This window comes from Lytechinus pictus, chromosome 14 (assembly GCF_037042905.1).
Source record: "Lytechinus pictus isolate F3 Inbred chromosome 14, Lp3.0, whole genome shotgun sequence".
Taxonomy (NCBI): domain Eukaryota; kingdom Metazoa; phylum Echinodermata; class Echinoidea; order Temnopleuroida; family Toxopneustidae; genus Lytechinus; species Lytechinus pictus.
This window is the reverse complement of record NC_087258.1, coordinates 5,299,655-5,354,205: the sequence shown is the minus strand read 5'-3', so window position 1 is coordinate 5,354,205 and position 54,551 is coordinate 5,299,655. Positions and strand designations below refer to the sequence as shown.

The window sequence follows — 54,551 nt, the reverse complement described above, 5'->3', positions numbered from 1 at the left end:
GGGCCCTGGGAATGGGAGCTGGGTACGTGCTTTGCATCGATAATCTTTACACATCGGACACCTCGCTTACATTTAGCATACAACAGCTAATAATGCAACTGCAGCCTCTGTTGAGATTGTAGGCTTGTACATCATCATCATCCTCATCTCATTCATCATCAATTATCACCATCATCATCGTCATCATCGTCATCATCATCACCATCATCACCATCATCACTCTCATCATTATCATCATCATCATCACCATCACTGTCATCATCATCATCACCATCATCATCATATCATCATCACTGTCATCATCATCATCACCATCATTGTCATCATCACATCATCATTATCATCACTGTCATCATCATCATCATCATCACCATCATCACTTCATTAACATCATCATGTAGCTTGATGAACAAAAGATTTGAGAGGGCGCAAGACATATGGGACAAAATGTTTAAAAAGTTGTGAGCAAGCGAAGCAAACTAGCAGTTATATCTATCTTCCTATAATGCAAATGTAAAACTGTACCATACCTTGCCCCTTCATTTCTACTTCTTTTCTTTGGCGGGAGGGGGAGGGGGGCAAGCACCCTAACTCCTATGATTATACACGAGAGATCATCATGGAAATTATATCTTACTGAATTGTTTTCATTATACTTCTCAGATATAGGGAGTGGGGCGTTTGCAAAGATTCAAAATTTTACCAGCAAATATCCAGTATTCAAATTCAAATCCAAAAGGCACTGTTCTATATTTCCACTTACAGAAGAAGTTCATCCAGATTAGTTGATTTACATAAAAGCAAAAAAAACAGTGAAAAATATTGTTAAAGGTATGATGAAAGTCCATCAAAGAAAACAGAGTTCGGGATTTCAAAGTTATAAATTTGCAAGCAGCTTCCCCATGTATCATGTAATAAAAATTCCATCAATTACATTTTTTATTGAAATATGATAACAATATCACTCACAATACATACCCCGCACAAGTAAAATCACGTTCAAATTTTAATAGAAAATGGAATGTGTGGTAATTTATATTAAAAAAATTAAACAAAATTCAAATTCATTGAACAAAACATGTGGATAAGCTGCTCAATTGTGACATCACAAGATCAAATTTCACAATTTCATAACTCTGTTTATTCTTTGATGAATTTTCATCAAACCTTTACAAGCATTTGTCTCTAATTTTTCAGAATCTGCTTTTACTCAAACCAACTGAGCCAGCACCGGTGTGTTGGCTCAGTTGGTAGAGCGTCCGTCTCACAACCAGGAGGTCGGGGGTTCAAACCCTGGCCGCGTCAGACCAATAGACATTGGCGGCGGAGCAGAGGATTATCTTTTGTTTGGGGGGACGCAACAATAGATATCCATTGTTGCGTCCCCCCTCAAACACAAAAGATAATCCTCTGCTCCGCCGCCAATGCCAAAAGACGTTAAAAGATTGGAGTTGCTGCTACCCTGTTTGGCATTCAACAATTAAAGGAATAGACCCTCGTTGATCTAGCGCTGCACAGCGACTGCCGGGCCCACAATCAATTGGGCAAAGCAAATTTTCGGAGTATTTCATTTCATGTCCATTTCAAACAATAAAATATGGATTTTCATTTTCATTTTTTTTGCATTTCATTATCAGGGTGGACTTTCCCATTTAGGTCATGCTCAATAGAAACAGAATATTAAACACTCATCAAATGATAGTATAAAAATGTCATATTTAATTTATGATATACTGTGCTGATACATTTCAGTAAAATTATCAAAATAAAATTAACAATGTACATGTATATTCTTCCAAATAGTTGGTCACATTAAAAAACTGTAAGCAATATGTCATCTTTGGTCAACAAATAATTTGAAACAAAGCATTTCAAAAGCACTTTGTAGGGTCCAAACTCAGTAACAGAAGTTCAAAGTCAGAGATCATAAGAATACCTTTCAAACAGGAATCTGTTCTGTCATACTATTTATATTCATAAAAGAAGTGGGTTTCAAGCAATACCACTTTGAAATATCAGAATAACTCATGGGTGAACAGCAGCACATGTATTGATTTCTTGCTGACGGAAATAACATCTCTAGAACAGAGGTGTGTTTTAGTCGGCAAAGTAGTGTAGAGTTCTGACTCTTGCCCTTTAATCAGAGGGATGTTAGTTTGAGGGAGCATTTCACGAGACAATCTTGTAAGTTGTATTCATTGAGACATTTTCTCTGAGCCAATCATATGCATGGATTTCAGAAGCTTTAAACAGCGCATAACAAATAATGAAAGACACTGACTACTTCTTTCATGAAAGACACCTCTGAACTCATGACCCTCTGGTCTAATTAAAAGGCAAGAGTCAGAACCTCTACAGCACATTGCTTCTACAAAGTGAGCACAGTGAGTAATTACAAGTGTAGTGTTGGTGTTGTTGGAGGTGTTATAAGTACACTTCATATAGCCTTCCCAAGCACCAACACCCAATGTGAGTCTTAACACCTAGTGATATTCAGACCATGACCATATTCATAAAGTTAGATGCTGTACTGATTCTAAAATAAGCTCAACACCAATTGGTCAACAACGAATATGAAGTTCACACCCAGTACGCCTGCCTCAAAATATATGATCCACCGGAATGTAATTTGCTAAAAAGATTGTGATATATCAATAACATAATGAGAGTATAAAATTGATTTGCTGCAATAGATTATGAATAGTCCTACAGAACGGATTAAATGAAATAAGAGAACCAGAAGCCTTGTTTATTGTTTCAGAATCGTACTTGACGTCCAAGCATTCTTCCAATTGTCTAAAATACTGATTTAGACTTTATTCAGGATGTATTTAAACTACACCACTCAAAAATCATATTATCCAGAACATGAATCAGGTATATTTGATTATTCAGGATGCTATGACTATAATGCTTTTGCAATTTATTACCAAATCCATTTTGACGGAAATCTTATAACATGAAGCAGGACTTTGATTTTAGACAATATGATCATCCAAACATCAACATATCAGCTTATGTAAATTTAATAGTACTGATTAAAAAAAATACTTTGATCCACAAACATACATGTCCATTGCTGCCTTGTACACAGGATAACCTATTCAGACAACATATGTTCACTCTTCAATTATAACAAATAAAAGCTGCTTTGAGCAGCAACTGAAACTAACAGTTGTACGCATACATTGTACAAGATAGGATGGAGTTGCATTTTCAATTCTTGAATTAAATTTTTAACATGCCCTTTACAATTGATTAAACAAAATGTGAAATGTCATAAAGAATTATATTGTTGAAGTGAGTCTACATGATGATAATGATAAAAGCAGGCAGTGGAAATGATACAATGAATATTATGAAAATGATGAGCTAAATGCAGAAATGAGAATGATTATAAAATAAGATAAATGAAAATGAAAGGCAACTTGATTTTTAATTTCACTGACCAAAATGTTGCTTGAGAAAGATAAACTTCCAGGAGTTTTGTAAATTAAAATGTATATCTTTAAAAAATGGATTTGACTATACTTCTAAAGTTTCTTATATTTTCAAGATAGCAAGTATGTGTGCATATATATTTTACATTCATATCAATCACATATGATCTTTTTTAACATTTGGTTCGAGGTTTTCAACAAATCAAAATGTTTACTAAACATATAAACACATGAGCCAACAGGGCGGGGGGCATTTCATGAAAAATGTAGGCAGAGATTTTCACTGACTATTGAAATAAGCCACTGAAATTAATCATAATAGGCAATTATATAGCGCCATCTATCTAGAAATAATCTATTCCGGGGCGCATTGTTATTAATACCGCGGCTTTAGCTTGAGCTGCCTTTCAGCTCTCAGTGCATTCAAGGAATTAATCCTGCCAGGTACCCACCCATTCACTTCACCTGGGTTGAGTGCAGCACAATGTGGGTAAATTTCTTGCTGAAGGAAAACACGCCATGGTTGGGAATCAAGCCCACATCCTCTGATTGAAAGACGAGAGTCGTAACCACGAGAACACAGCTCAAATTCCTTGGATCTGACTGGCTGAGAACAAATTAGTGAGTGAAAATTACTGACAAACTTTTCATGAAACACTACCCTAACGAGCTTGGCCTGCTTGCTGAAGAATGAACAAGCAAAGTGTGAAAACCATTTTGGATAAGTATTCATTAGCAAATGAATCTATCAATATGTGAAATAATCATAATCACCCATAGATGTGAAATAGACACCTCTTTAGAAAAACACTCCAGTGTTCATATTAATTCCAACAAATCATATCCTATTTCAATGCTTTGCTTTCATCGAATTATAATAATTATTTTTTTACAGCTGAGCTTGAGTTGATAAGTCACAATTAAAAAACTGATGATATACAGAGTTCCAGAGCTGGTGTGATTGTCAATTTGATGTGTGGGTGTCAGCACAGAGGATTATCCTTTGTTCATGGGGGGGGGGGGACATCCATTATTGCATTGCCTCCTACTCCTCCTTCCCCCCCCCCCCCCACCCCCCAGTACAAAAGATAGTCCTTTGTTCTGGCTCCCATGATTTGAAGGAAGTGCCAGATTTGCAAAAGTGTTTTTTGTTTTTTTCTGTGAAACATTCAAAGTGCACAAGCAATCGTTGTTTGGTTTATACATGTAGGTGGTAGTCTACATGATTAAGACATTACCAATTATCTACTCTGAATTGATTTGTAGAACAATAGTACAAGGATAAGATTGGGCCCTGTATTACAAGGATTTGGGATTAATTATAATCTCAACCATCTGATATGAATCTGTGTAGTTAAGAGATAGCAAGTAACTCATAGGTTTGTGATGGATTGCAAATATGAAAGAGCCATCCTGATTGGTTCCTGGAAAGTGTTTTGAACGAAATGGGCATCCCAAAATGATCCAGATTGGTCAATGCCAATGAGTGATTGATTACTAAACCTTGTGTAGCTGAGCCTTGGGAATTTGATCTTGGTAACCACGTAATGGACAGACTGCATTTCACAATCAAATTTGGAGTAGTCCTCAAAGGTCAGAGATGAAAATGTGAAGGGTCCAAGGTGACAGCAAGATGGGTTCAGCTAACATCAACCAATCCATGACAGCGGGCCCTCTCAGCTGCAAAAGTTTGCTTTCAAAGGTCAATGGTGAATGTTGAAGGGTGACAGCAGACAGGTTCAGCTAACATCACAATTCCATGAGTAGTTCAGTACACTGTTCTGGGCCCGTTGCATAAAAGTTACCATTATGGTAACTTTGCCATCCAATGGTAACTTGTCTGGAATCCTTGATTTTGATTGGTTGGTGATCAACGTTACCATGGTAGTTACCATTGGATGACAAAGTTACCATAATAGTAACTTTTATGCAACGGGGGCCTGATAACGGGCCCTCTCAGCTGCAAATATAAGATGGTGGCTCTCAAATGACAAAGGTGAAAGTGGAAGGGTGACAGCAAGACGGGTTCAGCTGACATCAAGATTCAATTAGTGGTTCAATGGTTACTACCCGGTTTTTGACAACGAACCCTTTCAGCTATGAATGTTAGATGGGGGCTCTGAAAGGTGAAAGGTGAAGGGTAACAGGACAGGTTCAGCTGACATCATCATTCCATGAGTAGTTCAGTACACTGTTCTGATGACGGGCCCTCTCAGCTGCAAGTATAAGATGGTGGCTCTCAAAGGACAAAGGTGAAAGTGGAAGGGTGAAAGCAGGATGGGGTTCAGCTGACATCACCATTCCATGAGTGGTTCAATGGATACTACACGGTTCTGACGGCGGGCCCTCTCAGCTGCGAATGTTAGAAGGTGGCTCTCAAGCGTGTCTTCAGGACCAGTTGTGATAAGAGATGGATCATCGGTCTAGTGGGGAAAAGGGTGAAGATACAATTATCTGATCAATAATTGATAAACATAAGAATTATAATAATACCAATAATATTGATGTTAATAATAATGATGACAAAAATTTCCTCAGGGGCCCGTAGCAGAAAGAGTGGTATTTATTAAATGACTCTAGTACCACCTACATGTATGGTGGGCGCTGGCATTAAAATCAAGTGCAATTCCTTATTACACATGTTTTATTGGTTGAAAATCATTTTTATTTTGTGATTAATTTTTTGAACGAGGGAGATTTTTCTTTATTGCACGAGGCAAATGAAAGAAATCAATGTATGAATCAGAGACATGTTGAAAGCCTGTTTTTCACTTGAAAATCGGTCAATTTTTAGGGAGTCTTCCTGACAATCAGTGCCGGCCGCACAGAAACATTGTTAGCCTAATAGAGCGCTAACAGTAAGCCCAGTCACATCTTTCGGATTGTGAAGTCAAAAAATTTATTTCAATGTGTAAGTAATATATTGTTATAACATTAGGCATCGCTGTCACAATACCGGTTGTAACAGAGCCTCTGTTAGCGCATTGTCAGCACTGACAACGTTTCTGTGCGGTCAGCACGGGGAAACTTTGCAGCCCATGATGTACCATGATGAATTCATTGAGTAGGTTTAACTCTACAACTGGGATTTGCATCATGCCCTGTCAAATGAAATGAAACCAACTAACCGCGACTGCTTCCACAAAGTTTTGCATAAGGAAGAGGTCGGCGCAACCGTGACCTGTAAGTCTCGTCCTCACCGGCGTGATGGACCATGGGTAGATCTCCTTCGTCAGACGGGTCAGGAAATCAAATAAGTGGATTGACGTGCCACCAGAATACGTAATCTCTCCCTTTAAAATAGACATAGAGTGTTGTAATTACTGGCTATTGGGATACTAACATAAAAAGTAAGTGATAGTGACAGCAGATCATTATTTGTTTGGCATCGCCTGTGCCTGGGGGGCAAAAAGCGAACTGAATCACTATGAACCACAGGTCTCTCCTTCCGATCTAACTGATTGGGGGGAGTGCAGGTGGATCACTACACTAGGGTTTCCCCCTACACATATACGAATAGTTCCGTGGGTTCTTAACGTGCAAAGGTGGCGACTCTCCTCTACACGGGGCCTCCATTTAACGTCCTATCTGAGGGACAGTGTGTTTTCCACTACAACTTAGGCAGCATCTATGAAACAGGGGAGAGACGTTTACACACAACGGACTGGCTACAGTCATCCGCCCGGGGTGGACTCGAACCCACGATCTTTGGTTCGACAGGCAGACACTTTAACGACTGAGCCACCTTCGCTTAACATAAATCAATCACAATGCCATAGAGGGTCAAGGCATTGGATGCCCTTTCGATTGCCCTTAATGTCCCTCTCCTTGGCCTTGGAAAAGCTTTGTGCCCTTTTTTGATTTTTCCTATATGTGCTGTAATATAAGAATGTGCACTATGGAAAAGAAGCCAAGCCCTAAACAATATATAGAAATTTTAAGACTGAGGCAGGGAACCTTTTCAGTCGCCTGGTTTCAAAACTGCACACCCATCTTGAAGGTTAAGCACAAAATGAAATGGATTAAGAGTAGCCCATACAAAATTTTAACCAAAGAAATCATGACATGACTGATGACATCATAGTGAGATTATCAACACTGTGTATCTCACCTTAGTGCCAAATATTCTGACCTGTCTTTCACATAGTTTCTCACTGAAAGCAACCATTGTTAGTGTAGCTGTTCTTCCTCCATCAAACAGCATATTAACTACCTGTGTAATGGTAGAGAGAGAGAGAGAAAGAGAGATAGAAAATATGTTCAACCAGTTCTCATCCAGAACCTTGTCCAACTGTCTGGGGCATGTTTCACCAAAATTTGTGTCGGACAAGTTGTCTGATCTGATTTATATCTTTTCTTTTCATGTAGGTGGATTGGCTGACAAGCAATATTACTATGGTAAACATCAGACAAGACAGGACTTGTCAGATAAAACATCTGACAAGACTGTTCATGTAAAGCTCCTCTGATTTGTCTGTTATCAATATTTTCAATATATCTGCCAAACTATATTTTTCATCTGAATCATCTACTTATTCACTTTTATTTATTTATTTGGTTTAAAAACATAAATACATGATACAAAGGTCCCAGGACCAACATAATAGTAAATAAAATTCAAAAAATTTTTTTACAAGGTATCATTTATCTTGAAAACGTTATAAAAAAATAACAACAAAATTTTAGGCGAGCTACAGTTACAACATGAAAGGTAAAAAAATGAAAAATACATGGAGGAATAATGTTGAAGATCTCTAAGTCTTCACTCGGTAATTATCCAAGTCAGGACGAACTTCAAAGAATAAGATGGGCAATCTGACTGCTTTTATTTGGGACATTCCTGAAACGATTCGTCTCTGCTTTTAGTTAACCCTTTGCGCGCTGATGTTCAAATCTTGCACATTCGTACAATTAAATTCAACAATTGTAATAATTAGTTTTCTCCCCTACCTTCACATTAGATAAAATAATAAAAGGCAATAGATCTTGGATAACATCTATATAATGATAATAATAAGTTACAATGGTGCAATATGGAAATCTTGAATAAAAGAAAATAACGTGGAAAACAATTGCCATGAATTATCCCCAATATTAATTTTTAAGCATGCAATGAGTGAACAGGGGCCCGTTGCAGAAAGAGTTGCAATCAAACGCAACTAAAAAAGTCTTGCGCAACTTGATTTTAAGCCAATAAAGCTCCCGTATTCGGGATTTTGTGCTTGATATTTTGATATGCGTTTAAACGCAACTCTTTCTGCAACAGGCCCCAGGAATAGTTGTACAGCTCTCAAATCATTGATTGAGCAGCTTGTAAAGTGAATTTGAAAAGCAGAAAAAAAGGTCCATACAAAAGGATGATTATTTTTATGGGATTACCTGGTTATCACACACATCGTTTTCTCCTTCGTACACGCATTTCCCATAAGGCCCTTTTTCTAGCGCTTCCTTTACAGACTCTGGTGTAGGTACATCGGTGATGATTGATACAGGCCAGCCTATATTGCCCTGAAACAAAACACAGAAAATACCAAAATAAAAGTGATTTCAAACTTTGCCTATATGCAGGCCTGCTATATGTACAATAATTTCTCATGAATCAAACTACAGCTCATTTCTGTTACCTATCAGGCTCCAGACGCACATTCCGATTATCAGATAATAAGGCCCAATTTGTCAAATTTATTGCGATTAGTCTTAGTATCAAGCAAAAAGCAAAATTAAAAACCTCCATTGATACCAAACTAACCAAGTATATGGTTGGAATCAGAAGCTTTATTTATTTAACATCAAAATGATCTGAATCACTGTGACCGGCACAAGCCTCTCCTCCGGATAGAATTGATTGGGGGTGTGCAGACGAACCACTACATTTATTTTCCTCATTTCTTGACTGTGAAGAATACAGAGGGATTTTCATATGCAGAGGAGGTGACTTTCCTCTACACTGGGACTTACCATTAAGACGTTCTTTAGGTAGAGTTTCTGAGCCGAGTATGGACATTGTTGTTCTACAGCACATTCAACACATCTAGAACCTGCACCTTCAGGCTAGTAAAAGAAATGAACAATAAAAACACAGAATCACGGCGCTCAAGCTGCATGCAAGCTAAAATGCGCACTGCTCTTGCAAATGAAAAAAAAAAACATTGAAACTTGTGTATATCTCACCCTGGTTTTTACAAAATGATTGAAAAAAAAAACAAGTTACCTGAAATTACATTGATCTAATAACCATATTTGTGTACGTTTTATGAAATAGAGACATATAGAGATGATTTTTCTCAATAAATTACGATTTTGTAAAGAAAAAACGTACTGCCGTATTTTGGTTGCAAAAACGTACTAAATACGGCTAAAACGTACTGGTTGGCAGGTCTGATGAAAGGAGGTTGATTTTTACAGCCAGGAAATGTATGCTGGTACAGTGGAGAGGGCATCAAAATTGCCAAAATCAGGGGGAAAAAGGTTATACTTTTCTCACTATCGTGAAAATTATATATCTTAAGCATTATTCAGGGTGGGGAAATCAGGTCAAAATATTTGTTTAGGTTCCATTATCAACATTTCATGTATGAGCATGGTGTCTACCTTCTAATGGACCCTTTTCCCTGCTAGAATATGACATGCATATCTTTGTGGTAGGAGAAAAAAAATAGCCAAGAGTAGGCACTAACTTGTATGTACTTGATACTGAAATTAATTACATGTATCTCACAACAGTAAGGAATAGTTTAAGGGGATAGAGCTTTTTCGTCAGTTGCTCGTCTGTGCTCTACCAATCATGCTTCATTACTGTAACAATATTGAGACCTTCAAAGCTGAACTAAAGACCCATCTCTTCCAGCAACTTTGTGAATAATGTGTGACATATTTGGGAGCTGGTGTCTTTGAATGTTTTAATGGTGCTATACAAATGTTGTTCATCATCATCAACAGCAAGCTGGTGTAGTGAGCACTTTGCAATGATGGAATGGAACTACATATATTTCATTCGAAACTAATTCTTATATAATTATTTCATCTTTACATATAAGGCATACTCTTATTTTCATTTAGGTTAATATTTATCATTGATATATTAAAAGGAAAAGAAAAATGAATCACTCCAAAAGAAAATATCAAACTATCAGTTAATATTATCTCTGAAATGTTCTACATATCATAGATTTCTTTTACCTTATTTTCTCTCCTAAAATGTTGTAATGACCCAAATGAAGACACACTTTGACACCTTCAGAAAAGAATAAAATAACATGATTTTTAAGTTGAGAGTAGACTTTTGATATTCAAAGCTCTAAATTCGAAAGGGAGCCTGCTGGGTATTTTGTAAACTTAGGTGTTAAAACGGCATTCAGGGGTTTCCATCCATAGTCTGTGACTCTAGATAATTACTCAAATGACATTTTGTTCAAAAAATGGTTGCACATAAATTCTAATAGCTTCAGCCAAAATCAAAATGGAAGCACTTTTAGGGATAACAGGGTGGAGGGGGGGGGGTGTTTACGATGATGATGATGCCATCCTAGCAAATTCTTGGCAGTAAGTTTCAGCTGCCCTGTCTGATGTGTAAAGGTACCACAAACAATAAAGCTAATACTTATAGCTTGATTTCTAGATTATGTATTTGGGTGCATCTTAAATGCAACTATTGTTGGTGTTCTGTGTTTGATAAGGCTGTGATCAGGTTTTCAGTGATTTTCTGAATGTAGTTATTTTCAACGGCATTCAGGGGTTTCCATCCATAGTCTGTGACTCTAGATAATTACTCAAATGACATTTTGTTCAAAAAATAAAAATGTAACCGACAAAAGGAGCTAAATCCGATAAACCAAATACACTGTCATTCAAATTCAGTCACTGAGGAGTGATAAATCCGGTCAACTATATGTTTGTTAGATTACAATGTTAGAAAATAGATCACCATAATTCATATTGTTCAGGCTTTCCAAAAGCTTCAACAACTACTAAGTACTATTATTACATACAAATTACATTCAAATTTAAACATTATCCAAAATTATACTCATAAGGCCTTTATCATTCTATCAATTAACCATTGCCCCCTTGGGTATGGAGTGTTAAAGTTAAATAAATGTTGGTGAAAAGATTACCTATTTGGTCCCATCCACCAATGTATGAGGTCCATATCATGGCAGCATTTAGCGAGGAGAGAAAAGGTCGACTCGGATTCTTTGTGCCAATTTCCTCTGACAAAGGAATGTGCAAAATGGTAGAAGCCCACCTAGGACAGTAAAATACAACTGACTGAGTCACATGCATTGAAGACAGTTATTGAATTCCTGTCTGGACATCACACAAGTACTCTACCAATAAGTTATCATGCACAATTTATAATATTATTAAGTCTGTTTCAGCTGGAATGATATGTCTTTATGAAAAAAAACCCAAAACTTCTCACATAGTAATTTTTTTTTCCTTTTAGGTATGTTTTGATGAAAACATTTTGCATGTGTGCATATTCTTGTCTCAAAAACTGCCTCGACTGATAGAGACTATTCATTTCATGGAGTATCAGCTTATATAGCAAGATCTACTACATTGTTATTAACAACACTTATGACATATTCTTTACATATCTAAGCACTTACAGATTATTACCCCCGACATCAAGTAATAGTCATTCCTGCACATAATGTACATGTATGCACATCCTCCACTCCCTGGGGAGTATTCCCGTATGAGGTGCTCACACTGCTAGACATGTTACAATGACTTTCACATCCAACCGGGTACCAAATTGTAGATTGCCACCATGCTAAAAGACGCTAGGCCGTAATGGGATTCGAACACACGACCCTCTCATGACAAGGCGAAAGTGGAAAACACTACACAATGGTAGTCTGCAGGAACAGACCCTGATTGAAACTTTGATCAACAAATGAGTCTTCACACAAGACTAGCACATATAAAACTTATTGTTTCTGTACACAAGTCAATGTAGGCTGCACATTCAATTCAATTCAATTCAATTCACTTTATTCACATCCATTAAAAAATATACAACATACAATATTATATGAACAATAAGAAACAATCAATACATAAACAAATCAATATAATTACAAATAAAAAGAGTAGCACCAACATGCGGTGGATGTAGGGGATTGGCAAAGGCCAAAGACCTATCGAGGCCAATCCCCCTTGGTTCCGCGCATTGGTTAAAATATAACAAATTAATGGTGATTAAACAGTTATAACATCAACATAAACAAACAAAAGAAAAACGTTTAAAAAAAAAAAAAAAAAAAAAAAAAAAAAAAAAAAAAAAAAAAAAAAAAAACACAAGGCTCCATTTTACTTAAAAACTGATGGTGAATTGGCAAGATATGATTTATATTTACGTTTAAAAGTGATTAGTGAGGGGCAAGTTTTAATTTCAGATGGCAAATCATTCCAGATGACAGGTCCTTCGTATCCAATAACAGTTCTAGAAAAATTATATGTATATTTTGGCAGATAAAAGTTATTGATATTTCTTGTTGAATACATATTTATACTACTATTAAGGGTGAAAAAATCATAAAAAATATCAGGTAAAGTCCTTTTAGAATAAGAATACATAAAACAAGCAACAAAATAGCAATGTAAATCATATATATTCAAAATTGAAAGCTTCCGAAACAATGGGTCTGTATGGGCAAGAAATGTTGAATTGGTGATTATTCTTATTGCACGTTTTTGTATTAAAAATATTTTTTTTAATAAATAAGATGCGGTGCTTCCCCATATTATATTGCAATAGGTTATATAAGGCAAGATCATTGTATTATATAAATTAGTGAGAATAAAAGGTGGCAATGTGAACTTTAGTCTACTTATGACACCAACAGCACATGACATTTTATACGATATTTCATTAATATGATCTTTCCACGTAAGGTTATTATCAATTTTAACACCAAGAAATTTTAATGAAGTTACCTTATTTATTTCTTTGTTATTGATATGCAATTTAATCAAGTCTTCGTTAATTTTCCTGTTTTTTGTTTTAAAAATTATATAATTAGTTTTTTCAAGATTTATCAATAATTTATTGGCAAGAAACCAGGAATGCACTTTACTTAGTTCAGAGTTGATTAAAAATCCTACGTTTGAAGGGTCATTACTGGCAAGAAAAAGGCTTGTATCGTCAGCAAATAAGATAAAAGATAAAATATTGCTAACGTTTGGCAAGTCATTTACATATAAAAGAAACAATAAGGGTCCTAGTACTGATCCTTGAGGAACACCAAGTAATATGTCTAAAGAAGAAGAATTAAAATTATCAATATTTACAAACTGTTTTCGATTATTTAGATAATCTGTAATTAATTCTAAAGCAATACCCCTTATACCGTAAAAATACAATTTTTTAATTAAAATACCGTGGTCAATACAATCAAATGCCTTAGAAAGGTCTAAAAATATACCAGTTAAAAATTTCTTCCTTTCAAAAGATTGAGCAATTTTTTCAGTAAAATCAATAAGTGCATGGAAAGTACTATAACCTTGCCTAAAACCATATTGCCGACGATATAAAATGTCATTTTGATCAATAAAAGATATCAAATTATTGTAAATTATTTTTTCAAATATTTTGCTAAAAACTGATAAAACTGATATTGGACGATAATTAGTTAAAAGTAATCTGTTTCCTTTCTTAAAAATAGGTATCACCTTGGCAATCTTTAACGAGTCAGGAAAGACGCCCTTCTCAATGGCAAGATTGATAATATTGCACAAAGGTTTAACAATTGCATAGCCTGATTTTTTAAGAACTTTTGGATGAATATTGTCGTAGCCTGGACTCTTATTTGGATCTAACTTATCTATAATTGATATAACATCATTAGTAGCAACAGGTTTGATAAATACAGAGGATCTATAATTTCCTTTTAACCACTGTGAAATATCTATATGCGTATTATTTTCAGTTTCTGTGCACGTAGTACTGAGTTTATCTTGGACAGTTTGTCCAATATGTACAAAAAAATTGTTAAAGGCATTAGCTATATCGAGTCTGTCTGAAATATTATCCCCATTAACTTCAACTTCTCGTACACTGTTCTGTTTTGTTTCTCTTTTGTTCAAGACATCGTTGACTATTTTCCAAGTTGCTTTCATATCACGCTTAGCGGTGGCGAACTTATTACAATAATAAGTGCGCTTTTCACTTCTTATTTTGCTGTTCACACAATTTCTACAACATTTGTATTTTTCATGCAGGTCTTGAGAAGGGTTTTTTACAAACTTCTTAAATATCCTATTTTTACGCTTTATCAATAATTTAGTCTCTTTTGATATCCATGGTTTAGATTTCTTACAGTGCTTCAATCTATTGCGAACTGTAATAACAGGAAAACATTCTTCATACAATTGCTTATATAAGAATATAAAGGTATCATACATACTGTTCACATCTTGTATAGAGTTCTAGAATTCCCAGTTAATTGAATCCAGTTTGGTACAAAATAAAGCAATATTTGTTTCACTTAGATCAAGCTTAGTGTAACTATGGGTGTCATTGGTTGGTACATTATCAAATTCAGTGACCATGAAGGGTGTTAAATGATCGCTGAAGTCAGTTGTGATAATTCCAGATTTCACAGCAATATCAGAATTGTTATAAAAAATATTATCCAAAGTTGTAGTAGATGTATTTGTAATGCGAGTTGGTTTGCATATCTGTGGAGCAAAGGAGTAAGAAATAAATGTATTAAGAAAGTCAAACATAAGTGGATTGTTACTGTTATTTATATCTACGTTAAAATCTCCCATAATAATGCATTCCTTTTTCTCGTTTGAAATTGCATCGAGGTTTTGAACAACTTTCTCTAGAAAATCTTGAAAGTTACTATTCGGTGGACGGTACATAACACCGACTACACATCTTTTATGTTTAGCATATAGTTCAATAAAAATGCTTTCCAGACTCTCACAAAGAACATCAAGATCTGGTCTCCTTTTAAATTTCATATTCTCATGGATATACAATCCAACTCCACCACCTCGTTTGACCAGGCGACAATTTGCAACAAATTCAAAATTGGGTATACCATAGTTTAACGTCTCGTTGTCCCTTAGCCAAGTTTCTGTCACTCCTACTATGGTCATTGGGTCTTGTATGACATCAACCGTACTTACAAATTCATCGAAGTTAGATTTTAGACTCCGACAATTGAAATGATATGCCTTAAAAAAGGACCGGTTGTAATGTTTTAAAACATCACTTTTAAATTCGTCTGGTGTGTAGTATTCATTTTCAATATGTATCTGCGGACAATAATTATCATGAGGAGTATAGTCATAACGATGATCATTGTCATCATTCAAGAAATCATCTTGAAATGTACTCTTACACAATATACAATTTTCACAAGTAGAAGTTGGATGCCTGCGACATAAAAAACATTTACATTTACTTGACATTACAAACGTAGAATATTAGTAGATAATAATACCACAATATGTAATGAGGGTGCAACAAGGAATTGTAGCTAAACGTTGGTATTCATATTCCTAGCTTTTCCTATCGTTTAAACGTTCTAAGTTCACATTTCGAGTTTCTCAGTTCACATTTAGAGTTTCTTCAGGTCACTTATTGATGATACTCTTTTCCTTACAGTTGATCCATTGGACGTCTTCATCAGTACGATGACTTTGCCATCAGTAGACCAGGCAGCGACTAATTTGTCCTTTACTTTCACTTCATCTTTTGCTTTGTTCAACAGGTTGCGGTTCGTCAGCGTCAAGTCCTCTTCTATTCCGATGTGAGTTCCTTTTAGTTTCTTTCGACTTTTCAGGATGACATCTCTTGTACGATATGTGCTGAATTTCACGATGATAGGTCTCGGTGATGGTGCTTTCCCTTCAGTACTTCGTGCATTTCTTGGAGCTCCAATTCGGTGTGACCTGTCAATCTCATGTCGTTCAAGTTTTATGTTCAGTTTCTTTTCTGCTAGGTCTATCACCTCTTGGTCAGTATCCTCATGCATGCCGTGTTGCTTCTCGGCGATTCCATACAACCGCAAGCAATTACGACGCGAATACTGCTCTGCATCATTCATTTCTCTTTTCAGCTTTTCAATGTCTTCTGAATCACGCTCATGTTGTATTTGTAGTGACTCAATGATAGCTGTCTTTTCATCCACTTTACATTCCATCTCCAAGACTTTCCCTTCTGCTTCTTCCAGTCGAGTTTGGAGCTTGATCATTTCATTATGTACAGCCTCTCCCAAAGAAGTTTTGAATAACTTCTTGAATTGCACACTTTTGAAGTAGTCTCTTACTTCTTCACTTATCTGTTCACAGAAATCACTCTCTATATCCTGAACAGGAGTAGCAGCACTTGTTTTCCTTTCCTTTTTACCTTTCCCAGCCATAACTATGATGAAGAACCATATATATACTACATGCAGTAACAGACTTGAGTATATCCACTTCAATGTCTTTCTTTCTCCTCCAGGGTACTGTACAGTATTAGCCGGGGATTATCCGTGTTCACAAAGGGTAACTTTGATGAGGATGGATTAACACAATAGCTATGATATGGATTAACTCCACAGGCCAGTGCCTTGATCCCAAAAGGGCAATGAATGGAGGAGAAGAGTATATATATATACCAACCAAATTCTGCATACATGGGACCACAGTCAATGGTTGACAGCAATCTGGTATAATTCTGTCACAAGAGAAACTTCATATTTCTGATATTGTTCACAATTCCATGTTGCAAAATCCTCCCTATGTCCTTCTACATGTTCTCACATATCCACTGTAGCCAGTCATTACAAAATAAACGTACATTAAACAGAGTTTTATGAAGAGTTAATTACCATTCGTTCAAGTAATCTTGAAGCTCTGAACTTTCCTAAGATAAAATTGAGACCAGAATACAAGTGAAGGGTTTGCCCACAAGACAAACGCCATGGTGCTATAAATATTTTATGAATTATTTCTATTTTTAAAGAAGAGTTTGTTTTTCAGACTTACTGGTTCTAGATGTTGTATGTTTACCACATCGCCTATGACACCAGACATAATGAGTTCCTTGATTTTCTTCATAGGAGGGAAGTGTCTCAGGACGTGACAGACCGCCAGCATGACGTTGTTTTCATTACAAGACTTCACTATCTTCCTGCAATCTTCTTCTGTGATCTGACGTATAGGTGACAGGCAAAAAACATAGAAATGTCTGAAAAGACAATCTAAAATAACTGTGATACTGATGACAACTTAATGGCATATTTCATAAGATTGTAAAAAAATATTTTCAAATGTTAATGATGGATGCCATTATACTGTATCTGCATCTCTTATATGTTGCTCTTTAATACAGTGCAAAGAGATATACTGCAATATGTATTACAGGGGGAGCGCACCCTGACATCTAGTTGGTTTTGATAGATGAAAACTAGTGAATTCGTGAAGTTTTGCCATAAAACTCACCACAGAATAAAGAACGTGACTTCAAATGTTTTGATGTCACATATCCCCGTTTGTCATAAATATACAACAACAGACATTTTCTCTGATAGTGTAAAGGGACTCTCCATACATCATCACACATTATTTCATATATGATTGGGAGAAATTAATTCATTGTCATCATGAGCCACTGAAAAATGGCAATATATGGAGTATATCATCATCATTATCATCACTTCCTGTCAGCATTTTCCATCTTACATGTACAAAGGGTTACTGACTCATGTGTCATGATGACATTCCCTACTTCCACTTGTTTCTTTCTTAAAGATTCTCCTCATTCAGACCAACCTTCATTTCCTTCTTCTTAATATCTTCAAATAAAATCTGTGGTCTTCCATGAAGTGTTAAACAAATTGATTATTTTTCAACAAAATGGAAACAATCAGTTTACATCTTTTAAAACTGGTGAGACTATATATCCAGCAGTTGCAATCGTGTGCAAAAACAGTCATTTGTGAAAACCCCTTAAATAATCATTTAACTATAAAAAAAGGATTATTTTCAAACAAAATGGTTTTATTTCTGAAGGTACTCACTGCCATTGGTTTCTCCAAGAGAATATGGTATCCTTTAGCCGCGCATGCCAAAGCTGGTTCCTACATGTATATTCACAATTAAAAAAATATAACTTTATTTGAAGAAATTACATGTATGTTCATATCTGTTATTTCATATCATAATCATAAAACATTATGCATGTACATGTCTTTACACGTATAAAAGCCATACATCTTTTCCATCCTCTCAAATTTTTTTAGATGAGATCCTTCAGGCATTCGAAAATGTATGCACATCCAATCCCTATAAGGTATGGGGGACGTTCCTGACATGATTTGACTTTGGTCTCTAGTTCATATAAAGACTATAAAGCTTTATATGACACATAGATAGATCCTGTCATTTGATTGGTTGGTTAATATCGATCATTCAACCCATTTTACAATGACGTAATCAACCATGGAATTTTAGATCCATCCATTGTGCAATTTTGGATCCATACGATTTTGTCCATTGCACGCGCACCTAGACTGGGACTGTAGGCATCACTTGTGTTTGCAGCGCGCATGTTGTATGTATGTAATAATCAACAGACCAAGCTCCTCGCACTGCATGAGCACATTATGCATCGAAAATTCACAAATCTCATATGAAAAGGAATCTATTTCTAGGTGTCATATAAACCAAATAATGAATATTCTTTTCATTGATGCAATGGACAGAATACTTCATTCGCTGAAAGATGAAATGAATGATCCATTCAATGTTGAATGGATAATTTCATCTTTCACCTCATGAAGTATTCTGTCCATTGCACTCATAAACATTCATTATTTGTATAGTATTAATCATGACTCTGGCAAATCATTAAGTGAAGTAACAATATAGAAAAATGAGTTAGTCATGTTACAAATAGGTTGATTATGCTTAATTGAAATGCTCTTTTGCTTCTTTTCAAATACAATGCAGAAAAAGGGGAACTTTCTAACGACATGTTGTACCCAGGTGGATGTTTCAAAAAGTTGTTTGTAAGTTATAAGTGACTTTACACACGACTGGTGATCCTTTATTGAGCTATGCGATATACCCCTGTGTAGTCGACTTAGCACCTAAGAACATGTTCCACTCATGAGTAAAGTTGTGCATAACTTTGTGAAAAGGAGTAGAGTTAGACACTACTTTACAAATAGCTTTTAATATGAAACACCCATCAGCTACTACAAATGTGTATCTTCTAAATCAATTCTTTTAAAATAGGAAAAATGATTTGAAATGAACTTACTATGTGATGTCTGTCCGGGGTGGCAATGATGGCAGCATTAGCAAACTTATTCTGCTCCACTAGTTCTCTCCAATCTAGAAAACAAAGGGATACAGAACACTACAAATTTTATGGAGTTCTAGAAGAATGTATAGTTCCCCCATTTTTTATATTAACAGAATACAAATTTTTATCATTACAAAAATAAGATTGAAAATCATGAGAAGTAACATCCTTCAAACATAACTGTGAATCAGTGGAAAATTTGCCAATCAAACATGTTTCAGGTGAATTCTATGTGTTTGTCAAATTTTAGCTGTATACAGTTCTTGCATATGTTTTAAACAATTTTTGTCGAAGATTTTCACTATTTATACCTGACTCTATCTTATGTTTTGTACATGTCACTGAAGGACACTAAAATTCTATGTGAGCTTATAAGTGCTAACAAGCTGACGAGATAAGAAGATGAGAAGAGTGGTTAAATGACGAGAAGACAAGTTGTTGGAACACGGCAAGTTGACTTGTTGGGAAGAGAAAACAAGATGACGAGTTGTTGAAACTTGGCAAGTCAACATGCTTGAAACAAGAAGATGAATCAAGGACCAAATCCAACAACTTGTCATCTTGCCTTCTCTTCACAAACAAGTCAACTGTCTGAGGTTCATCATCTCGTCAGCTTGTCTTTTTGTCTAAATCAAGTCGACTTGCAAAGAACAACAGCTCGACATCTTATCTCCTCTTCCCCAAAAATTTGACTTGCCAAGTTTAAAAAACTGGTCATATTGGCTTCATGTCCAAAACAAGGCATCTTGCTGAGTTCCAACAACTTGTCTTCTCGTCATTTAACCCGTCTTCCCGCACACTTGCCATTTGGTTAGAACTTATAAGCTTCTGTAGAATTTTCACTTTAGGAAACGAAAACTAGGGGCTTTATCTGACCACCATCCTCGCTCTTTTTCACCACAGTATTCACGACAGAGCAATTGCCACGAGAGCAATGTCACGTCACTGTGACAAACTTACCTTCAAAGACATTATCTGTAGGAATATCAAAGATCTTCTGCATGTGAGTCCGTATGAACTTCCTGGGATCTGCTACACCCACAATCTAAAGATTAGAAATCACACAAGAAAACTTATGTTAATAATTACATGAGCAGACAATTTATAACAAGAAAACAAGAATGAAATACACATCTTCCTCAAAACTTTTATTAAGCTTTAACTGCTCCAAAATATTAGACCAGAGCATATATCAAATTCTTTACCCTCTAATACTCGTTTTGATTGTATTGTAAGAATTACAGGCTCAGAGCCATTCATACTAGTTAGTTATTAGGTAAACTTTATAGCATATATTCTTTCACATCATCAGGATTGCAATATTGCAATATAACTTCAGCATGAATAACAATAAACAGTTCTTAAAAAATAAAGAGGCAAGTTGAATGCTGGTATTCAACATTGTCATGAAATACATGTATCACACTATCTGTTAAAATTGTATTAGGAGTCCTGGTGTGATGACATAATCAAGGTGTTCAGAGAAAGCAGCATGTCATAATAGCCAAAATAGATCTTTGAGAACTTGCCAACAACCCTATGTTAAAAGCCAGAGTACAAATATTAGATAGGGTAATAGGGTCTGTCAAGTTGATGCTCAGTATGATTAATTTTTAGTTTGCAATGTTGATTATGATTTAGACCATGGCACTTCCCCTTATACTTATTATTTATCGTAGAGCGTTTTCTGCATCAAATTAAAAATGATATCATCACCTTCAGTTTATCAGGAAATTCCAGAGCATAACCAGCATAAGTCTGGCCTCTATTGCCCGCACCTATCACAATGGCGGTGACCAGTTTTGCCTCTCGAGATGGCTCAGAAACATCTTCCATCATACTCTCGGCCATGTCTGTCTCCTTCAGTTGCCTGACATAGCAACAAGAGATGGAAAGAAAATGAATTATATGAAGTAAACTAGAGAAAGAAGAGGATGATGATACAAGGATAGGCCATGGATTAGTACAGTCCCTGGTCTGATTGTAGAAGAAAATTACAGCAGATGTGGTAATAAAAGGTAGTCATTTATCTGAAGAGGAGCAAACTGACTATTACTGAATGTGTTATGAATAGCCACTCTTCAAATACACCTTTGGAGAATATGGATAACAAGGCAAAAGCGATTTTGTGTCTCGCCCACTTATGAAAATAACCAGAAATATCGTGATTTGCGAGGGCACGAACAGAATTGTATCAAAACTTCATTGTGAAATGACTGGGATGATAACACTTGTCATAAGAGCCTTGCACGTAAACTTTAATGTTGACCTGAAAATGACCTTTGACCTTACCATGTAACCTCCTACTGCAGCATAACATGCAGGTCCCCCAAGTCCATCCACCATCCAAGTTTGGTTGAAAAGTGACTAACGGTTGCGGAGTTAGGTGTCATAAGGGAGTCTTGCATGTAAACTTTAACGTTGACCTGAAAATGACCTTTGACCTTACCATGTGACCTCCAATTGCAGCCTTACATGCAGGTCCCCCAAGTCCATCCACCATCCAAGTTTCGTTGAAAAGTGACATACGGTTGCGGAGTTAGGTGTCATAAGAGTCTTGCATGTAAACTTTAACGTTGACCTAAAATGACCTTTGACGTTATCATGTGACCTCCAACTGCAGCATAAGATGCAGGTCCCCCAAGTCCATCCACCATCCAAGTTTGGTTGAAAAGCGACTTACGGTTGCAGAGTTAGGTGTCATAATAGTCTTGCATGTAAACTTTAACGTTGACCTGAAAATGACCTTTGACCTTACCATGTGCCCTCCGACTGCAGCCTAATATGCAGGTACCCCATGTCCATCCACCATCCAAGTTTGGTTGAAAAGCGACTTACGGTTGTGGAGTTAGGTGTCATTTATAAGAGTCTTGCATGTAAACTTTAACGTTGACCTAAAAATTACCTTTGACCTTATCATGTGACCTCCGATTGCAGCCTAACATGCAGGTCCCCCAAGTCCATCCACCATCCAAGTTTGGTTGAAAAGCGACTTACGGTTGCGGAGTTAGGTGTCATAAGAGTCTTGCATGTAAACTTTAACGTTGGCCTAAAATGACCTTTGACCTTACCATGTGCCCTCCGACTGCAGCCTACGTTAGTAAATGATTTTTACTCTCAAGAAGCCGCCTGGCTATCCGGACACACAACTGGGTATACTACTAGTGTTTATGCACACCTGTTTCCTTGTTTCTGTGATCCTTTTCATAGCGCAAACATTTGCTGCTGTGTGTTGCTTTTGATAAAGTGAACGAACAGCACAAAATAGCAGCGCACAATTGATTTCCGCTGTCCATCACTCAGTGACAGCATGTTTCACGACCGGCTTGATGGGCGTCAGCTGCCAGCGCTCTGTTTATGAAGGATTAGCGGTGACGGTCTTAGGCCCAAAGGAGGGGATTCGTTGAATGTCCAGTTGTACTATAGGTCCATGCTTGAGCCATCCAAGCGCTTTGGGCAACACACGCCTCGGCGACACGGCCCCTCCAGTGAGAACTCCCCCGTAGTCACGGCGCGCGAGCCAGCTCATCATGTCATGAGCGTGGCGACAAGCAAAAAACGTGTTAAAATTCATAAAACCCTTGTTGTAACTAGCACTGGATTTAACTGCTTGGAGCTACGAATAACATATCAAAGAAAATACAACGATTTCTTATCTCGCACTTATTCGTAAAGTTGATAAAACAGGAAATATCTAACCACTCACCAGTCCCTTCCTACTCCTAGTTCTTGGCCGGTGTCATAGGCGAGTACTTCTGGCCGGGTATAGGTACCGTGTCAACGTCATAGGCGAATTGGACCGGGCAGCCGATCGGGGCCGGAGGAACTAATCGGCGGCTCTTTTATTCGCCGATTAGTTCCTAATTTTGTTGTGTGATGCGATCGTCATATAGCCGATTTGTTCCGACCAGGCGATTTGTTCCTATACGCCGTTCAAGCAACTTCGACAACCCCCTACAGCAAAAATGTGAAATTCCAGTAGACATAGTCCTTTTCGACCAATTGGCTCCTCCAAATCAACCGCACCCACTGACAGAACAGCTATAAAGTTGCCGATTTGAGAATCTTATTTTGGGACATAGAGATGTATATATATTTTGGAAATATATTTATGCATTATTTTGGCACACTTCTAATTGATTACAGCTGTGTGGGGCCACAAATCCATATTCTCACACTGAGTGCTCCCTTTGTACGCATGTGCTGGGTTAGACAGGAATATATAACCGTCGTTTCTGGGGATTTCCTTAACAATTCTGACATTTCACCATAATCCCCATTCATATGTATTGGTGAGTGGAGCCAACGTAGTTCAGCGGAACAACCAAAACACAAAGACTGAAGCTTTTGGTCTAGTGCTGGGTGTGAACCTCGATTTTGTATGGGCAAGAAATATGGGATGGCGACTGGTGTGCTGAGGGTGGATGGGGGTAGGCTAAACACCATCAAAACCCCCAAAGTAAGTAGAAAAGAAAAAATATATATCAATAAAAGAACTAAAAGCTTAATAGTCCAACAATGCTGCCAAAAACACATCAGGGAACTCTTATGCAGTGACCTCATTGAGACAAACACACATGCAAATAATTTTTTTCATTTTTTGGGAGGGGGGGGGGCTTTCGGGGCTAAGGGCCCCCGGGTACGTAGTCCAAAAAGGAGAAGGAAATAGATGAAAATGAAAGGGAGATACGAAGAAGAGATCGCAAAAAATGGGGGAAAGTATAAAAAAGAAAAGGGGGAAAAACACGAGGGAATAAGGGGGCCGGGGGGGGGGGGGAGAGAAAAGGAAAAAAAGAAGGGGGACAAGGGGGAGATTAAAAAAGGTTATATAAGAGCGGCAATTGAAGTGTGACCTGTAAGGCGGTGCAGAACTGGGCCCCATCTTACAAAGAGTTACGATTGATCCAATCAATCACAACTATGGAAAGCCAGCAACGTCAACATCTAAAATACATGTTTCATCAAAATATTTTCTATTTTTGAGGTGTATTCATACATTAACTGTTTTCTTGACAATTCATGCTTCTCTTTGTTTTCAAAGGACATTGTGCAAATTGTCAGTCGATTCTACACCCATAATCAACATGTTAAAGTAAAAATCTAACTCGGAATATAATTTTGGCGCACTTTCAACTCATTCTGGCCCACTGTGCGACGTTCTGTCCGCGGGTCATTTCTCACGCTATATAATGTGGAGAAAAAGGAAAATAATGTAATCAGGGGCGGTGGAGCAAATTTGAAAGTGGAAGGGGCACGGGGAAAAGAGGGGCACTACTTCTTTGAAAGTGAACTCAAAACAAAGAAAATTTTTAAAAGAACATAGTCTACTACCTACCCCAGTGGCGCAATGAGGCAAAAGTTTTGAGGGAGCAGACTTGATGTACGAGGTAAACAATTTTAAGCTACGAGCGAGCAAAATGTTAACATTTTTTAATAATTTTTTTTTTTTTTTATAGATTTTGACACTATTTTCAGAGAATTATATGTCAAAAGGGATATTGTGTGCAAACAGTTAACCCCCATGCCTAAGGTAGTGCAAGATGTCCTCGCATTAGATAAAAAATCACGGTCCATGTTTACAATCAAAAAGTAAAATATTGTTTAAAAACTAGCTCCTCAAAAAAAGAGAAGTGGTACGGTACCGTGTGTCAACTGTCCAGCGCTGCAATATACCCACGACGCGTGCGCAAAAGAAAGGTAGCCTATTGGTACCGTACGAGACTGAAATACCTCTTATCTAGACCAACATTTTTAATTTTATAGGCATAATTATAGAAATAATCGGTTCTGCTATAATATTAAAATTACATTAAAATTACAGCAATATTGAAATATTTGACCAAAACAAATATTTATAGAATATAGTTATTACCTTTAAACAGAATTATAGAAATCATTATTTATAAGATAATACTAAAATTACATTAAAAATTACAAAAATTAGACTATATTTTGAAACAGTTTTATCAAAGTAAATAATTATAATAATCTACCTTAGAAAGATTTGATAAATGTGGAACCCAACGGCGGCTCTCCTATCGTTTCGGCCAAAATTTGAACCAGTCATTTGGATCTGGCGGGCCCGATCGACTAGCCGTTTTGTTCTGGCGGTACTAATCAGCTAGCTGCTTTGGACCGCCGGTACCCGGGCCAATTCGTCTATGACACCGGCGCGTGATAACGCGAACTGAAAATGCAGACAGATTTATTAAAGTACAAGATACGGTACGGTGCCTACAAAGTATTCTACGAAAATTAGATGACTAATAGTAAGATGTATATTGAATATTTATTGAATTACTATCCCATATGCGGATCCAGGGGGGAGCGGGCCCCTCGCCCCCCCCCCCCTATTGGCGGAGAAAAAAAAAGAAAAGTGGAAAGAAAGAAAAGAAAAAGAAGGGAAAAGAGAGGAGAAAGAAGGGGATAAGAGTAGGAAGACGAGTGAATAAAATAAGGTAGGGGAAGACTTAGTTCGAAAATGATTTTGAAAATATATTTCATGTCGCTATATATAAAATTTTCGCTCGCGCGCTCGCCCTCGTGTTGCCTTTTAGATGAGTTACACATTTTTGCTCAATATGGAGCTTAAAATATCAAATTTTGAAGTCAATATACAAAACACATTTGAGCTCGCAAATTTAACTTTCACTCTTTCTTTTTTAACAAATTGATTTTTAAAAAGAGCTATGTAAAAATTTCTGTTTTGTGGTCTGAATATTAACATTTTCTTAGCTCGCATTATATATGATTGTTGAAATATGTAGCGTCTTTATAGCTATACTGCCATGCAAGTCAGCCGTTAACTGACCCTTTTTTATCGGATCAAAACGTACAATATTATCAATAAATTCTGCTTGCACTCGCTGTAATTACTTAGTTGGATACACACATCTAGTTTATGATCACAAACATTGCCCAGAATGTTTAAATTTAGTAGGAAAAAAATACATGAAATAAAAAAAAATAGCCCACGCTCGCGCACTTTTCAAATAAGGCCGCTTGTGAGATTATTATATATTTACGTTGATTTATTAGAATAAAGCTTAAAAGTGACTATTATAGGACTACCCTTTTAAGAAAAAAAAATAACTTCAAGCGGGCGATCGGGGAAATAATGTGGCTGAAAAAATATTTCCGCCCCCCCCCCCCTATTGGCGAAGGCTGGATCCGCCTCTGCATACCCCCCCCCCCCCTTTTCTCTGTCCGCCGCGGCTGAAGTACAGTTCTGCATGATGGGCTTGGGGCCGGCCCTAAACCCCAAAACGTTTCACGACTAATATAGTCAGGTCCCCTAGGCCCATGAAGTTTTGGGGACAGAGTTTACAAGCACCAAACTTTTCTTAGTCAATTGCTTCAATTTTCCCAAAGAACATAATGTTGAAAATTGCATCTTCATGCAAACATATTTTAATTTATTTATTTATGTTAAACAAGTGCACACTAAGTTACCAATAATGCATATAGCATTTCCATTTATTTGAAAACAGGATAAAAGAGCATTGTACATTAAATGCCTTGTTTACATACGGGCATATGTACCGCGGCACCTATACCAATAAAGGAATCAGTTAATAAAATGGAATAAAAAGATGCCATACTTTAGGAAAGTCTCTATCAGATTAATAGCTTTGATTTCCTTATTAAACATGCCATTGTAAATTCTGTCTTCATGCAAAAATCTGCAAATTTATGTAAATTAGCAGTAATTTACGCATGAAACTGTATGCCAATAGGTATAAGTAAAATAGAATAAAAAGAACACAAACTTTAGGAAAGTCTCTATCAGATCGATAGCTTTATTTTTCCCTCAAAACACGATATTGAAAATCCTGTCTTCATGCTAAAATTTGCTAATGTATGTAAATTAGCAGTAATTTATGCATGAATCTATATGCCAATGGGTATTAATAAGTAAAACGAAATATAAAGAAACCAAACTTTAGGAAAGTCTCTTTCAGATCGAAGCTTTAATTTTGGCTAAAAAAAAACATGCTATTGAAAAACCTGTCTTCATGCAAAATATGCTAATTTATATAAATCAGCAATAATTTTATAGATCTTTAACTTAGTCGCATTCCAATGTAAAAAGTAAAAAGTTTAACTTAGTCGCATTCCAATGTAAAAAGTACATCTAAAACGTACAGAGGAATATGTACCAAACTTTTGGAATACCTATATCAGCTCAAAAGCTTATGATTTTCCAAGAATCGTCGGAATTGGGCTCAAATATTATGTACATAGTGGTGCATCACAGAGGGGCAGACATAGATAACCTTTTCCGACATGAGAACCATCCATACACCCTCTTTCTCTTCCTGACAGGGAAAACTCTTCCTTGGAAAGAAATCTGACCTCTTGAACTGCTTTGAAGAAAAATGAACAAATTCTGATTTATTTATTCCAGATGATTTTTTTAATTGTGAAAGGGGTAAGCACAGGATTTATGCATTTGCATAAATTTGCATTTTAAATATGAAACCCTCCTTGCTTGGAAAGACACCAAAATGAATGAATTGGGTAACAGTGTCTTATATGTATAGTGTTGTGTTGGACCCTAAATTCTAAACCTCAAAATGATTGTTCATGTGTTTTACACAAATTTCAGAAATTTGCACAAATTTGCATTAATTAACATTAAAAATTGATTCTAATTCCGCAATCTTATAGAAATCCATTGAGATTTGATACCACATCAAACTAAATCCCAAATACAAAAAAAAAGAAATAAGCTTCTAGAAAAGTTTAGGTCTGTGATATACGCATACAGTAATTTACGGTAAATAGTGTGAATTACGTGATTTTGCATAAATTTGCATATATTAGCACTATGAAATAGGATTCCAGTCACTGATACACAGTAAAAACGCTGTTTAAGATTTTATACAACGCTGTTTACTATATGAACCTTACAGTATTTGCTTAACCGTTTAAACAATCATGTTTAATTTATTAAAAATTAGATATTGAAAATTAAACTTTGTTGCTTAAAATTTAAACAGTTGTTTAAACTGTTTGAACAATTACTGTAAGGTTCATATAGTAAACAGCGTTGTATATATTTTTTTACTGTGTAACGAGGCGTCCTATCAATAATTAATGCTTTTGGTACCAATGACACATGTGGAAAAAATAATTGTGATTTTAACCATTCTATATGTTGAGATATGATAAAATGTGTTTTACATATAACTTGCATAAAATTTGCGTAAATTAACATTAAGAATCGATTTAAACTAACCAATTTTATATTTAAAAAAATCGACCTAAAATTGAACATTTAGCAAAATAAGACCCTAAAAAAAATAGGTCTTTTTTTTTTTACAGTGAGATATGGTGAATTGTGAGTTTTTTGCATAAAATTGGCATAAATAGGCATTTTAACATAGGGTACCCTTTACCGATTTCGGGGCACCCTATCTAGAATTAATGCGTTTGATACCAGGGAGCCACATACAAAAAATGGCACTATTATAAATTCTGTCCCCCAAATTTTGCTAAGGCACCTGACTACATATGATATCTTTTTTTCAGATTCTGTCTGACCTAATTTCTATCTCTCTCTTTCTGTCTCTTACTCCCTCCCTCTCCCTCTCTCTTTTGCTCTTTCCCATTCTCTCGTCTTTTATGATCGCCATCATGTCGCTTTCTTCTCTGTTTTTTTTAACACATAATTCTTGTAATATTATGTAATATCTGTAATTTATTGTTTACTTGTGGGTCTTTTTTCCCCTTTTTCTTCACCTTCATTCATTTTTTCCCTCTTTCCTTTTCTCTCTATTCTCACATATTCACAAGCTTACTCTTGCCATGCTCGCTCCCCTTTCTTGCTCCTCTCCTGCGTCCATGGGCGGAAATCCCAGGGGGGACGTGTCCCCCCTACTCAAAATAGTAGGGGGGAAACAATATCAAATGTCCCCCCTATTATTTGTGGTCTTTTATGATGGTAAGAAATGCATCATTCAAAGTTGAAATAAAATATGTATTTTAGGACAAGATGACCTTACTTTTGGGATGATAACCTCTTTTTTTGCTTGTCAAATCTATTTTTGTCGAAATTACCTTAAATTTGGGGTGATAACCTTTTTTTTTTCTTTTGTCCCCCCTACCTTTTGGGAGAGATTTCCGCCCCTGCCTGCGTCCCCCTTTTTTTAATATATATAAATTAAATCTGTCTCATTACATGCATCTGCCAATTCAATTTCTTGTTTTACTGTTATTGCATTTCTAAACATGATACATTTTTTTTCTTTAATGGTCACTGCATGTTATGTACTTATTTATTTTCCCTGTTATGTTTTTTGTTGTTGTAAACTCACATTGTTAGTCTTCGGACTTTTTGATTAGTATTGTTGAATAAAAAACGAATTGAATTTGAATTTATAAATAAAAGAAAAAGAAATTTAAGGAAAAGAAAAAAAAAAATGAAATATGATACATTCTTTTATCATTTCAAAACATATCACCAAATACGATTTTAAGGTCAAACATTTTCCTCCCTCGCAGTTTTTTATTAAATTTGCACTGACGCCATGTCGGCTGGGCCCCCTAATTTTCTGACACTCGCCAATCTACTACCCCCACCCACAGAAAAAAAATATATCGTTCACAGAGAACAAAATTTATGTCAGATCGACACATGTTAATTCAAGACAAATGCAATGACCTTGATACATTTTTTGCATGTACATATAGATCTAGAGTTTCATTGTTTTCGCGGGGAATACCCATACTCACGCACGCTTGATTGGAGAACAATATTTACAATAGATTGGTCGCCATTTTATTTCAAACGCGAGTAGATATCGGACAGTGTGAATGGTGAATTATGTATTGAACATAGATTGATCATGCAAAATAGCAGCTCACTTTCGACAAGCTGTGATATCAAATCAAAACCTGATATTTTTTTGTAGGATCCGCGGTATTTCTGAATATGAGGTGACCGATAATAATGGGGACATCATTAATTCCCAATTCGAGTTGCCAGACGAGTGCTGATCGACACTAAACTTTGTTGCTTAGAGAAAAGGTAGGAAATATGTCTTATGGTAAATATATGCTGTACTCACATTTCCGTCTGCCTATATGGTGTGGATGTGTGTAAGGGGTGTGCGAGGGTTAGGGGTGTGTGTGTCGGGGGAGGGGTCATTTGCCCAGGCCTCCTACCAAGGATATATATCCATGCAGAGTATTATATTGTCAGTTGCCAAAACAATAACCAGACAATAATCCAAGAGCATCAAAACTTGGTTTTACTATAAAAGTGTGAAAGAGAAAATAATAACATCAAATGGAAATGAGATCACTAAATGTCGATCTACTTGAAGGGAAAGTTTTCCGTGGCGTTATAAGTTGTCTTAAAATTAAACTTAAAGCAGCAAAAATAAAAGATAATGGTGAATTTTTAATGGATCGAAGAGAGCGAAGTTGGCTCAGTCGGTAACGCGTCTGCCCGTCGAACCAAAGATCGTGGGTTCGAGTCCACCGCGGGCGGATGACTGAAGCCAGTGCGTTGTGTGTAAACGTCTCTCCCATGTTTCATAGATGCAGGCTATGTTACAGTGGAAAACACTCCGTCCCTCGGATAGGACGTTAAATGGAGGCCCCGTGTAGAGGAGAATCACCACCTTTGCACGTTAAGAACCCACTGCACTATTCGAATAAGAGTAGGGGGAAACCCCGGTGTAGTGGTCCACCTGCATTCCCCCAGTTATCGGGAGGAGAGACCTGCGGGTCACAGTTCTGTGTGCGCGCCCTTGTAGGCGACCCAGATTGGCTGGCTCCTCCAATGCGCCTTTGAATGTCTTTGACAGATACATGGCGCTATACAAATGCTGTGCATCATCATCATCATCATCATCATCATCATATCCGTCAGAGAATAGCGGAGTTATAAAGTCACAGACGAGCAGCCCCTCCAGGCTCCATTATCATGATTATGTCATGTATGTCATGTGACATAAATTTCACAAAAATAATGTACTATTAAAAAAAAGCGAAAGTGACTTTATTTGTATGGTGTATACATCACCAGACACATTTCATACCACTTTTCAAAAGAAAAATATTTTTATTCATAATATTCGATCGTTTGAAAAATAGAATTTATGGACTATGACATAATTATAGGGAGCTGGCTGCTTGCATAATTATGACACATTTCTCTTTTATTTTCTTTTGGATTTCCATCATACCGTCACAAATATTTTTCTCTAATTTGTCTGCTTTTATTATAGCCACCTTTATCTCTAGGGCGATCAAGATTATTTTCTCCTGAGTCATTTTTTCACTCGGTGCCATGAAAATATGGTTACACTTCGTAATTCCGAAGGTTCGTAATTCCGAAGGTTCTTTATTCCGAAGGTTCGTAATTCCGAAACACGTAAATTGCCTATACCTCGATGTTCGTTAATCCGAAAACGTAAAAGGGTTCGTTAATCCGAACATTTGTGGCGTTATACCGAAGGTTCGATAATCCGAAAACGAAATAAGGTTCGTTGTTCCGAAGGTTCGTTTATCCGAAAAAGAAATAAGGTTCGTTGTTCCGAAGGTTCGTTAGTCCGAAAACGAAATAAGGTTAGTTAATCATTTAGTTTTCGGACTAACGAACCTTCGGAATTACGAACCTCATTTCTTTTTCGGATAAACGAACCTTCGGAATTACGAACCTCACTTCGTTTTCGGACTAACGAACCTTCGGAATTACGAACCTCATTTCGTTTTCGGACTAACGAACCTTCGGAATTACGAAGTTTCGGAAATACGAATCTTCGGAATAACGAATCGAGCCTTCGGAATATCTGAACCTTCGGAATAACGAAGCTTCGGAATTACGAATGTATGCGGAAAATATCACACTTCGTATATTGCTATGTCGTAATGGAAGACATATTCTGACAACAACCTTTGGAATACATGACGTTTTATTGTCTCATTTTTTATTAAAGCAAATAAATGAGTAGGTGTCCGTACATCAAAATACCATGTGGTCAATTTAAAGTCCCAATGCATGGGTAGTGATGAATACTTTTTCAAATTTATATCTTTCTTTGTCTGTCTAATTTTGCTATTTCTGACTTTGCCACCATATTCTAAGTACTCTCCATTTGGTTGGCTTCCCGAAGCAATATACATGTAGATCTTGATTACGCCGGTGCTAGATTTACAAAGTTCAACTGAACAGTAGCTACTATTTTCAAATAATTCTGCACTTGCATTTTTCTTATTTTTTTCAAGGATAAAATTCCCTCATCAAAATGGCCCGGGGTGTCAACGAAGAGCAAGAGGGTGGGGAATATGTCGAGTCGCAAGATCACGAGGAAACGGTAAGTCATGCACGATGAGGACGACGACGCCAATGGGGATGGATAGATGATGATGATGAGACGACGAAGTTGATGAATGATGATCATGACTACGACGATAATAATTATTGTTAGGATAATGTTGACCTCAATGATAAATTATGAGATGCTGATGACTAGGATGATGCCAACGGCAATAATGTATGATGTGATGAAAGTGATGATGATGATGGTGGTGGTAATGATGATGATTTGGGGAAGATGAGAATGACGAAGTTGATGATGAATGACGATCATGCATGATCAAGAACATGCTTTTAGTGTGGTAGGTCCATAACTTCCAAAATATATCACGAACAAAAGCTTATAATTGACTCTACATCATCTGATGAATTCTTATGAAAAAGACATTAAAAAATTGGAGAAAGCACAATTCCTATCAATTGAATTATCATCAATATTCCTCCACTTAAATGGAAATATCTGCAAACATTTTTGCCTCATGAATGGTACAGACTCAGAAAATTTGCTGGCGAGCGAAGAAGACGCCGAATGCCATTTTCTAGATTTTGCTGGAATGCAGGCCGAAGAACATTGAGGCTGTTCTCACTACGTTCCTAAAACTAGTTTACTGGAAACTAGTTTAGTGGAAACTAGTTTAACGCGTAGTGAGAACGGTCAAAGCGGTCTTGGAAGCGATCTTCCAAACCAGTTTGGAAAACCACCTCGCGATGTAGTTTTCAAGATCACTTTGCCTCGTTAAACTGGTTTTAGCGTAAGTGAGGACACAACCGTTCTTCGGGAAGCGATCTTCGCACATTTTGAGCGCGCTACTCCACACGACAGGTGTAGAATGCCTATGCTGCGGTTTCGAATTTCGCGCGAAACGTGTCACCCCACTGAGAGCGTTTCCATAGCAACAAGAGCGCTTTACGTGAAGTGATTTTGAAAACCACTTTCGTGTGATCAAGTGGGAACGCTAGCAAAGCGATCTTCTAAAGTGGTTTCCTGAATCGGTTTCCAGTAAACTAGTTTTAGAAAGCGTAATGAGAACGGCCTCATTGTTTACAAGATAATCCCATTCTCACCGAAGGTGAAACGTCAACGCATAATGACTTTGACAATAGTGGTAAATGTATATGGCGTGGACCAAGAATTGAAGAAAACCAAGTCCAAGACCGTGCTTTGTGTGCACACTGTGTTGCAATTCCTGATCGCATTACTGCTATTGAAAACAGAATGAATGTCTTTGAACAATCTCAAAGAAACAGGGGTAATGATCCCCCCCCCCCCTGATCATCCGCTTCAAATCAATCAGCCCATTATTAAAAGCCAAGAAATGGATTAAACTTAGATAATGATAACACCTCCGTCAAAATCGATGATCAACTCGGCGAATCGCAAATCAGTGAGTTGAAAAACGACACGCCCCTAAACAAACTGAAATGAATGCTGTCAGGTACATCATCCAAGATTGACGGATATAAAGTAAATCATCCTGAGTCAGATTTGCCTCAAAATACACAGTTTCATTTCACACTGGTAAATGAAAGTGAGGTGTATAGGTATATTTTGAATTTACCAAATGATAAAGCTATGGGGTGCGATTTGTTACCCGCTAAACTGATCAAATTAGTTGCCGAATATATCACTCAGCCCTTAACACATATAATAAACTTGTCTTTTATATTCGGTGAAGTTCCTGAAATGTGGAAAAATGCCATCGTGACTGCATTACACAAAGGAGGCTCTAATGAACTTAATAATTTCAGACCGATTTCTATTTTACCGATCTTATCAAAAATCTTAGAAAGAATAGTTTTTAACCAATTGTACAATTACTTTAATTCTAATCATCTCTTGAATGCTTCCCAATCAGGCTTTAGGCCCCTTCATTCAACCATGAAAACACTGCTTTCAATCACCGATGATTGGTTTAATGAATTTGATAACGGGAATATTGTATGTGCTGTAATGCTTGATCTGCGCAAAGCGTTTGACACTGTAAGTCACGAATTGTTAATCGATAAATTATGTCAGAAACTGGTTCACGAATTATTTAAAAGGAAGAGGGCATGTTACAAGAGTCAGTGGCCATATATCTCAAACTCGCCTTATCCTGGGTGGTATTCCCCAAGGGTAAATATTGGGACCCCTACTTTTTATCATATTTGTTAATGATCTACCGTCCATTTTAAAACATTGTAAAGTTAGCTTGTATGCAGATGATTTATTGCTCAGGCAAAAGCCCCACTGAAATATGTTTTAAGATTAATGAAGATCTAGAAAACATAAGAAAATGGATGATTAAAAATAAACTACATGTAAACATCGATAAAACCGAGTACATTGTACTAGGTACCAAACAAAGGCTCTGTAAAATTGAAAATGCTATGTTTCAGATACATATTGATAATACTCCATTGCGTAAGGTAAATGAATGTAAATATTTAGGTGTTATTCTTGATTCTAATTTAACATGGCAAAACCATATTAATTATGTTCAGAAGAAAGTAAATGGTGGTTTATTCATGTTAAAGTCTATAAAGAACTTCGTCGACGAAAATGATATGATCATTGTTTATAATTCCTGATAATGTCACGCTTGAACTATTGCGATGCTGTATGGGGTAACTGCAGGTTGATTAATCAGAAAGTTCTTCAAAAGCTACAAAATAGGGCTGCCCGAATAATAAATATATCTCCATGGTATTCATCTTCCAAAAAAAAATTAAATAAATTAAAATGGTTAACGCTACAAGAAAACAGAAGTGACAACATTGCTATAATGATGTTCAAGATAATGACAGGACAGGCACCGACATATTTAATTGAAAGATTTTCATTTTATAGGCATACATATTATAATACACGGTCAGGTCCACTAACTTTAAATATCCCCCAAGCAAAAACCGAATCTGGTAAGAAAACTTTTACGTTCAGGGGGGCTCAATGCTGGAACTCACTACCAATTCAAATGCAACAATCTAATACCACTACCAGTTTCAAAAGGGCTTTAGCTAATTTAAGGAAATGAATCACAAAGGGATAGGTTTTTTTTTTTTAACATGATTTTTTTTCACCCATTATACCTGTATGCGTTATATCATAGGGATGAGACTTAATGATGACGGTTGTTTGGAAGGGTGTATGGTGTGTATCTGTTTGTGTGTAAGGGTGAGTGTGCAGTGTTGTTAGACCGAGTTTTTTTTTAATAATGCTATATTTTCTGTATTATGCATTCATATTGAAGATATTCTGTATATTTCCAGTTTATCATTTGATTACAATTCGTAATTATTTGTATAAACTTACCTTCTTTGTTTTATCACCTGGTAATAATTACGATTATTATGTTTTATGTATTATTCATGTATATTAAGATTAGGTGCCTTTTACTTTGTACATTTTATTCATGACACGGCCCCAATGCAAATCAGACTATGTATCTGTTTGGGTTTTTTATCGTGTGAAAATAAAATTTATCTATCTATTTATGATATAACGATGGCATCTAGTGATGAATTAAGATACCGATCGACTGCGAACATTAATGATGATGATGACGATCGATAATGAATATCTTTATTTGAAAGACTATATGCTTTATCGTTATAGGAAAAGGGTTATGGTTACACACAGCCGCTATGTGGTTACTTGCTTGACACAAAGATACTGATAATCAACATCAACGCACCTGATAGGACTGAAGTTTCATCCTATTTAATACAGGACAATAAAGGTAGGCCTATTGGTCTTTTGGGAATTTAGGCTAAAATAGTTACTTTAGAGAGAAGCAGATAAAAGTTTTCTTGGTCAAGTTTCCTGCTCTTGTGCGATTTTTTTTGTCCCTGTAGCTTAGCAAGCTATAGGTGGGCATCTTACTTTAGTCAGTCAAATGACACACAAAAGTGACATTTAATTTGTGTCCATTGATCATTGTTGATACGCCTACATGTGACACAAAACACGCAAGTGTGTCATTTCGAAATATGGAAGTGTGTGTGGAAGACACACAGGTTATGTGATCTACAAAAGTTTTCTTTGAGGTTAAAAAAAAGTTTCTTAATCTGTATTTTTTACTAAGCATAAATTATGGGTTCATAGAGGAATTAATATCAAGTTTTCAAAACGAAAGATGGTTTATAGTAAGGCCCTACGTGGTACGTACTTGAAAATGTTCCGTGGTATCTCATAATCATAGAGCACTACAGTCTATGAGGGAATGGCAGTCACTTGCACATTTTTACATAGTATAAAGCCAGGGTTAAACCAAAACCTAATTATTCTCCCAAATAAATTCGGACCGATTCTAGCCGAATCCGGCCTAATTCGGACGCTTTCGGTGGATTCGAATGTTCCCGAATCCTTCCTGAATTTTCTCGCATTCGCGGAGGGAGAACGGAATACTCCCGAAACCACCCGAATACGTGTATTCGAATGGATTCGCAGCTGATTCGGTTCCGATGTAACCCGGCCTTAGAGCGTCATGATGATTCTTTTGACATGACTTATTTTTCAGGGCTTCATCTTTGCATCGAAAGCATCCGAATTAGGCCGGATTCGGCTAGAATCGGTCCGAATTTGTTCGGTAGAATTAGGTTTTGGTGTAACCCTGGCTTTATACTATGCTTTTATCTTATGTAAGGCCAGGCAGAATTTACATTATGAAAACAAAATTCCCGATTATATCTACAGAATGTCCGGAGCAGGAAATTCGAGCCATCAAGCATGAATTGGAAGAGGAACCGGAGAAACATCCAATAATTACTTCTTGGGAATATGATGCTTATAAAGACACCACCATCCTTGATCTCGTCCAATCGAAAATGCCTTTCATGGAAGTTCTGTCTTTTGTAGCTGAACATTGCCCAAACTTACGAGTTTTAAGGCTTTATACGAACGTACCATCAGCGTTTGTATCAATGGGTGACCTTCAGAGCCGATCCACAGAGTTCGACTGTAAACATGATAAAAGTGATGAAAACGATATACCTGAACTTCAAGTTTACATTCGTTTTCGTCATCAGGAGACTTCTATTCCATTTGACGGTCTCTTGATGATTGTGTCACTCATATTTCCCAACATATCTGATCTTACAATATATGGCGAAGACGAAACCGAGCTAAGGATCTGGGATTACTTGTACATGCCAAATGTACCAAAATTGCGCCTTCTCCCGGAAGTTCGTAAGCTGACGTTGAAGCAGTTTATGGGATCTATTAGCCTGCTAATGCTTTTGAAGTTGGTAATCTTACATTTATCACATCTACCATTTCTTCGAATAATTAAATGCAACGTAGGTCTTAATGTTCAAATGGGAAGTGAAATCAAGAAAATGTTTCATAAATCAGATCTGCGTCACCTGGAAATAATTCCAGTGAATGACATCTCTTTCTCATCTCTGTACGAACTGGTATTCGAGTTTTTCAATAATTGCTTGAACATAAACAACTTCATTGTACATAATGTTAAAGCCACACACAATAGCTTCAAGCTATTGAAATGGACCAAGACAAGGCACGAACTTTATTTGAAGCAATCGCCACCCCTGAAGGATTTCGAAGATTTATGTCCATTATGAAGAAGTTCCCATACATACGTAAACTAGAAGCGGATGAGTGTGGTTCTTTCGAAAGACCAGAAATTCTCGAAATAGTAAGGACTTGTTCAAGTCTGCAATATTTCTCTTCTGTGGCAAATGGCAAGAGAAGTACACTCGCCATTTCTGATCACAATCTGATGATGAGAGAATCTGCTTCAGAGCAAATCAGCAAGTCATTCGGCAGGCTGGGAGGGGAATTAATTCTTGAAAAGTACGGCGTTACATTGACTGTTCCAGAAGGGGCAATAGAGAGAGAAGGGGAGATTGACATTGGTCTTCAGGTGTTGACCAATCCACCATCGACGCATTTGCAAGAAGATGAAATGGTATGCAGCTTTGGATTCCGGTGTACCATTCCTAAACTACCAGGCTTAAGGTTTGCAAAACCTGTCAAGGTAACAGTTCCGCATTCTGCAATCCTTGAGGTTCACCCTTCGGAAGTCCATGTAGGAATGTACAGCGGTGAACTGTGGCATGATACAGGTATGACTTTTTTCTATATAGATATAATTTCATGTGTTACAATAAATTTCTAAGTAAAAAAAATGGAAAAATGAAATCTATTCACAACAGATAAACACGGACTCGATAAACAACCCCGAAATACCCAAATAGGAGTAAACAATCGTACTTCTTTCTTTGCGCATGCAAATATTGGCCTTTTCCATAATTTATTAATTTATTTATCTCTGATATTTGTACAGGGTGATACATATCACAAATTTCTTGGTCTTTCATGTGGCCCTGTTAAAAGTAGCTATCACTGAATCAGATGGTTTATTTAAGATACGAAGGCTGAATTTTGATAAATTTGTTTGATTATAATTTGAACAACACTACTACCGAAGCTTTCTTTTCCTTTCACTTAATGTTCGTAATGGTAATGATGACCACTTTCTTTACCTTGTATATACTAGGAGATGTAGAGATAAGTACAATCTCTTACAATTGGCCGTCAAAGGGGAGTCTTCCGAGGTGCGAGCAGGGAACAAATGAGATATCCGTCTTCATTGATCACTTTTCATTTGGATGGCCGGTCTTGAAGATTCGCAATCCCTTTGATAGGAAAAAGCACGTGAGAGGCAAGAGGATGGGATGTCTGTCCTTCGTACCAATTCAGATGCCTCCAACAAGAAAGCCAGTTTTACGGGTACAGCTCTTCGACTACCTTAACGGCAATCATGAGGTATGTTTTAATTTCCTGCCAACTGTTTTAAGCTACTGAATTCCTTCCATCTGAATAGCTTAGAACTAATCAGCGAAAATCACTATTTACTTCATAGAACAAGACCTATAGCTTTATCCACGCCTGCACGAAGAGCACTGCATAATTATGTTTCTTGGTCGTAATTATTGCGTATTGTTAATCTCTGAAAAGAACTAAAATAGATCCCTATGTTTAAAATTGGAGTAAGATATTAATCTTTAATACTTCAATACTTTCTTAAATGGAATTCAACAGAACGTATGCATGGGTTTTCTATTTTATGAACTCTGTTGAATGCGAAATTACCAATTTTCTTCCATTTTTGTCTCGTCCACCAGAGGTGAAGGCGAGACTTTTCATTTTTTTCATTTCATTTCATTTATTTAATTTTCAACGAAATATAAATCAAATAAATACAATCATAACAAGTCAACATCATAAAAAAATATACCAAGGTCATAAAATCAACTTGAAAAAGACATGTTATAAAAAAGTTACATACAAAATAATCATGTGTAAAGGATTTGTGACTTACAATTTGTGAAAATGGAGGATCCCACTAAAAAGCAAAGCTTGTATATTGTGGGCTCCTCAAAATATGACAAGCGAGAAATAAATTTTATATATATTAGGGATCCAAATGTCGTCCGTCGTCTGTCCGTCCATCACAAACAATATGACACAAAACTCTGCAACCGTAAGTCACTTTTCAACCAAACTTGGATGGTAGATGCACTTAGGGGACCTGCATGTTATGCTGCAGTCGGAGGTCACATGGTATGGTCAAAGGTAATTTTCAGGTCAACGTTAAAGTTTATATGCAAGACTCTCTTATGACACATAACTATCTGCAACCGTAAGTCACTCTTCAACCAAACTTAAGGCCACCGCACAGCTTACGACCCGACCAGTCGCCGACTGGCTTGCGACTGGGTGAGGGGAGATGTGACGTCACAGCGCATGTCAGCTTCAGAGTCGCAGACCGGTCAGAGACAAGTCGCAAGGAAAATCGGAAGGATTTGACATGTCGAATCCTTATGACTGGATCGCAAGCTCAATCCAAATTCTAGCCAATCAGACAGCAGAGTTGCACGACGCGTATATGATAAACAACGCGCATACGCAGTAGTAAACGCATTCTCTTTGTTGTTATGCCAAAAAGCAAAAAGCGCATGCGTGAGTCGCAAATCGGATCGCAAGGTGTGCGGCAACGAACGTAGAGGGCAGCAACACACAAGCGTGTTGCTCTAAGGAAGGTCAACTCCGCTCGAATTTTGTGACCACTTTAAAAAATAAGGTGGGGTTTTGGGAAATTTGTCGAGTTAATTTTTTTTCTTTTGTTAATTTCAAATATTTTTTAATGAACAATTATTAGATCGGTTATTCTGGGTATAAATATTAAAAATATTACTTTTATTTTTAAAGAAAATATTTAGCTTAAATAATCATGATTTTGACATTTTTCCTCATTTTAGAATATTAAGTCTATGACGAGGATACCTCATATCTCTTATTTTCTTCTGCTGAATTTCGCTGCACCACTAATAAATGCATAGACAACCACCGTAATAATCGAGGTCATTTTTCTGGCCTGGGTGCGCCGAGTCTGGGCCGGTCGCGCAGCTAGCTAGTGACGTTGATGATGCGCTGGGGCTTCAGGCGACTCGTCATAGATCTAGCAACTTAGACAATGACGTCTAATTTGCCTGGCCTGATTTGAAGTGTAATGGCTTCAGGGCTGATGTTTATCAACGATGATTGTTCAAGGTTAGATTTCACATTTTGAATGTCATTTGACTTTTAAGTCTATAAATCTGAAATAAAGGCGTTGTATCCCCGAAATCCGGGTCTAAATTTCAACTCTGAGTCCGAGACCATGGCATGGACGGCGAAAAAACAACCCATGCATCGGATGCATTGCATTGGCTGCGCGCTGCGCTGCAGCTGCACTGTGATGATGGGTTCAGCGAAGAGCTCAGAGAAAATAAGGTGGTTATATTCAATCCCGAAATGCTTTGCGAGTGGTCACAAAATCGTCTCGACGCAAATCACCTAATACAGCCGTCTGGTGAAATCGCTGATAACAACAATCACCGATTTGGTAATGATTTTAGTTTCTAAAACTTATGTTTGTAAAGTTTTAAATATCAATGTATGTTTTTAAATGTATGTATATTCTCCAACATGATGTTTTAATGTTATCTTTGATATCATTGTAGTCATATTCTTTCATATTGTTTTCGTGATCGCTACTTGTATTTGATCGGCGTTTGATTTCGTTGGCATGAATAATAAAATGTGCGCGCAGCTCAGCTGCATGCGCGTATTGAGTTGACCTTCCTTATAGCAACACGCTTGTGTGTTGCTGCCCTCTACGTTCGTTGGTGTGCGGTGTTGTGGCTTATGACTACCTTGCGATTCATCTCCCCTCTCTCAGTCGCAAGCCAGTCGCCGACCAGTCGGGTCGTAAGGTGTGCGGTGGCCTTAAGATTGTAGATGTACTTCAGGGACCTGCCTGTTATGCTGCAGTCGGAGGTCACATGGTAAGTCAAAGGTCATCTTCAGGTCAATGTTAAAGTTTACAGTCATGCAAGACTCTGTTATGATACATAACTCTGATACTGTAAGTCACCTTTCAACCAAACTTTGATGGTATATGTACTTAGGGGACCTGCATGTTATGCTGCAGTCGGAGGTCACATGGTAAGGTCAAAGGTCATCTTCAGGTCAACGTTAAAGTTTGCATGCAAGACTCTTATGACACATAACTCTGCAACCGTAATACCTTGGTCACATTTGTTCTACGGCGGCCGCACGGCGTGTTGAAAACAGCCGTTTTAACATTTGTTTGTACCAGCTACATATAGGTGGTTTGAGTAAAAATGAATAAAACGGCTGTATTCGACTCGCCGTACGGCCGCCGTAGAGCAAATATGACCGTGGTATAAGTCACTTTTTTGTACTTTAGGGATCTGCATGTTATGCATCAGTCGGAGGTCACATGGTAAGGTCAAAGGTCATTTTAGGTCAACATCAGCGGCGTAGCTAGGATTTTCCAAAAGGGGGGCAAATTTTTTGGAGGATATTTCGTCCGCGAAAAAATTTGACTAGCAAAAAAATGGGTCTTCAACCACAAATAAAGGATTTCGTACCAGAAAAAAAATTGACAAGCCAAAAAATAAAAGGTCTTCAACCGCAAATAAAGGAGATTTCGTACCAGAAAATAAAAAAAACTCAAAAGGGGGGGGGGGGCACGTCCCCTGGATCAGTTGTGACTCGTCAGGGGGGCAGGGGCACGTCCCCTGCATCAGTTGTGACTCGTCAGGGGGGCATGGGCACGTCCCCTGCATCAGTTGTGACTCGTCAGGGGGGCAGTCTGCCCCCCTACCCCCCCCCCTTTTAGGTACGCTCGTGGTCAACATTAAAGTTTACATGCAAGAATCTCTTATGACACATAACTCCGCATCCGTAAGTGTTCAGAGGTCACATGGTAAGGTCAAATGTCATTTTGAGGTCAACATTAAATTTTACATGCAAGATTTATACGACAAATGTTATTCCATCACAGTTATTTCACAATGAATCTTTGATACAGTTCTGTTGCGTGCCCTTGCAATTCGCGATATTTCTGGTCATTTTCACAAGTTGGCGAGACACAATATCGCTTATGCCTTGTCTTCTCTTTTCTTCTCTTTATTTTTTCTGCACTGGACTCATTGAAAAAACAGCAGTGCCACGAATGGCAAAGCTGATCGATTATTTTCATAGTTCTCTATTTAAGTTGTGTATTCAAGTCATTTTGTATCTCTGTGTTTGTTTATAATGTTTTGAGTCGGAAAATGCATATAGGCCCTATACTATTCTCGAGGTGCGTTTATCAACATGCCCCATAGCATGGATATTAGAAGGATAAGTCTGGTAAGTGGTAGATGAAATTCACCAGACTAGCTTGGTGTATAGACCTTCTAAGCAAATATGTACTTGATGGCGCATAAAAAACAATCTCCCTGAATTAACTTTCGATATACTTTAAAAATAATATATTAAGTGTTGCCCCATATTGTTATGGTCTATAGCATTAATGCAAATACGCCAATAGTTGGCTTACAAGCTCCATTCATCTTTATTCAATTTTAAAGGCGATCAGCAAAGAAGAATCGGAATGTGATTTCCGGAAGGCTCATCCAAAGTTTGAACTTTGTGTAAAATCCAACCTAGATGTGACATATCGAATGGATGGAAGCACGCCAGAAGACAGATCAATGAATACGGTATTATAGAATCTCCTAATTAAATCTGATCATATTCTCAAAGGCTGTAAGTCAATTAAGTGAAGTTATTGATTCCCCGCATCTACAGCACTTACGAGTGTTTTGATAACTCATATCAGATTGCATTTACATGCCTGGGTCGCTAGATCCCGTCAACATGATCAAGGCATTTGATACTTCCAAACAGTGGCGTAACTACGGGGGGGGGCATGGGGGGCACGTGCCCCCCCAATCGGCTGGCAAAAAAAAAAAAAAAAAAGACGGGAGAAAAGGGAGAAAAAGAGGGAGAAGAATTTATTGTACATTATAATGTTATATTATATTATATGTTGTGTTATATTACATAAGAATTTTTTTTTTCATTACTTTATGAAACATAATGTGCTCAGGGCCTATTTGTTCATTATTCCTGGTACTAGCATTGTCTGTTTAACGAGATATACATGTACAATCATGTTGCACCAAAACGTCCTGTTTTCAAGTCAATATGCACCAAATATATATCATCGCACTTCAAGTTATTATTGTTTTATGTAGTGACATATGCTTCTTTTCATGACTACTTAAAGTGATAGCCCCATTTTAAGGTCTGTATATAAAAAAATCCTTGTTCGTGTTCGTGCTTACGTTCGAATTAGTGGATTGATGAGATTTGTCTGCTCTTCATGAATTCCCTGAAATCGGTCCTTAAAATGTCTCTTTTTCTAATGTAAATATCAAAAATTTTCAGCTCTCGCTTCGCGCTCGCATCATTTGTTTAGTGAAATACGTATGGTCATAGTAGATTCCTACAAACAAGCCTTAGAATGCCCCTCTTCAGATCTGAATTTCCTATATGTTCAGCTCGCACTTTGCGCTACTGAGATGCGTATGATAATCATGATTACTATGACTACAAAAAGCTCATGTGTTTGAATGTGATTCTAACAAAATCAGCAATCGCTTGGCACTCGCATTGGATGACTATGGTGAGATATGTATACTCTTAATGGATTAAAAAAAAGAAATAGTCCTTAAAATGTCCCTGTTTGGGGTCAATATATACAAAAATTTTCAGCTCGCGCTTCGCGCTCGCATCATTTTGTACGTGAAGTACGTATGGTCTTCATAAATTCCTACAAACAAGCCTTAGAATGCTTCTCTTCAGGTCTGAATTTCCTAAATTTTTAGCTCGCGCTTTGCGCTCGCAATATTTGATTAGTGAGATGCGTATTCTAATCATGATTACAATGACTACAAAAGGTGTTTCATGTTTTCTAACAAAATCAGCAAGCGCTTGGCACTCAAATTAGATGAGTATGGTGAGATATGTATTCTCTTATTTGATTTCTAAAAGATAATCCTTAAACTGTCTCTGTTTGGGGTCAATAAATACAAAAATTTCAGCTCGCGCTTCGCGCTCGCATTGTTTGTTTAGCGAGACAGATACGTATTTTTATTTTTTTTATTTAATAGCTTATTTTGACCCTTTTTAGGTATGAATTTCAAAAATTTTCAGCTCGCGCTTCGCGCTCGCATCATTTGATCAGTGAGATACATTACATATCCGTTTAATGGCACAGTCCTTAAAATGTCTCTATATAAGGTCAATAGGCCTATAGCTGGTAATTGAGCGCGCTTTGCGCGCACACTGAGCGACTCAAAATTTTTGCTGGTGCCCCCCCAATGCCGTGACCCACGGTACGCCACTGCTTCCAAACCTAGGCGTTAAACGAATCATTTGAATATTGAATTGAATTGATGAGAGAAAAAAAATGAGAGAAGTGAAAACCATAGGGTTATATATATGAAGTGTGTATTCGATATGGGTGCGTCGTGGTCTAGTGGTTCTGACTCTCGCCTTTGAAACATCCTGGGTCGTGGGTTCGAATCCTAGCCATGGCGTGTTTTCCTCAACAAGAAATTTATCCACATTGTGCTGCACTCGACCCAGGTGAGGTGAATGGGTACCCGGCAGGAGTAATTCCTTGCATGCACTGATATATATATATATATATATATATATATATATATATATATATATATATATATGAAGGAAGTGGGGCGCTCGTGGAACGTAAGGTGCAGCGCATGAGAATGAGGAGATGTAAATGAGGAGATAACGATGAAAGACGCAGATTTCAGAGCTTTTACTATTACATAGACATAACATATGCGTAATGTATATTATGACATTTTGCAATAATATTTTTTTTAAATTTTTATTTCAATAGCGGGCTATACTCTACAAGGACCTGAAGAAAAAAATCAGTGAGTCGGTCACCTTTGCTCTGGATTTCTCTGAACGCGAAAAACTTTATGCATTGGTCAATTTATCATTAACACAGCCGGACCCTGAACATGCTGAAGAAAGGCAAGATCATGATTTCAACGTCGATTTTCGAGGTGATTTGAAATAAAGAGTGCGGGTAATTTATATTTTTCTTGCCTGCGGTATTTTTTTTCATGCGTTATTAACCAAATAATTTGCTTTATTCGGTCAGTCTACTCATGAATGATCATAAACACGAACCTTAAGCAACTCGTCAGCAGTTGAGTGGTATTACAATGTTCCTATACCATCATGACCATGGCAAGGTTGCTGCAGATTGAACTCTTTGCATTGACATAGACTTAATTTATAAATTTCTTGTTTTGTTTTTAGAGGCGAGAATTTGGATTAAATGAAGTCTGAGGTTTGAACCCTATTAGGGATAGGAAAAGTAGTCTCTTGCCGAGGCCCTGTCGGCTGCTTCCCGAGCGAAGCGAGGGATACAGCGAAGCAGAGCGCTGCGATAGGAAAAGAGGACGAGCGAGGGAGGAGGGGGAGGGGAAGCGTGGAATAGATCGTTCATTCTGGAGAGCATTTCATCAACATTTTTGTCCGATAAGTTGACAATCTGATTGGCTGAGAGGCACTGTTACTATGGTAACTGTCGGATGAAATAGAAGTTGCTGGATAAAACGTCTGACAAGTCATTTCATGAAAGACTCTTATGGTGATTAACTTTAGACTATAGTAAGGGACTGGGGTTCACACCACTTTCGATGCTCCATCCAATTTGAAGACAGACAAAATAATTAAATTGGAGAAGAAAATAATCTTTTTACAGCGATTATAGGCCTATACATGAGAAACCATCTCCACTTATCTGAGTAAGAGGTAGATTTGAGTCTTCAAATTGTCGATTCTCTGATAATTTTGATAAAGATACCCCTGAAATAGAGATTTTCACTTGTAACTCACTGAATAACTTGATGTAATGATTCCATGATACTTATTAATTCACTCTATATGTATATAATGTTTTCTGTTTTTATTTTATATTTTTGTTACATACATTGGGTGATTTCAAGTTCAGTGTTGACCTTTTGGTGTTGGTGTTAGGCCAATTTTTACACGATTATAACACCAAAAATAACATGAAGATGGTCCCGAAAAGTCACTCACTAGTTGTTGAGATGTCAATCATGTGATCTGGGGAGCGTTTCATGAAAGGACTTGTCGGACGTTTTGTCCGACAAGTACTGTTTTATCCGACAATTACTATGGTAACAGTGCCTCTCAGCCAATCATAATCAAGGAAAATTGTCAGACCTGACAACTTGTCGGACGAAAATATTGATGAAACGCTCCCCTGGATAAGTTTTACAAAATCTTAATTAGTTTTGGAGCTAGGGGAAGCAATCCAAATTTCAACACTAACACCAACACCGTAATTGAAATCACCCATTGAATCGCTACTGATGTAGTTATTTATTACACTGCAGGGCGCCTTTGGAAAGCAGTTTTGCATAACTGAACAGGCTACCCTGCAGTATAAAATGAAGAAAATAAGTAAATAAATAAACAAATCAATGAATGAATAAATAAATAAATAAATGAATGAATAAATAAATAATGATTCTATCTTTGGCTTAGGCATTCGCTAGGACTTTCCCTCGCTTGATAACGCGAGCAATGACGAGTGATAAATATAATGAATTTCATGAATATATTTGGGGGAATAAAATAAATTTTGTCATGACCGATGACAACGGAAATTGAAGTACGAACCTAACAGAAAAAAAACAGAGTCTGCAACGAAATAAGTATTTATCTTTAAAGGGAAACACATTTGATTAGAGAGGAATAAATGAAGGAATGACACTTTTTATCGAAATAGAACAAAGCAAACTGTATATTTTTTCTGCATTAGGTGACTCAAGAGAAAGTTCTTCCTCCGTTACCAGGTTAGTGATGATAAGTGCAAGCTAAATCATATCTGAGTTATGTGAAAACAAGGTATGTTAAAAGGGACAGTCTTTATGATTGACATTATGTGTATCAATAGTATGTTCAATTCAGGAATTATTCTTTCTTTTCTCCTGTCAGTTGGTTAGCAATATTTACCAAAATGAACTGCAGTTGCTCCATAGAAAAATCTATGACATTTTGTCCACTTAGTTAAGCCTATGAAGACTACAACATTCTTTGTGAAAAGATCCTTAAACACCCTCTTAACAATCCTTTCTTAATCTACATAGGATTGGACTCAATGGATAAATACAGGCCTAAATTATCATGATGAAGTAAATCATTTGAACAATTTCATACTGTCAGTAAAAAAGTAATTCATGCTTATAATTAGGCCAGGTTTACTTTAGTAGATCATTCAGCCGGTTGGCGGGGAGGGGTTGGGGCCAGTTTCATAAAGGACTTGCAACTGTTGTAACTTTGCCGTAATGGCAACTACCATGGTAACAAGGCTCAACAGCACTAGCGTACCTACGGGGGGGGGGCATGGGGGCACTCTGCCCCCCCTGACGAGTCACAACCAATGCAAAAGACGTATCTTTGCCCCACCTGACGGGCTTGAAAAACCTTTTTTGCCCCCCCTGACGAGCTTGAAGACCTTTATTGCCCCCCTGACGAGCTTGAAGACCTTTTTTTTTTTTTTTTTTTTTTTTTTTTGCTTGTCAATTTTTTTCTGGTACGGAATCCTTTATTTGTGATCGAAGACCTTTTTTTTTTTTTTTTTTTTTTTTTTTTGCTTGTAAAATTTTTTGGCGGACGGTTTTGCACCCCCTGTGGAAAATCCTAGGTACGCCACTGGTTTCCAAGGAAGTTGCCATAATGGTAAACTCACAACAGTTGCAAGTCCTTCATGAAACGGGCCCCAGATTTATGATACAGGTCGCATCATTCTGAGGCGCACACACACAAAAAAAAAACCGACTGGAAGTTAATATTTGAACACTTTTTGAAGGCCCCTACTATTGACCTACTGCAACATGGCCCAACGAAATTGTCTCTTTACATTAATTGCTACTGAAATCTTTCTAATTTCAACTTAAATATCCTAGTCGGAGAGGATCTAATGACGAATTTGGCGAGATAATCAAGCAAGTAGCACGGGAACTTCATTCGGAAGAAGATATCGACAACCTGGGTAAGGAACTGGAGTTTAACGTACCAGATATATGCCGGTTCATTAAGCAAAACAGTACAAATGGCGTTAATTCAAGAGGCACCCTCAATATGCTAAGGACATGGCGATCAGGCGTTGATAAATCAGAAGAACAATCGATTCTTAGGGATGCTCTACTCCGTGCAGGCCTGATCAACCTACAATCCAGGCTTCTTCCATAGCCCGAAGATAGGGCCGAACTACCAGATAGCACTTTCTAGCACTTGACACCTCTTCGCCTATACATGTCCTAAAGAATGTCAATCACTTATGGGCAATTCCACACGTTGGTGAATTTAAGGTGTAACTAAAAGAAATGTGCCTATACGTCAATTTGTCGATTTATTACAAACATAACTTTACAGATGCTTTTATCTTCTAAAGGTGTTTAAAACTTACTATAGTTTTTTTACCGATTTCCTTAAAAGATCTCAAACCATCATTAAAATAGCACATGTCAGTGTGACTGAGGGGGAAAAAATTTAAATTCAAATTACACAGGGTTTCTTTAGAATTTTTCCACCAAAAAAAATCGATTAAAGGGAAACTATTTCTATATTCAAAAGGTCACTTGAAGCATTTGTTCTAGGCCCCAGGCGGCGGAAGCGGGGGGGGGGAGGACACGCCCCCCTAAATTTCAGGTGGAGGGGACAGCCCCCCCAAAAAAAATGAAAGAGAAGAAGAAAGGAAGGGAGAAAGAAAGAAAGAAAGAAAGAAAGAAAAGAAAAGAAAAGAAAAAAGGAAAATGAAAAGATAACAAGTAGGCCTATACTGAACAGCTGAAACAAAAGATTGAAACCTGTATTGATGAGCGGGTTTTTTTTTGGAAATACACGATCGTTTAGCTCACTCCTAACTCGATTTTGTTAAGAAGAAAATTACAAGCAGAAAAAATAGATAAAATATAGACGTTATTCATAATGTGATATACGCTATATTATTATCATTATCTAAAAAAAACACTTATTGGTTGTTGGCCTGGTCTTCATAATTTTATCTTTGAACAAAACTATTCAAATGAGATAAACTCGAAAATGTTAGGCGGATGATGTCATATTAATAAGTTTTTTTTATTTTCGCGTGCACATCCCCCTATTCAGGGGGAAAATCTGCTCACGAGGATAATTTGGATTACTTCCCTTTTTAAAGTCAATATGCATAATTATTTTGCTCACTTTCCACGCATCCGTTGCATTCTGTTCATGCTTACAAAAAAGTACTAATATATAAAAGAAAATCGGCTGGCGCTACGCGCTCGCATTTTTGAAAGGCAAATTTAAATGAGATATGTATATTCTTCATGAATTACAGCAAACAGTAATTTAGGTGTCCCCTTTTTAAGTCAGCATAGTCTTATATCACCTATTTTCATCTCGCTCCTCGCACTCCCATCATTTTTTTGTTTTTGTTAGATGACTACCCTGTTCATCATTACAAAAAGTGCTTAAAATCCCAAGTTTTGGGTCAGAATATATTTAAAAAAAAATCAGCTCGCGTATTCGCGCTCGCATAAAATGTTTCGTTAAACACCTATCATGTTCATGATTACTAAAGGTGCTTTAAGTGTCCAAATTTTAGATCAGAATATCAAAATTGTTTAAGTCGCGCTCGCATCAATTGTTTAGATAGATACCCATCATATTCAGGGTCCCCAAAAATATTAAGAATTTCAAGTTTTTGGTCGGAATATCAAAAAATGTTTAGTTAGATATACATATACCAATCCTGTAATTAAAAGCGTTTAGAATGTCCAAATTATAGGTCAGAATATCAATTTTTTAGCTCTTGCTTTGGGCTCGCATCAGTTGTTTAGATAGGTACCCATCCTGTTCATGGTCAGAAAAAGTGCTTAGAGTCTCAAGTTTTTGGTCGGAACGTCAAACATTTTCAGCTCTCGCTTCGCACTCGCCTTAAATGCCCGCTTAAATGTTTAGTTAGATACCCATCCTGTTCATGATTACCACAAGTGCATAGAACGTCAAGTTTTGGGTTGGAATATAAAAAAATTTCAGCATAAAATGTTGAGGTAAATCCTATTCATGTTTTTTTTAAGTGCATAGAATGTCCTGCAGTTATGTGTCTGAATATCAAAAAGTTTTAAGTGGCTTTTGGCGCTCGCATAGAATGTTTATTTAGATACCCATCCTGTTTATGATTAATGTTCAGGGGAGCGTCATTTTTCAAAAAAATTACACAGGGGCACCCAGATCAGGTCGGACCCACTGGGTGCAAAATCCTGGATACCCGCCTGCCTTATCATATATCTCATATTGTTTATAAGCAAGAAAAAAAAACTAAGATGTACTTAAAACTTCAGACTTTAATGGGTCTACCCCTTTTTTTTTTCAAATCAGCTATTCGCAGTCGACTGGGAAAACTGGGGTGAAAGATATTTTTTCTGCCCCCCCCTAAATTGTTAAGCTTTCGCCGCTAATGTTCTAGGCCTATTATAAAGTTCTTCAAGTTCTTCAAGCTACACTGACTGCCTCCTTCAATCCTGAACATGCAGTATTGTAGTACCGGGAAAGGGTTGAAATGACCCCGGACAAAACGTAACGTGAGTAACTGTAACATTATGAACCGTGTTTTCAGTCTTTTTAGTAAAAGTATTGATCTCCAAATGTTTTTTACAAATTTTTTGTCCCACTTTTATATCTGTGCAAAACACGAACAGTTTCTTTCAATACCTCATATTAGGAAAAAGATACTTAAATTAACCCTGAATTAACCACCTTGTCATTTTGTTGCTATCCAAAAAATGGAATGTAAGTAACAATCACATTTTGCGCATGCAATAAAACCAAAATAACTTTAAAAAATGAAGAAAAAAAATCTTTGTAAATCTATTCTTGTCTACTAATAATGAGCAAAGGTGATAAAATTTATGGAATGCCCGCGATAATTTAGATCTCGTTGAAGAAGTGATTGTTCCTTCAAATATAACGTAAGTAACCGTGGAATGCAATCAAATATAGCTAAAATAATATAATACAATTGTAAATGGGTGATATAGATGCGAAAAAATCACATAACATTATGATGATAATAATTTTTAGTTCTTTTGTTACATAACTTACACAGCCAAGTAAGTTGTTATGCACTTGTGAAACAAAATTAGTCAGTGAGTGAAGTGTGTTGGCGACTGAGTTACATTAAACAAATTGATTCCTAAATGTATCTAAATCATGCATATTCCTTAAATGATATTGTATTATGATCACTCAATAATAAACGTTTTAGATATATATACATGTATTATTCATTGTGTGTATAGGCCGATGTTATTATTTAAAAAAATTATTATAAAAAAAAATAATACAAGAGACTTGCAAAGGACCAATACTTTGTTAAAACACTGTACTAGCGCATGTAATACATTACTTCATTTTATTCAGAATTTGACGAATCTGTTCAATTCGGTAATCTAATTTTGATTGAATTTGATTGAAATTCGAATGAATTACACCGAATGAAATTCGAATCGACTCGAGTAAAAGATATTTATTCTCAATGTCACTTGAATAAAATTTAAATTTAGATTTAGTTTTTATACTTTTCCGTTTATGGTTCACGGACTACATTTGTGATTTCTTTTTATATCCTGTCATCGTATTTTTATATTCATTATTTTGTAACTTACATGTCACATTTTGACTGAAATATACGTAAAGCTGAGGTTTTCATTACAAATTCAATTACGTTTTTTTTTAATTGATTACGATGTATAGGCTATGTTTCGTACCTGTGTTAATTTTATTTATTTAGATTTTCAATTGTCATATTTGAGCATGGATGTATATATTAAAATGTTACCACCTCGACATATGAGCCTTTCATTTTTGTCTCACCTGCGGAGCAGAGTGAGACTACAGGCGCCGCTTTTCCGACGGCGGCGGCGTCAACACCAAATCTTAACCGAAGGTTAAGGTTTTCGAAATGACAGCATAACTTAGAAAGTATATGGATCTAGTTCATGAAACTTGGCCACAAGGTTAATCAAGTATTACTGAACATCCTGCCTGAGTTTTGAGTCACAGGGTCAAAGGTAATTTAGGGTCAATGAACTTAGACCATGTTGGGGAATCAACATCAAAATCTTAACCTAAGGTTAAGTTTTTGAAATGTCATCATAACTTAGACAATATATGGACCTAGTACATGAAACTTGGACATAAGGGTAATCAAGTATTGCTGTACATCCTGCTTGGGTTTTGAGTCACATGACCAAGGTCAAAGGTCATTTATGGTCAATGGACTTTGGCCAAATTGGGGGTATTTGTTGAAGTACCACACAGCAAAAACGGTGGTGTTAACCGGTGTACATCGAGGACCACACCAGTTGTTTTACACCGGTGTTAAATTGGTGGTGTTAGTTTTACACCTATATGTGTTATTACAACACCTTTGGTTGTTATATTTACACTCTTTAGTGTTATGTTCAATCTGTAGGGTGTAATTTTAACACCTCAGGGTATGGTCCTCTATTAACACCAACTGGTGTCAGTTTTAACACCACAGTTTTTACAGTGAGCATCATAACTTTACAAGTTTATGGATCTGATTCATGTAACTTGGACACAAAAGTAATCAAGTACCACTACACACCCTGTGCGAATTTCAGGTTACATGATTAAGGTCAAATGTCATTTAAGGTCAATGAACTTTGGCCAAATTGGGGGTATTTGTTGAATTACCATCATAACTTTGAAAGTTTATTGGTCTAGTTCATAAAACTTGGACATAATAGTAATCAAGTATCACTGAAAATCCTGTGCGCATTTCAGGTCACATGACCAAGGTCAAAGGTCAATGAACTTAGGCCACAATGGGGTCATCTGTTGAATTACCATCATAACTTTAAAAGTTTATGGAGCTGATTCATGAAACTTGGACATATAAGTAATCAAGTACCACTACACATCCTGTGCGAATTTCAGGTCCCATGATCAAGGTCAAAGGTCATGTAAGGTCAA

General features: G+C 36.9%; 2 protein-coding genes across 3 annotated transcripts; one reads left to right on the top strand and one right to left on the bottom strand.

The window, feature by feature from the left end:
• Window positions 1–1,696: 1,696 nt before the first annotated feature.
• On the bottom strand, window positions 1,697–23,797 carry LOC129276737 (putative oxidoreductase YteT). Its single transcript, XM_064109236.1, has 13 exons — window positions 23,465–23,797; window positions 21,475–21,628; window positions 20,719–20,803; window positions 19,714–19,787; window positions 18,470–18,529; window positions 17,436–17,600; window positions 11,555–11,685; window positions 10,620–10,674; window positions 9,399–9,491; window positions 8,820–8,948; window positions 7,552–7,653; window positions 6,569–6,733; window positions 1,697–5,863 (listed from the first exon to the last, which is right to left on the bottom strand). Exons 2-13 carry the CDS (start codon window positions 21,607–21,609, stop codon window positions 5,735–5,737), a joined length of 1,323 nt encoding a protein of 440 aa, XP_063965306.1. The 5' UTR covers window positions 21,610–21,628; window positions 23,465–23,797; the 3' UTR covers window positions 1,697–5,734.
• A 6,724-nt stretch (window positions 23,798–30,521) lies between these two features.
• On the top strand, window positions 30,522–50,273 carry LOC129276002 (uncharacterized). 2 transcript variants are annotated; one of them, XM_064109614.1, is made up of 9 exons: window positions 30,522–30,790; window positions 32,998–33,086; window positions 36,684–36,807; window positions 37,764–39,154; window positions 39,589–39,857; window positions 44,018–44,149; window positions 46,363–46,534; window positions 48,328–48,361; window positions 49,475–50,273. In XM_064109614.1, the coding sequence occupies exons 4-9, from the start codon at window positions 38,572–38,574 to the stop codon at window positions 49,758–49,760; spliced, it is 1,476 nt and encodes a 491-aa protein (XP_063965684.1). In that variant the 5' UTR covers window positions 30,522–30,790; window positions 32,998–33,086; window positions 36,684–36,807; window positions 37,764–38,571; the 3' UTR covers window positions 49,761–50,273. The 2 variants fall into 2 exon arrangements, with proteins under 2 accessions (XP_063965684.1, XP_063965685.1); XM_064109615.1 differs by lacking the exons at window positions 30,522–30,790; window positions 32,998–33,086; window positions 36,684–36,807 and having other exon boundaries at window positions 38,479–39,154; window positions 48,328–48,413; window positions 49,475–49,554.
• Window positions 50,274–54,551: the final 4,278 nt, after the last annotated feature.

Excerpts from the sequence above, each read along its gene's own strand:
- LOC129276737 (XM_064109236.1), bottom strand. The coding sequence starts at position 21,609 with ATGGCCGAGAGTATGATGGAAGATGTTTCTGAGCCATCTCGAGAGGCA. Across the intron at positions 20,804-21,474 it reads AATTTCCTGATAAACTGAAG|ATTGTGGGTGTAGCAGATCC; the intron begins GTGATGATATCA and ends TCTAATCTTTAG. Across the intron at positions 11,686-17,435 it reads ACATACAACATCTAGAACCA|GTGGGCTTCTACCATTTTGC; the intron begins GTAAGTCTGAAA and ends TTACTGTCCTAG.
- LOC129276002 (XM_064109614.1), top strand. The coding sequence starts at position 38,572 with ATGGACCAAGACAAGGCACGAACTTTATTTGAAGCAATCGCCACCCCT. Across the intron at positions 39,858-44,017 it reads ACCTTAACGGCAATCATGAG|GCGATCAGCAAAGAAGAATC; the intron begins GTATGTTTTAAT and ends TCAATTTTAAAG. Across the intron at positions 48,362-49,474 it reads AGTTCTTCCTCCGTTACCAG|TCGGAGAGGATCTAATGACG; the intron begins GTTAGTGATGAT and ends TAAATATCCTAG.